The sequence below is a fragment of the Arachis stenosperma genome, chromosome 4 (genome assembly GCF_014773155.1).
Source record: "Arachis stenosperma cultivar V10309 chromosome 4, arast.V10309.gnm1.PFL2, whole genome shotgun sequence".
Taxonomy (NCBI): Eukaryota; Viridiplantae; Streptophyta; class Magnoliopsida; order Fabales; family Fabaceae; genus Arachis; species Arachis stenosperma.
In genome coordinates, this window is record NC_080380.1 from 131226997 (window position 1) to 131299085 (window position 72089).

A 72089-nucleotide genomic window follows, 5' to 3' on the forward strand; every position below is an offset into this window, starting at 1 on the left:
GTTGCGTGAGTTTTATATACTAACCTATATTCATTTCTTTTGTTAAATTATATTTACTATTATAATATATTTTTAGTTCTTATGTCAAATTTATTCTATAGTTTTATTAGAAACATTTTTATAAGGAAAAGAAAGACAAAAGAAGAGTTAGGAAAATAATAAGTGTCCAAATTCTAGTACTATTCTTCAAAAGTTATTGTGCTATAGGAAATAATTTATGTGCTTTGTAGATGACAAAAGAAAGATGATCAAGTTGTAAAGAAAGAAAAACAGACAACACCAAGATGATGATGCAACTAATATGTAAGTTCATTATTTAATAACTAAATTATATACTCTATTGAAATTTTTTCTGCTTTTATTCAATAAATTTTTCTGTTTTGCATATTGCAACAGCAAGATAATCCTTCCGATCACACTTGAATGTTTGACTCTCTCGATGGACAACGAGAGAAAAGCGCTGAGGGAACAGAAAAATAACTAATAAAATTTAAAAGTAAAAAATGAGATTTGAATCTAAATTTATAATATGAAAGTATTAGTGTATTACTAGTCAATCACTAGATCAATAGCTGCATTATTATTAAATCCTCTCACATGAAGTTTCGAAATTTTCGAAATTAATTAGGAGTCAATACTCCTGTTGATTACTAAATTAGATGGGTCTTAATTTTATTTACCTTGCTTATATTTTTGATACTCTTGCATGCATACTACTAGGTTTGAGTTTTATGAATAATTTTGTTGTGCATTATTGTTATAGTGTTGAGTTCATTTCTTTTGATTAATGAAATATAATTAAACTATTTTCTCCAAAGAAAGTATTAATTGAATCTAATTGGTTTTTTAAATTAAGTAACATCCATCTTGATCAATAATTCAAGATTTTTATTGAAAACCAGTTTAATTTAATTTACATTGGATTAGCCATGTCCAATAACACACGAGTCAATTTATTTTCTTAAAGATTTAATAATTATATTAGATTAGATGTCAAAAAAAAAATATCGGTCACTAATCAATTAATGTGGATAAATAATTAAATATAAGTACGAGGCATTTTATAAAAAAAATTATTATAGCATTGTAAACATATTTAATTATTCATCTATTACAAATTTAATTATTCCAGTAGCTGATTGTTAAAAAAAAATTGATGTGAATTAATATGAATAAATATATTCAAATATACGATTATTAATTAATTTGATAGATATTTTTTAGGACAAATCACTTCAATAAGTCAAGGGAAGAGAAAAATTACACAAATCAACTAAATCAAAATTTAGTTCACGAATCAACACATTTCTATATAGTTCGAACTAAGAGTGTTCAAATTCAAACCGATCCAAATTAAATCGTTCATCCAATTCAATCTAAACCGAAAATCGATTAAAACCGCACTAATTCGGATTTGATTGGATTCTATTTTTTTCAAACCGCTGGATTGGATCGGATTTCGGATCTACTTTTTATAACCGATCCAATCCAATCCAAATTGCATAATGTGCTATAATATTATTATTTTATTATTATATTTACAATTATACTTATAACATATTCAATTTGTTATACATTTTTATATTATTTATATATTATTATTATTTAATAAATATTTTATGTTCAAAATATTATTTATTTATTTATTTTAACTAACCTATAATTTTAATTCTATTGTTATGTTATCGCTGGCGTTTTAAGATATTGTTAAGACTTGTTATATGTATTTAATTTTTTTAATTTACAAAACTGCAAATCCAATCCAATCCAAACCGCTTGAAATTGGATCGGATTGGATCTGATTTTTTTTAAGTCGTCCAATCCAAATCGCACCGCAAGTAAAATTAGTTTTTGGATCAGATGAGTTTTTTACTCAAAACCGATTCAAACCACACCGCGAACACCCCTAGTTCGAATCACCCTAATTCGAACTTCATTTCCATGTAATTCGAATCATCCTGATTCGAACTGCACACACGCACACACCCACTAATTCGAATCAACTTGTTTTATATAGAAAATGGCTTAAAATGGCTTAAAATGCCCTTTATTCTATGCAAAATAATTTTAAAAAAATAGCTTAAAAAATGTTAGGAGTACTATAAAAGTTTGTAATATTCTAGTAATTTAGGTATAAATATATGATAAAAATATATTCTCTTTAATTTCTAAATTATTATTGACTATGTAGAGTATTTTTTTAATGTCCTAAGTCATTAGAACATTACAGATTTTTATAGTACTCCTAACATCTTTTAAGTCATTTTTTTAAATTATTTTGTATAGAATAAAATATTTTTTGTGGTATAATTTAAATAAATTTATTAAAAAATATTCATGAGCTATTAAAAATGGGCAAAAGAATATGGTATGAAATTCGAATTGATAGCTCATTAATATTTTAAAAAAGTCTCGTAATTAAATATTTTATTAGCTTTTTTTTAATGCATGAAATAAAATATATGTTTTTTATTTTTAAATTATTAATTTTTTTAATAAATTATTAATTTTTTAATAAAAGAATGGGCAGAATTAACTCATGAATAATTCGAATCTAGCCAATTCGAATTACATTGCGCACATGTGTATTTTGAATCACCCTGATTCGAATTACTGTGGGTGTAATTCGAATCAGGTTGATTCGAATTAGTGGATGTGTGCATATGTGTAGTTCGAATAAGGGTGATTCGAATTACATGAAAATGAAGTTCGAATTAACCTAATTCAAATTATATAGATATGTGTCTCATTTTTACATTTAACTGATTTGTGTAATTTTGAGCTTCCTTGACTTATTTAAGTGATTTACCCTATTTTTTATATAAACATAATATTTTTAAATATCTAATACTTCAATTTCTCCCATAAAAATTGCTGATAAGAATAAAATAAGTTATTCTATCTATAAATTCTTCTTTAATAAATGATTGTTAAGAGCTCCATTAATATATTAAGAATCAATAAAACTCTACATTTAATTAAAATATTTAAGTAAGTTTAATCAAATTGTTATAATAATTTTTTAAATTAGGCGTTTTTCTCCTTCTCTTTCTCAATTTTCTTCTCCTCCTTTTCCTCTTCCTTCCCCGTTTTCTTCTTCTTCTTCTAAATTCGCGTATCAGATTTTTCTTCTTTCCTTCCTCTTCTCCTCTTCTTTTTTTTTCTTTTTCTTCCGAATTCACATACGCAGATTCTTCTTCTTCTTCAATATTGTGTCTTCTTCTTTTTCTTTTTTGTTATTATCATCACTAATAATACCAACATTTTGTGAACATCTTTATTAGTTATGATTTTTTCTGCTGTCATCATTAAATAATTTTGATTCATTTTTTAATTTGTTTCGCTTCATTTTTGTGTTAATTGAGATTCACTTGATACTGCTGATAAGTATTGACCAAACTTTTTATTCCTTAAGTAATCTATCTACTTAATATACTAAAACTGGGTTTTCCTCCAACTACTAAAGATGACGTGTCGATCTCTCATGCTTCCGTTTTCCCTCCAAAACGAATAAAAATTTTTTTCTATTCTAAATTATTTTATTGTAATTATATTATAATTAATACTAAATAAATAATATATAATTATACTAATTTAGCAACATATCTTCATTATAATTATATCAAATCAATATTTAATGCAAAAACTACTTATCAATTATCAATTAAAAATACTTTTAATAATTTTAATGATAATAATAATATCAATAATAGTAATAATAATAAAAAATCTTTGTTACCCGCTTCACGTTTATCAAATAATTTTTCTAAATTATTTTATAAAAAATATTTTTAATATAATTATATTGTAATTAATATTTAATGAATAATATATAATTATACTAATTTAGAAACATATCTTCATTATAATTGTACCAAATCAAAATTTAATGCATTATTAAAAAATTACCTTAATAATAGGTAATTTACATATTTATTTTTGTTTTACTAAAGTCTATATATAGTGTTTTCCTGTGGTTCATGAATCTAAATTTGAGAGTCAATTCATAATTTTATATTCAGTGTTTTTTTTTACTACTTCATAGAATAAAAATGTATTCTTCGTTTTTTATTGAAGTTGATCCTTTTAAGGTACAATTTATAATTTTTTATAATATTTTTCATATGCTCATTCTATTATATTATTCTTTTGATAATTTTTTATTTGTTGTTACTCTAAGTTATTCTTATCGTCTAATGTTCCAATTCGATTGTCTTTTGCCACAATCATTTACAATCCATCACATCCATGCAGTGACGGACCCAGAAAAGTTTAAGAGTGGGGGCAAAAATATATCTTAAAATAAATTTCTTTGAACATTGTTAATTATATTAAAAATATAATAGAGATATAAAATTTAAAAAAAGTTAGTGAACACTTTTATTCTTAAAATACTATTTATTATATATAATTTATAAAAAAATATGTTTTTATTCCTAAAATTTAAAATTAAAACATTTTAATTAAATTATAAATAATTTTTCATCATACCTAATTTTATTTCTATGTATTTTTATATACATTTAATAATAAAAGACTGAATCAATTGGCATGTTAGCGCCTATTAATACACTAGCATTTATAATTTGAAACTATAATTGTATATAAATACCATAAAAAAATAAACCTATATATGAAAAATATGTTTATATCAAATAATAAAAACTTAATTTACAATTATTTTTCTTTCTTTCTTTTTGAAATAATTAATTTTTTATATATTTTTTAATTTAATTTTAATATACTGTTAGATTAAAACATTTATAAATCTATTTAATTATGTATTGTAATTTAAATATATTTTTTATATTTATCATGTAAATAATTATCTAAAAAATAAATATAATCAAATAACTATGTAAAAAAGATACATATTTTAATATATCAAAATTAACTTTCATGCTTTTAAACAATTGTTCTACTACTTATTATAATTTTCAAATATTAATGACCTCTCATTAAATTAGAAAATTTATTTTTTATAATATTTATGACATAAGATACTTTTTAATCTAAAATAGTTATTATAAGCAAGATTATTTAAAAGATAAAATTAAAAAATATTATATCATTTTAAAATAAAAGATATTAACTAATAGATAAATACTATTTTTTTATCTCAACTAATTTTTTAAGACAAAAAAATACTGATAATTTTACTTATATTAAAAAAACAAATATTTAATTTGATAATTAACGAGTTGATTGAATTTAAAAAATTATATTATTACTGTTTATTAATTTTTTTATTGAGTTAATTTATTTACTTATTTTTAATTTTGATATTAAATCAAATTTAATAAAATAAATATTATTAGGTTATTGTACGTTAAATTTAATAAAAAGATTATTTTTAACATGAATCTCAAAATAAAATTTTATAATTTTTTGTGGAACAAAAATAAATTACATTAAAACAAATATATTAATTTTTATATATATTTTTTTTTCTAAAACCTAGTGGGGGCAAGTGCCCCCCTCCTCTAATGCCTGGGTCTGTCCCTGCATCCATAAAATATTTCATCGAGTTGTCTTCACTGATTCGGGTTCCAACTACATGGATGTAAGCGTTCAAAGAAGAGGCAATAGTCTCTACTTTACCGAATGATGGTTGGATCTCCTCACTTATTATGACCAACCCAATGGAACGAGTTAGATTTCTTAGGAGGAGCTCGATTTTTGATTGAGGAATTGCATCCACGAAACTTTATAGGACAAGTTCAAGTTCCATCCCCTCCATGCCTTTTACGTCTGTCCGAAAATCTTCGAAGTGGAGCACATAATGAAATTGAATTCCCTCAGTTTCAGTTCAATTTTGCTAAATTCGTGACAAATTCAGATATGCAATTTCAACGATTGGTAATATATTTAAAATTTCTTAGTTTAAGCTGTTCATTATTCCCTCAGTTTCAGTTCAGTTTTGCTAAATTCGTGACAAATTCAGATATGCAATTTCAACGATTGGTAATATATTTAATTTTTCTTAGTTTAAGCTGTTCATTATTAGAATAATTTTTTAACATATTTTGATTTTTTTCAGAAATTATCAGCTTTCTTTTGCATGCATGCAATGCCATTGAGGGGAATAAGAGTTAGTTTGGTTTCTCGGTGTGGCAATTCTATACCTTGCCGCATTACATGGATAGCGGATGATGAAGCTTATCTAACAAGAGGATGGTCTGATTTTGCACGAATTATAAATATTGAAACTTACAATGTTATTTCAGTTGGTTGTCGTTACAAGAATGATTCTATACTATACGTGACTAAAGACTAGAATAGGTTCAATATTGTTTAGGTAATTTGGTTTTACTATTAGTATTTGATTAAATTATAATTATAGAATTTTAAATTATTGCCTCAATTTATATATTACGATTATTTTTTGTGAATGTGCTATTTTTAAATAATTTAATAAAATGAAGTAGTGACAAATATTATTAAGTTTATTTTTATCCTTTATTTCTTTATTTATATTTTCATTATATTTGACAAAAAATGAACCTACACATATATTAAATCGTTGACCTAAAGACAATTTATTTGCCAATAAAAACATATTTTATTTATAATTGGAATAAAATTTATTTGCCAATAATCGGTGGATAAAATTAAAATTACATCCGTGTCATATAATTATAATTGATTAATTGGTATAAAATGAAATTATACCCGTGCCATGAGTAATAATCTAAATAATTATGTCTTAACAAAATATAATTTGAAATAATTTATAAACAATTATCTTAACAAAAATAATTATTTAATAATTGATTTAAAAATCAATGCAAAAAATAATTATTAATAATAGTATTATTAACTGGGTAAATAATATAATTTCAAATTATTACTTGAAATATAAATAATATATGGAAATCTATTGAGTAAATCAATAATTTTGTACCTTAATAATTTGACAATTATTACTAAATTAACCAGTTAATTGAATTAGTAATAACAATTTCCAATTTTAAATTTTGTATATTAAGTAGTTATTAAAAATTGGGTAATAACGATTTACACAGAAAAATCATTGATAAATTCAATTAATCATATAGAAGATAATATACTAACAGTTTTAGTATATTATTTATGGCAAGCGAAATTATTTCTTCAGATTTTTTATTAAAATTGAAATTAGTAATAGTTTAAAAAAAGGTTTATTAATAAAATTACTAATAGTCACATTTTTATACATAGGATATATGTTTTCTATATATTATTTAAAAAATATAATAAAACATGAATAATGAATGAGTATGTGATTTCTTCGACTAGCTAATTAATATAAAATCGAGTACCCTTTTTTATTCGATTGAGGTCATATTCTGTTTGGTGAAAGTTTCAATCACCTTAATTAAATCCTGTCTTTGTGCCTTAACTTATACAGGTAGTAATATGTTACATATTATTTGGTATATTTAAGTAGTTATTTTCCATAGCGGAGATGTAAAAAATTATATTAAGGTTTATTGCCAAATAATTAGTAGATGAATAATAGTAGATTATATTATTTTGAAAAAGTATTTTCATTATAATTATATCAAATTAATATTTAATTATGATAAAATATGTTAATTATAATTATATCATAGAATTATAATAATTACGATATTTATGTTATATATTTTAATCATTTATGTACGTAAATAATTAAAAATCAATCAAATCAAATTATTACGGTAAATAATATATTGTATATTATTACGGGAAATAATCCGTAGATAAAATTGAAATTACACCCGTGTCATATAATTATAATTGATTAATTGGTATAAAATGAAATTATACCCGTGTCATGAGTAATAATCTAAATAATTATATCTTAACAAAATATAATTTGAAATAATTTATAAACAATTATCTTAACAAAAATAATTTTTTAATAATTGATTTAAAAATTAATGCAAAAAATAATTTTTAATAATAGTATCATTAACTGGTTAAATAATATAATTTCAAATTATTACTTGAAATATAAATAATATATGGAAATCAATTGAGTAAATCAATGATTTTGCACCTTAATAATTTGACAATTATTACTCAATTAACCAGTTAATTGAATTAGTAATAACAATTTCCAATTTCAAATTTTGTATATTAAGTAATATTTAAAAACTGGGTAAATTACACGGGAAAATCATTGACAAATTCAATTAACCATAAAGAAGATAATATACTAATAGTTTTAGTATATTATTTATGGCAAGAAAAATTATTATTTTCTCAAATTAAATTTTATATAATTATAGTAAGTCTCTATAATTAAAGCAATATAAAACTACTTCATATATAGCAATAATATTATACATATTTATGTATCTCTTTTTTTAAAATATTGACATATAATTAATGTAAAAAATATATAATATTAAACCATTTTGTTATGTATATATATGAATTTATATAATAATCCGTATAATTTATACGTATGGCATAATGCATATGTAAAAAAAAAAGATTCCATAATTTTTGAAAACCACTATTTTGTTATATAAAATTGAAATTGAAATTAAATAATTTCTATTTATATAATTTTTTTCTATTAGTATCAAGTATCTCCATTAAAAATTCATATCGTTTGTAATTAGTATATATATATATATATATATATATATATATATATATATATATATATATATATATATATATATAAATCGTAATAGTCAATTGTTTCAATTATTTTTCATCTACAAAATTCGTACCTTATTCGTATTTCTTTTTCTCTTTATTATTTTCCATACCTAATGGCTACAAGCTATGATTCTATCAACAGTATTACCTGTAGTAGATTATGTAATGAAAAGGTTTAAAAAATAGAGGCAAGGATTATAAGGTTATGGAAAGTTCCATCCAAATTTGACAAGAGTAAGACAACTTATCTAGAAATGGTTTTCATAGATGATAAAGTAGGTTGTTTATTTTACATGGTTTCTTCGAGTGATGTTAGGTCCAGTTTATATGTATTTATTGTTCACATTTTAACTTTATTTCATGAGTAAACTCTTGGAGGAATCAACCACACTGCGATTTAAAGTCCCAGGGACAAACTCTATCAAAAGTTGAAATTTACCTTCCAAGGTCAGTTTTCACCCATGGTCAATTGTATGTTGCGTTATCAAGGGTAACGAGTAAAGATGGTCTGCGAGTGCTGTTGCAAGATCATGGACACTTAGAAGATAACTGCACGATAAATGTGGTATATAGAGAAGTTTTTGAGAGCATATAATAAAAAGGTAATAACAAAATATCTTACTACATCTATTTATTTATTAAAATTTATTACTATCACTTAAAAAAATTTAGAATTTATAGGAACTAATAGATGAATTCTTATTGTACATTAATAGTTTGAGAATATTAAAATTATCATAAAAATTCGTATAATTTTATTTTCTTGACAAACAATTTTATAATTACATTAATCATATAATTTTATATACAAACATTGATACAGTGTTGTTTCATGTATATATTTTGCAGGTATCAAAAGATAGCATTGGATTGTTATTTAGTAGGTTTAAATTATTTATTGTTTATTACAAAACTTTCTGCATTAGGATTCTCTATTAATTTGTTCTTCATTTTGAGCTGATTTTGATATTTTCTTACTTCACAGTAAACCAACATATAAAGCTTTGTTGGTCGATTTAAGTATTACTAGATTATTTATGGTCATATTGAGTATATATGCCTGATTTATTGAAAAAAGTAGATTAAATAACTATTTTATAGTTAATATACAATTAACACTATATTAAGAAAAGAAAAATAACGCATACAAGTTATTTTTTTATTAATTAAATTATTATAATTAAAATGAAATTTAACATAACAACTTAAAATTATAATTTCAATCTTATTACGTGCATGGCACGGGTGATTAAACTTGTTTCAATTTATTTCTTAGTTTAATTAAGATTCATTTGGATTCAGAAATGAATTCGATATATTTTTGTTAATGATTGAGTCTTTTTTTAGCAAAAATAGAATAAAATTATTTATTATCACTTTATTCAATTGCATTAGATTTTATTACATTCTATTCAATTTGTCTTAAAAGTCATTTCAACAATTGGGACAAATTATTCATCGACAACACATCTGGATTGCAAATGAACCGAAAATATTATTAAAGCAAAACTATTCAATAATACCAAATGAACCGAATATTTGTCCATTATATAAATTCGAATTTAGAAACATCTGCGTCTAAAATGAACAAAAAATATTATCAAAGCGAAACCATTGTATAATACCAAATGAACCGAATATTTGTCCATTATATAAATTCGAATTCAGAAACATTTGCATCTAGAATGAACCAAAAATATTATCAAAGCGAAACCACTATATAATACTAATTAAATGAATCGAACATTGTCCATTGTATAAATTTAAATTCAATTCAAAATATTAATTTTTGTTAGTAAAATATTGGTGTTGTTGGTGATTACAATAACAAAAGAAGCTCTATGCGTAAATGAGTGTAAGAATAAAAAGATGTGTGTGTAATCACATTCTTTTAATGAGAGTAGTTTTTATTAGTGTTGAACTTATTTAGATGAACTTAAATGAAAAAAATACTTAGATATATAGCAAGTCTTATTGAAAATATGAGACATAATATCATATACATTATAAGTTATCAAAATGATTTAATAAGAATCAACCGAAAAACCTATTTAACTCGTATAAGTATTTTTTTTTAGATTTTTTTATTTTTTTATCCAAAATAAAAAGATTATGCCATTTGAAATATAACTCATTAATATGTTTTTTAAAAATTAAATTGATAAAATTTTCAAAACCAAATTAAATTAGTATAATCTTTCAGTACTGATTTAACTCAAATTGAGCATTGAACTTTTTATATATTTTTAGTTTAATTTTAGAGAAAATTTTAATATTTTTTGAGAAATATTAAAATAACACTTTCTTACCCTCTATTTATAAAATATACACTCTCATCCTTTATAATTTTTTTTAAAAAATATTTTTAATCTATTTTAAATTTTTTATATTAATTAACATTAATTTTATTCATTTTTCAAAAAATATTTTTACAAAAATATCCTTTAATAAAAATTTTATTTTTTTATTAAATTTTATTTACTAAAATACTCTTTAATAAATTATTATTTTTATTGATTAAATTATATTTATACCAAAATATTTTTCAAAACATTTTAAAAAAATCTAAAAAAAAAGTCATCTAGAGAAGGAGAAGCATTGATCCTCTAAGGACAACGTTTAGAAAGAAGGGTGAGTGTCAATCTGTTATTTGTGTTTTTTTGAAAAAATTAATTTGATCATTAAAAAAATAATTTGTTATCTTAAAAAATAATTTAATCATTAAATTTTTTTAAAAAGATTTTAGTAAAAACACAATTTAATCAGTAAAAAAATAATTTGTTATAAAATATTTTGATAAACAAAATTTAATAAAAAAATAATTTTTTTTGCAAAAAAGTATTTTAAAAAAATAATTTTTTTTGAAAATTAAGTAAAGTTAACGTTAGTCAACATAAAAAATTTAAAATGAATTAAAGAAAAGATCTTTTAAAAATTATGAGAGAAATGTATATTTTACAAATAGCAGAAAAAGAATATCATTTTAGTATCTTTTAAGAGAAAGGAGTGAAATTTTCTCTTAATTTTAATACACTCCACAATATAAAATGTTTATAAAATTATTTAATTATATTTTTTTAAAGTTTAATTATTTTGTCAGTTTTATAATTTTATCGAATTTTAAATTCATTTTTATACTTTTTTTTAAATTGGGTCTTATATTATATTAAATTTTATAATTAGGTCTCTACGTAATAAAAATATTAAAATTAACAGAATATTTTATTAAATAAAATAAATATATCTAACATTTAATTGAATATTTTATTTTAATTAATATATTTTTTTCTAATTTTAACATTTTTTATGATGAAAACTTAATTATAAAATTTAATATAATATAAAAATTTAATTAAAAAATACATAACTTAATTAAAAATTTAATAAATCTATAAAGACGAAGAAAATAATTAAAATTTTTTAATAACTATTCATCCCAATCGTTTAAAAATAGTTATTTTTGTGGATGAACTCATAGTTATTAGAATTAAATTATTTTTTGGTTGGTATTTTTTTGAAAAAAATAATACCGTATGTAAAGATGTTTAAATTTAAACTGATTTAAATTAAATTATTTATCTAATTTAATTTAAATTAAAAATAAATTAACATTACACTAATTTAGATTTAATTAAATTTTATTTTTTATAAATTATTAGATCAAATCATATTTTAAATCTATTTTTTATAATCAATCCAATTCAATTTAAATCCCAGAATATATTATAATATTATTATTTTATTATTAAAATTTTGTCTCAAAAATCGATCTAAATCGGACCGCGAATTCCCCTGACGGCACATATGGTGTGACGGGTTATCGGGTTAATCCCCAAACCCTGCTTCAGTTCTTCCTCTTCCCATCCCCAAGTTCTTCTTCTTCATCGCATCGCATCACAAATAAAGAATCTGAAGAAATGGATCCAATTATGCCGATTGTAGCACTGTCAGTGATCCTGGGAGCAATCATTGCATTCCTCTTCTTCAACACTTACTTCCGTAACCGCCAATCGGAGCTTCGATCCCTCGCCGATCCCAATATCGATCCCAAACCCCCCTCCTCTCATTCCAAACCCTCCCACCCACCTCCTTCCAAGAAAACCCACTCCAAATCCCACTCCCACTCCGATAAGGTCCCTTTTCCCCCTTTTTTTATTGATTAAAAATGATTTATTTTATGTAGTATGTATTCTTTCACTCTTTTCTAGTTCCTCTGGCATTGCATGCATTTCTTTAGTGATGTGAAAAAAATTATCCATTTCCCTCTCATGGATTTGTCTGCAATGATGTATTATTATGTCTTACACTTATTTTTTTGCAATGATGTTTGAATGTTTAATTATCGTTAAAGTTATTGAGCTAGTTTCAACTTGTACGGTTAAGTAGTTGTTAGTTGTAAGTTGTAACTAACTAAATTACTAATCAAATTAATGTTTAATATGTTTGAGAAAAATTGGGTTATGTTAGTGGTTGTATTTGCTGTTTTGATCATTTGGAGTAGTGATTGAGATAGTTGAGCAATTTACTTGTTTAGAAATTATGGGGTCTGGATTTAAGTTTTTCTGTTTGTGTCACATTAGGATCAAAACAAGCGACATCATCCACTGGATTTAAACACCCTGAAAGGCCATGGTGATGCTGTTAATGGGTTATGCTTCTCCCCTGATGGGCAAAATCTGGCAACAGGTATTCGGATATTCTGTTTATATCTGTTTAGTTGTGCCAGTAGTTTACTACCTAGTTAAAGGAGATTTTCTCAACCCTCATGGATGCTCATACATGATCCTTGTTCAAGTTTAATTTTAGATTTAAAATTTCTGTAGCAAAAAAAATATGTTTTCATAGCTCTGTTTATATATGTACGTTGTTCAAGTGAAGAGTCGTGAAGATAAATCTCATAGCTTTTGTGGATATGATTTATGATTATGAAATGATTGATTAAAAAATCCAGTTCAACACTTTCTCTACAGAAGTTGACAAATAAATGCACATCCAAATCTCATTGTTGACTTGTTTATTTATTTTGTCAAGTGTAATGAAATTATGAGCTGGGTAGCCATAAACCCACCTGCTTTTATCCCATAAGGCCTTTGAAGTTGCGGACAAACTGCCCATGACGCAAAGAATCTCCTAAAATTACATATTGCAACACATATTTTTGCCTAAATATTCACATACCTAGTTGTCACTTCACATTTGCTGACATGTAGTTATAAATAATGCGTCACTGTTGTAGGCTACTTTCTTTCTAGTTAATATAACCTAGGATTGAAGGGGAGCCCTAGAGCAATGATTGAGTTGTTTCCGTGTGACCTCAAGGTCACGGGTTCAATCCTAGGCTGCGTACATTACACCCTTTGGGTACGACCACTTCCCAGACCTTGTATTAACGCAGGATGCTTGTGCATTGGACCCTTATTTTTCTACTTGTTTGAGCTATTAAGCATAATATATGAATCTTTTTCTTATGTTCTTACAATATTTTATTGTTGCAAACAGCATGTGCGGATGGAATAATAAGGATATTTAAGTTGGAGGATGCTTCAAGTAAAAGTTTCAAGTATGTGAATTTCAAAAATCTCTTCGTATGTTTACATGTCACCTTGATATTATTGATGCTCTATTTGCCTAATCTTTTTCTTCCCCTTTAACTCTTGTGCAGGTTTATGAGAATCAATTTGCCTGCTGGAGGTCATCCAATGGCTGTTGCATTTTCTGGTGATACATCCTCCATTGTTGTGGCATCTCATACACTCTCTGGTAGTTCATTATACATGTATGGGGAAGAGAAACCTAAAGCTTCTGAAAACAACACACAAACAAAGCTTCCTCTCCCTGAAATTAAGTGGGAACATCACAAAGTTCATGACAGAAGAGCTATAATAACTTTGTTTGGAGCCAAGGCAAGTTATGGAAGTGCCGATGGAAGTACAATTATTGCCTCATGTTCAGAAGGTATTTTTAGCGTAATGCCATGTTGGAATTATAGACAAAATGCTATGTCATACTTTATATATTGCTCTCATTTAATAGTATTCAGCAACTATAAAGGGAATGTCAATGTTAATTAAATATATCTTGTTGAGAAAGAATTGGGTTTTATGGTAAAAGGATTTAGAATAGAATAGAATATGGTAAAAGTATTCAAACAGACCATGTTTTATGCTTTTATTTATTATTCAAAGGTATTTTGTTTTATTATGCCTTTATCTAGCTGAATGAAAATATCAACCCTATCTTTACACCAATATATACTGCTTGATGGTTGCTTTCTACAGTCTGTCCAAAATTTTAATTTCTGATGCAGGGACTGATATCATGCTTTGGCATGGAAGAACTGGGAAGAATGTGGGTCATGTCGATACTAATCAATTGAAAAATAACATGGCTGCTATATCACCCAATGGGCGTTTTATTGCGGCTGCAGCCTTTACTGCAGATGTTAAGGTAAATTCTGTGAGTTACAGAGTTTCTAATATTTTTTTGTGTCTCACATGCACTTAACCAGCGTTATGCTATAGGAGGTAGGAGGTGGTAGTCTTTAAGTTTCCTTCCTATTCCTGCACTAACTAGGGTTGAATTCCAGTTTTAGTCCTTATCCTAGCCCATGCAATGAGGCTGCACCCAGTAGTATTTAATATATTTGTGCTTTCCTTGAAAAGTATCCTGTTGTATTTATTTCAATTCAATCGAAAAAATTGATAATAAGCAACATGGAAAAGTTGCTACTTTCATTTTGATATATATATTTGTACAAAGTTTATGGTACGTGATAAACCTTGATCTTTGGAGCAGTTGGTAAACTGATTATTATGTATCTTCTAGCATTTTAAGTTGAAAGTAGCTTGTAATGCTCCTCCTTCTTTCCCTACTTTTGTATTTAACTACATCCAACCATGTTAACTTTATCTTTCCCTCCCTATTATTCTCTCTTCGTCTAATTATTTTTTAGTGTTTATGTTTGTTAATGTTTCAATTTTGGGACCTAACAATTCTCTGTTGTGGCCAGTGAGTGAGAATGGAATTTATAGAGAAACTTGACATAGATAAAGGAATGAAAAAGATGGGAGTATGGAGATATTTTCAAGCAAGAGAATGAACAAAAAGTAGGAAATTACTTGGTGACATATAGTGAGTCAGTTGGTGGATGAGTGGGAACAGGATGGAGGAAACAGAAACTGGATTTTGAAGCCAGTACTGATCCTTGTGACACAAGACATCATGCCTCAGGCTGTGCTTGGGCAAGTTTTGGGACAAAATAAAATATTGAAGTTTAATAGGAACTTTAATATTCCAGCGGTCTCTACCCAAGTAGCTGTTGGTCCACGCAACTAGTTAATCATGCTATCCTTACCTTCTAACTAACCTCTTCGATTTCGCTTATCCTAACAGTGATAGATTAGGCGTAACTATTGAAGCTGGTTATGCAAAGTTAGTTAGGTTGTTCACACAGGCAGTGTGATGTGATTCTGAGGGTGTTCACAAGGTAGTTAGTTTGCTCACTAAACAGGCATGATAGTCTTCACTCACAGAAAAGTAGTGCGGAGAACTAGTCAGAATCACTCACAGAAAAGTAGTGCGGAGAACTAGTCAGAATTGTGCCTGCCATCTAATTAGAGAAAGAGATCCCGCAGAAACAGCAGGACGCATTTTAGCTGCCAGAGAGTTCATAAGGGAAAGGCAGAGGAGGCTGCGAGTGATGGAGGATGCAAAGTATTGTAGTAGTGTAGTACTAGTTTGCCAAGTGAAGCTGTTAAGTGTATAATGATCAACATATTTTCTATGATCTACCATTTTTATCTGACATCTTTCTATAAATTTTTCTTTTGAAGAACAATACTGGCAAGCCAAAATCAGTTAAATATGCTATGCATTGCTGTTCCACTTCTTAATTCTGTTTGTTCTTTGGAATTGACATAGATGGAGGTTTAATATTCTGAAATTTATCCAAGTGAGGTTATCACTTACAATTTAGTTCATACTTGATGTAAAGTCATCTACCAATTTGTTAGATGTACCAAGGAGCCTTTTAATGAACCATTAGCATAATAATGCATACCCTTTTGCTATATTTTCTGATTGAAAAAGATCAGAATTGTACTGCTTCCTTATCATTGGAATCGTCGGTATCTTCTTTACTTGATTTTTTTTACGACGTGTGGTAGGTCTGGGAGATTGTGTATGCAAAGGATGGATCTGCCAAAGAAGTTGCAAATGTTATGCAGCTCAAGGGGCATAAGGTATAATATATATAGTTTCGGGTGATTTACTGATTTCACATTTATATCAAGCTCCCATTTATATCTGCTGGACAAAAATTTTTAGATTATATATATCATTAGGTGATTCATTTTTCCATTATCAAAGAGGTATATTATATGTTAATTTTCATATATTTTGATGGATTACTTTTATTTTGGATTTGGTATTCTCAATGATTTTTGTTTATTCCTTTTGTGTCAGAGTGCAGTAACTTGGTTATGCTTTTCCCCAAACTCCGAGCAAATAATCACAGCATCAAAGGATGGATCAATGAGAATATGGAATATCAATGGTAAGCAAAATTTGAGAGTTGATTATTTTCCACTTGTCAAATTTGCTTTAGTTTTCCTAAAAGGGAAAAAGAAAAAAAAAAAAAACTCAACTCAGTAACCTTTGCAAATAGTTTAAATGTTCAAGACAAAAATATGTCATGCTTTTATTAAACGAAAAATTCAAAGTAATACTTGGATAATAATATTCTATGGCTGATCGTAGGCATGTTTTCTTTTCTCTATGTTACTATTTGTTTTGGCTATTGTTTGAAAAGAGTGTATATTGTTTGATTGGCTACTGGTGTCCTTCCCTCTACTATGAGTAGCATTCTTTTGGAAACTGTGCATTCTTTGATGTTTAATTGAATTATTCTCACCTAATATTTTTCCCTGTAACTTGAAGTTCGCTATCATCTCTCTGAGGATCCAAAGACACTAAAGGTGTTTCCAATTCCTCTTCATGATTCTGCTGGTACTACTTTGCACTATGACCGCCTTAGTATTTCGCCAGATGGAAAAATTTTGGCTGCAACCCATGGTTCTACATTGCAGTGGTTATGTGTTGAGACTGGAAAGGTTTTGGATACAGCTGATAAAGCCCATGATGGTATGCCCGTGTATCAAATTTTGGGATCTTCTATACTTGCAATTGAAAAATATAGTAATTTTTTATTTTAATTTTTTTCACTTCCAGGTGATATTACGTGCATTTCCTGGGCACCAAAAAGTATTCCAATGGGTAAAGCTGCTGATCTAACTCCTCATGTCTGATTTTTTAACATAGTTGATGTGACAAATTTTTAGCTAGATCTGTGTCTTGGTAGTTTATTGTCCAAGCAGTTTAGTTGACTACACAAAATTTCATTGGTATCTTTACAATGAATATTTTTTTGAAGTGTACCACAATACATTTTGTGTTTACTTATTGTTATTGTCTTTCTGCATCTGAAAAGCTGTACTTTGATCACTTTATTTATTCTTATTTTTTTGATATTGTTAGGAGGATCTCTTATCCTCTCATCCCGTAGCATTCATTTCTTCATTCTAATGATATTCTTCTTTTGTCTTGAAAAAACAGAAGTGTGTCTGCATGCCTAGCTTGTATGGTGTGCTTAACAAGCATGAATTTTCTTTGTTATCTGAAAATTTTGTTGCTCCTTTTCCAGGAAAAGAACAAGTCTTGGTGTTGGCGACAGCCAGCACTGACAAGAAAGTCAAGTTGTGGGCATCTCCATCACTCTCCTGAACCTGACCGCTTTTCTAGTGTTGCTAATCGCAATATTTTGGATGCCCAAGCACCCACTGACGACTGATTTATATTAGTGAATGCTTCAAAAGTTCTCAGCTTTGATCTCTTCCTCTTTGGTTGTCACTCTACAAAATGATTAAAGCTGCATGGTTTGTACCACGGAAAATTGGAAGAAAAATGAAAGGATGAGCCAGAAATACATGAGCAGAGTTCTGATAGACTTTGAACGTCACAATTTCATAGTACATATAGACAATGTTGCTGGTTTTGTTTCTAATGAGAATATAACATAGACAATGTTGGTTGCTAATGAGGCTGATGTCAGCGATGATAATATAAATGCGGGAATATTGTAAGAGTAAACGCTAAAACACGTAAAGAAACCGGTTTCAAACTTCATTTGGCACCATAATGATTATGGCAAGTCGAAATATGTAGTCGAGTAATGTTAGATTGAAGATGACTTTTTAGCGCACTAAAGCCTTGTAATGATAAAGGGTTATGAAGTCGCTACAGAGAGCCTTAAAAAGAGAACAAAATTTACGCCCACCGTGGGGCTCGAACCCACGACCACAAGGTTAAGAGCCTTGCGCTCTACCAACTGAGCTAGACGGGCAATTGTGATATTCAAAATCTCTTTTTTCTTATTTGTATGATTGTGTCTGTAAACAACTACCCAACCTATAAAGATAGGAATATGTTAACCTTGCATTTCAAGCTGTGTTTAATATACAGTTATAGCAGAACTAAGATGTTGCTACGGATAAAGTATTTGTATTATATAAAAAGAGGGATTACTTTAAGTTGGGGGAGGCAAGCGAGCAAGTCCGTCTCGTCTTGCTAAAAGTCCGCCCCTTTGGCGGGCTGGTGGATCGGCGGATTGACAGGCCAAGTCTGTCAAATCTCTTTTTTTTTTAAGTTTTTTATTTTCTATTAAGTATTAAATAATATAAATTATAAAAAAAGTATTAAATAATATATATAATTTTACAACTATTTTAATAAATTTATAATTTCTAAAGATATAAAAAATTATAATATCTAAATTTACAAACATTAAAGTCTTTATAATTATAAATATGAAATAAATATAATCATAAACCAAATTTTTTGAAACAAAATAATAAAAACTAACATTATCCAAAATATATAAAATCATATCCAAGTTTAAAACATAATCAATCAAACATAAAACATATTCTAAAATACTAAATTAGAACATCTTAAAAAAAGCTCTAAGTCCGGCGGAAAAATCTGCCAAAACCCACAGTTTAAGTAGTGCAAATTAAAGCGGACTTTTGATGTATGACGATCTTAATTTTTCAGTTTGGTCCGTCTTTTTTGACAGATTACGCAGGTCAGCCCGGCAAGTTTAATTCCATTTGCCACCCCTACTTTAAGTATTTAGGACATTGTATCTTGAGAACATATAAAAGCATCATCTCTAATTTGCATATTTTTATATTCTCCTTTGATTAAAAAATAAAAATAAAAAGGGCAAATCAGGATTTCTATTTTGTTTAATTAATTAATTAATAATTTGTTTGATATAGTAGAAGCAATATTAAGAAGAGTAACCATATACATCCTTGTACGTATCCTCTCGAGTGACCCAGAAACAGCTTAGTCCACCTTTGGCATTTTGATCAAGTTCGTCCAATACTTCAGTGAAATTGACCAGTTATAAAAAAGTTCGTCCAAGTAAACGGTGAACTTGTGGAAATTTTATGAAATTTACCTGGCCAGCGGCGAACTTCATTCTAAACTCAAGGTTCATCTATGGTTTCGGTGAAGTTGGCCCATGTAGCGATAAAAAATTCATCCTATAAATATTAGTGAGTGCAAAGCTTCACTCATTACAAAAAATGAAAAAAATACATTCACCTCTCATTCTGCTTTTTCTTTCTTCTAATTCTTACCCTTTAAAAAGTTTAGAATATCATTATTATAAATTTGTTATGATAGAGAAATAGTATTGATCAAAATAGATATGTTGTATTAATTCTATTTGGTCGATTTTTGTATACATTTCAGTAAAAGTGAGATGTCTAATGATTTTAAAGAATTTTATAGTACACATCATTGGTTAACAACACATCAAGAAAACAAAAAAGATTTATTATAGATATTCGACAGAAGTAGACAATACTTTTGTTTACAAAAATATTATCTTATTATTCATAGCGTGTATTTAATTATTTTTATTATTTATTTTTTTAGATGACACTTTTTATTGTTATTTTATTATATTATTATCATTTCTAATAAATTTTTGTTTGACATAGGTATTACGTGATGATGAGGATATACGTCTAATCAATCGTTTTTCAAATGTCCATCTGTTGAAGTTATTTATATTTCTGGTTGACCTATGTGAGGCTTCTTGGGATGTTGGTGATGACACCCCCTCAAGTGGGGGTAACTAGAACAAATATTAAAAAGTTGATAATTGACTTAAACATTCTCCTTGAGGGTAGTCAAGGGAGGAGGATCAAATCCTAAAAATTTTAATAATGAAATATTGTAAGCAAATTTTGAAAGCCATGAAGGTTATGCCATTAGAGACTCAATGACAGATCCATATAAAGTTAACCCTGTATCTAATAGAGAAAAAGTAGAGATTGAACTCATGGATATATATGATGATGAGGAAGAAGAGATAACCTATTTCAGAGATTCACAATTTTTGCTGACACAACCTACTATTTTTCAATCATATGATCATCCTACTCACTTTTTCACGTCGAATTTCAAGACATTGAATAAAGATTGTTCTTTTGATAAAGGAGGTCCCGAGGATAATCTGACCAATGAGTTTGAGATTGGGCAACAGTTTGAAAATAAGTAAAAAATTATTATGGCAATTAAGATGTATAACGTTAGGAGGGCGCACTAGAGTATAAGATATTAGAGAGTGACTATTTTAAGTATGTTGCATAGTGTACTAAGTTTAGGTCGAATTTTCAATGGAGCATACACAGTACTTATTGCCGAAAGCAAAAAAGAAAAAAAGAAAAAAAAAGAGGTGAGGAGATACAATGATCCTCATTCTTGCATGCAAACATCGATAGGCCAAGACTATGAAAAGTTAGACTTAAAGGTGACAGCTCAACACATATTCACAATGGTCAAAGTAGATCCAACGATTAGATAAGAGTTTTGCAAGGATCTGTTGAGAATCACTTTTGTTACAAAACGTCGTACACAAAGATTTGACTTGCAAATCAAAGTCATTGCCAAGATATATAGAGATTGGGAGGAATCATACAATAAGTTTTCTAGGTGGTTATTCACAATGTAGATGTACTTACGTCGTAAGATTCATTACATTGCCTTTAGTTATTTGTGCTTAATTAAATATTGATATATTCTAACAATTATGGTGATTTAGGTTGGGTGTAACTTGTAACATAATCTTAGTGTGGTGATGATGACAGCGCCATGTTCCATCGGGTGTTCTAGATGTTTTCTCCTTGTTTAGGCGTTTTTATGCATTGCAAACAACTTATCTCCACCGATGGCATTCACTTATATACTAAATACGAGGGATTCTACTTATGACTATCATCCAAGATAACAATTCAAATATATTGCCTATTGTATTTGCTATGATTGAGAAAAATATAAAGGAGCTTTGGTCATTTTTTTTATCTTATCTTAAGCAGCAAGTCACACATCAATCAAACATGTCTGAGAATAATTATATATTTGTTCAAGTATATCACAACTATTATGAACAAAGAGTTCAGAGTCTTGAGTTTAATTAATGCAGAGAAAACACTCGTTAGAAAGGACGAAGGAGAGACAACATGAAAGTGAAAGATGACAATGGACAATATTAAAGAAAGGTAGATTAATAGAAACAAATTAAAGAAAAAAAAGAGAGAAAACAATGAAAAAATGAGTTTTTTATGAGATGTTGATATAATTTTGACAATAATAACCATGGTTGAAGGGATAGGATAGGATGATGGTAAGGTGGTACTCTAGTGTGATGGGGAGAGGAGTAGAGAAAGAAAGAAGAGTTTGTTCGGCTATTGAAAAAATAATATATAAAAAAGAATAAAATTGGTAAAAAAAAATGACTTGATGTTGATTGTTAAAAAATTGATACTAAAAATAAAATTAAAATTTATTTTAAATGTTAAGAATAAAATTAAATCAAATTAAATATTAAAAATATTTTTAAAATTCTTTAAAATATACTCTACCCAAACTAATATCTTTTTTTTTTTTTTATGAGTACCCTATTCACATACCCACTGACATACGTTATAAAGTTTTTAAATTACAACCCAGTCTTAGCTGGGAATTAAATCAAGTATAGCATTTTGAGAATAACCAATTTACCATTTGATCTAGGCTAAAATTGCAAATTAAACTCTCTTACTTAGATATGGATTTCAGTTTTAGTTATTAAGATTGTCAAATGGGTCACTTTAATCAATTTAGGCCCAACCTGAAGTATAAAATATTAAATTCAAGATGTAAACTAAAATAATTCCAAGTAAAAATAAAAAAAAACCATTAAAACATACTATTTAGTATTTACATGGAATTAATTTCTCGCAATCTACCAAGAAACATTTTACTAAATTATTATCCTTATCATTATATTTGTGGTTTGTGAATCCAAATCAAATTTATTGGTTCAACCAAACATCTAGTTCAATTCATTAGTTAGATCAAATGTGCAAATAATTCGGTCAAAATTTTGTTATACTTCTAATTAAAGGTTCAAATTTAGTTCCCTCACATTATAAGTCTTAGACGTGCCTTTTATTATCATTTTACATCGAATAAATACCCAATTTGATTCCTATCAATTTTTTCGAAGGATAAGACAATTCTTATCCAAAAAAAGTACGTTTCAACCCTGTCTCCGTATACAGTCAGACATAACGGTCCTTCTATAGGTTCCACCATTAAAAGCAAACTATCAGGTGTTCGTTAAGTGCCAAGCTGGCAAGTGAAGAATGGACAAAGTCAATCTATCCATTTGTCTCAAACAAAAAGGTCGTCATTTTAATTAGAATTGGAACGGTGCGTTAAGTGCATGATGTGAGTTTCCATTTAACCCCGCATTACCTTTTTTCTAATTACAGAATATCTAAGAATCTTTTTCTCTTCTCTCTAAAGAAGACAAACCCACAATGTTCTACATGGTTGTGGAGCTGAGTTCATACTGTTGCTGACAAAGCTCCAAGTGATGCTTTAGAGACGGCATCACTAACGAACTGCCTGATGACGTTGATAGAATTTTCTGGTGTAAGCTTTTAAGGTAAGTAATGGATTCTTTAACTATAAAATTAGTGAGATTGTGTATCGTTTAATTCGTTTTGGGGAGTTAGAGTGTTAGCATCTTTTTTTTTGTTGAATTGATGTTGCACTGCACTGAAAGAGTTTGGTTTATAATTCAACGTTGCTAATTTTGGGTTTAGTTTGAATGCTTTAGGGATTATCATGCATAATTATGAGTTTGGCTTTTTTTTTTTCATGTGTGCATTACTTTACTGTTGAACTATTATTAGTTGTGGTTTGACAATATAGTTAAAATCACAATTATTTATTTAGAGATTGTAATGTAAAATATTAATTACTTTATTTGTCTCAGATAGATAATTTTATGATTGTTCTTGTATTTCATCATGAAGAGAGTTTTAAGAGAAATTCAGAGCAAATATTATGTAGTAAGAGGTGTTTTAGTAGAGACTAGCTGCAGCAACTTTAAGAACTGTAACAAGGCTTTTTAAGTTCATTTCCACTCTAGGATCATGCCTTCCAATAAGAATTAATTAGTTGATCTAGTTTTACAAGTTTGGTATTAAAAAAAATAGATATTTTAGGCATTAGCTTATTTTTAAGGGTGTCTATTTTAGTTATCAAATTACAGGACTGATACAATATTTTATTACTCGCTTGGACAACTATGATGATTAGGGATCTTATGGTGACTGCTTTTGTTATTATATAATTAGGTGTTAAGACATGTAACATGTGATATAATGGTTTAAATACTCTTTTGGGTAACTCTATTGGTAAGGGCAGTTATGCTTCCCTTATTTTGTTATTGTAGTATTATGTGTTAAGTTTCAATAGATATTTTTTTATATTGTTATCTTGCATTTGCCTTATTTCATTACAAAATTATATATACTACTGCATTTTTTAAAATAGAATAAACTTTCGTATAAATACAAAAGCAGATTAATTATATTTATATCCATGCATCAAAAATGAATGACAGTAACAAATATCATTGCCTAAACAACTTAACAGCTATGATCACAATGTTTCACAATATTCCAAAAGCAACATATGATCTCTCTAAAGTCTAAACTACACCACTAAACAGGTTTCAACTAGAATTCTAACAGCAAATACCAAAACAACACATTCAATATTAGTGCACCTAATTTGATTATAATTTAGTCTAGATTTCTTTAAATAAATTTTTAAATTAACCAATCTTTCCTCTAGCTACTTAACTTTGTTGTCAATTTTAGGAGAATGGCCTTCCTTATGATTTGGATTCTACTTCAAACCCCCAAACAAGAGTCTTTGTAACATCCTTATTGAATAATGCAACATAATCATGAAACCAACAAAAGTACTTGCAATTAGGTGTTGGAGTCTACAAAAGGATATTCTTTTATAAAAATCTAATAGAAAACAAAGTGAACATAATTTTAATTGTTAATAAACCTACCTTAAAGTATGAGCATTCAAAGAATAATCTGTTTGAGTTCATATCAATTCTTGACATGAACAAAATTGCATGAATTCCACAATTACACTCTCGGGTAACCCACTTCTTCTTCCTCCTTGATTCCACACTTCCACTAAACATTCAAACTCCAACCTAATTCATTTTCACCTCTCCCACTTTGCCGATTTGGCGTCAATCTATATTCTTCACTCTCAACCATGTCATCCTAGGGTTTACAGTCCAAGAGAGTGACATTTTCAGAGCTAATAGTGAAGAGTCACAGCATTTGAACCTCCCCTATCACCCATATGATGACATTTTTGCTTGAGAAAAAGGAATAGATCGACTTCTGTCCATTCTTCACTTGCCAACTTGGCACTTAACGGACACTTAATAGCTAGTTCATTTTCGTTAAATGACACGTAGACTAATTTCGTTTGTTTTTAATGCTGGAACCTACAGAAAGGCCGCCATGTCTGACAGCATACAGGGATAAGGGCCGAGACATACTTTTTTTGGACAAGAATCGTCTTGTCCTTAAAGAAAATAGACAAAAACTAGGTTAAGTGTTTACTCTTTTACATCTCTTGGTATGTTATAATCCCCAAATTTTAAACTATAAAATATATACTACTTACTAAAATGGTTTAAGGTTTAATTTATTTATATAAACTATTTGATTAATAACTAAATATCTCAATTGAAGATGCAATTTCGATTTTAGTTATTAAGCCGACCAAATGAGCTATTCCGACCCATTTAATCCCAATTTGTTTGATTCTCATTTTAGCGAGCCTAAACTTTTTTAGCCAAAGTCCATTTGTGAAATTAACCAAGTTATCCTATTTATTTTATTTTTTATTAAAAAAAATATACAATTCTTCAAACTAGAGACATTTCAATACTAATTTTATTGAAAAAAAAAAGCATATAGTTTCAAAAGGTAGATTTTTTACTTTTTAATTATAATTTATTATTTTGCATCACTGGTTTACATTATCAAAATAGGCCATTTTTTTAAATATTAGAATAATTTTGATATTTTTTAAAAATATTGAACGATTTCGTATTTTATATACATGTGAAGAATCCGACATAAATAGAATTTGATAATGTCAAATTATAATTTATTAAATTTTTAATTTTAAAAAATACAAAACGATAATACTGTATTGTATACAAATTAATTTTTAATTTCACTAAGTATTATGAGAATTCCGTATTGTATAAAAATGATTTTTTTTACTAATAAAAGCAATTTCACAGTCACAAATTCTATGCTGTATATTTCACTTCACTATACTCATGTTGGTATATGTTTTCATCTTAATTATAAGAAAAATACTAAATGATTAATAAAATTTATTGTTTTTAATCAGTAATTAATTATTAATATTTAAAAATATAGATTAAAAATATAATTTTTTTTATCTAAATTAATTAAATATAATAATTACAAAAATATGTAAAATATAGAATATTTACTTTTATCCATAATTGCTCATTTTTTTAGTACAGTAGAATAAATTACATTACATAATTATTCCGGTCTGGGTACACTATGCTCTAGATGTGAAAGAACCACGCCAATTACATCCTAGGTGCTATTGGGATACGATGAAAGTTCGATAACTGGATATTGTATATCTGGGATACGTACATTACAGAAAAATTGGACACAGTACCCGAGATACATGAAAATGCTATAAAAAAGGGGTGTAGCCGATATCTATTTGCTTCATTTGACAATTTTTGAGTTTTTGAAAGTTTCAAAACATTCATGGTTAGATGAGGGAGTTACATCCGATCGAACAATATTAACAGGTTGAATGCAACTTGGCATGTGGTTTGAGCACTGGATTTTGAGGTTAATTTTTATGTCTATTATTTTTAATATTTAATTATTTAATATATTTAAATTTAGGGCAAAACACATAAGTAAATCATAGCTAGGTCAATATTACATGAATCAGCCAAATCAAAAATTGGTTCATCAATCAACCAAAGGAGATTTCTATATAATTCGAACCAATTTGGTTCGAACTCAATCTCCATGTAATTCGAACCAATTAGGTTCGAATTACACCTTGTAAAGGTTTGCCAAATAATTCGAACCAATCAGGTTCGAACTTCTATATATAATTCGAACCAATTAGGTTCGAATTACACATTTGCCAAGTAATTCGAACCAAATTGGTTCGATTTACAGCTACTATGGTGGTTCGAATTAGTGAGGACCAGAGCTGTATTTATATGGTTTGAACGTGAGTTGGTATCATTAGAGAGGAGCTAAGATGGCTAGTGAGGAGAGTTTCGTAGTGTTGGTTCACCACAGAGGATCCATTAAGAGGAAAATCCGTTTCGGTGTGAAGTTCACTGATAAGGATCCTCTCTGTGTTATCGTAAGGCCTACGACGAGGTATGAGGACCTTGTTAGCTCTGTACTGCTGAAACTTGGTCTAGAATGTGTGAAACGGGTTAAGAAATTTTTTTATCGAATTCTAATTACGGTGCTCCAGGAAACCGTAAAGTACGATTGTTTCACAATCGGGAGTGATGATGACTTGCAGGTCATGTTTCATTATCGTCGGCAGTTTTTAGAGGTGAGGACACCAGAACTGTTGGCAAAGTTGGTTTACGCCGTGTCCAGCTCGGGGGGTTCGAACCGGAATACCACCACTTTAGCCACGGTAGCCGGTTCTAACTCAAGACCAGCCGTGGCATCTTCCTCCGTCCCTGTGTACGAGCCGCCCCTCCAACCTGTCGCCTCTCCTTCGTTCGCTGTTGATCTCAACAGGAGTGTAGGCGACGAGGTCGGAGAAGAGGAATATCCGCGGACCTCTTTACAGTGTCTTGTACCGGCTGGGGTTGGAGATGGATTCTTGGATGATCCAGAGGACGATGATGTCGAGCCAGATATGATTGCTGATGACAGTGGCGATGATGCTGGAGCAAGTGAGCCTGCTGGGACGGGCGGTGGTTCTAGCTCTGGCACGCAGCAGTACCCTCCACATTTTCCCTCTTTGGACTTGGATGCCATGAGACAGGAGGGGGTACCTGGGCAGCCGGTTGGATTTGGCGCTAGAGATGCTGAAGGGTCTGCAGGTCTGACAGAGTTTCAGGTTGGTCAGCAATTTCCGGATAAAGAAGAGGCCCTCTTAAGTGTCAAGACTTACAGCATCCGTCGAGGGGTACAGTACAAGGTCGTGGAGTCTGACTATCGCCGGTATGTGGGCAAGTGTTCTGAGTTCGGCAATGGGTGTACATGGTTGATTCGGCTTAGTCTCCGACAGCGAAAGGGAGTTTGGGAGGTCAAACGTTACAACGGACTGCATACTTGTCTCGCCACCTCGATTTCCAGCGACCACAGGAAATTGGATTACCATGTGATATCGGCATTCATTATGCCAATGGTTAGGGCTGACGCATCCGTTAGCATCAAGGTGCTCCTAAATGCCACCGCAACACACTTCGGGTTTAGGCCGACTTACAGGAGGGTCTGGTTGGCGAAGCAGAAGGCTGTTGCCCTCATCTATGGTGACTGGGATGAGTCGTACAATGAGCTCCCAAGGTGGGTGTTAGGAGTCCAGTTGACGATGGCTGGTACTGTTGCAGTCCTAAAGACGAGCCCTGTTCGTGTCGGTGGACAGTTGGACGAGTCTCGAGCTTATTTTCACAGACTATTCTGGACGTTTTCACCGTGTATCGAGGCATTCCGTCTTTGCAAGCCCCTAATTAGTATTGATGGCACCCATCTGTATGGCAAGTATGGGGGAACGTTGCTTGTCGCGATTGCACAGGACGGGAACTCCAACATACTCCCTGTTGCATTCGCATTAGTCGAGGGTGAGAACGCTGAGTCGTGGTCCTTCTTTCTCTCCCACCTGCGTCAGCATGTGACACCGCAGCCGGGTCTGCTGGTTATCTCGGAAAGGCATAACGGCATCAAGGCCGCGCTTGAGGCTCCTGACGGAGGCTGGTTACCTCCGTCTGCATACCGGGCATTCTGCATTCGACATGTTGCGGCAAATTTCGCCCTCACCTTCAAGGGCAAAGACGTAAGGAGGCTACTTGTGAATGCGGTGTACGCTAAGACCGAGGTCGAGTTCCATTACTGGTTTGATATTCTTAGGTCCGAAGACCCGGCGATGTGTGACTGGGCGAACCGGATTGAGTATTCGTTGTGGACACAGCATTGTGATGAGGGGCGTAGATTCGGACACATGACGACGAATATATCTGAGTGTGTGAACTCGATTCTCAAGGGTGTACGAAACCTACCTGTGTGCTCGCTAGTGAAGGCAACATACGGAAGGTTGGCGGAATTATTTGTTCGCAAAAGGAGAGAGGCTGAGGCGCAGATGGGAACTGGACAACAATCTAGTCAGCACTTGGTGAAGTGTATAGAGGCCAACTTGAAGACGGCTAGGTGCTTCACCGTTACTGTGTACGACAGAGATAACTCCGAGTTCACCGTCGCAGAGACAACTCCGATTGGTTCTTTCTCACTAGGTAGCTACAGAGTCTCGCTTGCATCTCAGACATGTGACTGTGGATACTTCCAGGCTCTTCATTTTCCATGTCCCCACGCACTGGCATGCTATGCCTACTCACGGCTTACATGGGAGCCTTACATCCACCACGTGTATCGTCTTAGTTCGGTCTTCAGTGTGTATCGGATGGGTTTCACACCTCCCATTTCGGAGGGTTTCTGGCCACCATATGACGGGCCGACTGTCATCCCTGACCCCAATAAGAGGCGTGCGAGAGAGGGTCGGCCAAGGTCCACTAGGATACGGACCAATATGGACGAGGCAGATTCAAACCGGCCAAAGAGGTGTGGGCTTTGTCGGCAGCCGGGCCACACACGTCGGAGTTGCCCACAGCTCGGAGGAGCAGAGCACACACGGGGGCATGATTAGGTGTTTTGGTGGATTTGGTACTTTCGTTGTTTCAATTTCGCGTTTAGATTCCACTATTATCGGTTTTCTTACTTGTAGTTGCTGACTGATAGAATTTGTTAACGTCAGTGTGATGTACTTTGAATGGGAATTTAGTTAATGAATATGTTCTTTCTCCGCAGTTTTAAACGAAATGTATGTCTAATGCACACCGGAATAAATAACTCTGCGAGTTTTATTAAACCATGATGCAAAAACTATGTTCGTAACTTAAATTGCTGTGCAGAACGAATTCTTAGTAATTCGAACCATCTTAGTTCGAATTACTTGCTGGCTAATTCTTCACACTAATTCGAACCTAATTGGTTCGAATTATATGTAGAAGTTCGAACCTGATTGGTTCGAATTATTTGGCAAACCTTTACAAGGTGTAATTCGAACCTAATTGGTTCGAATTACATGGAGATTGAGTTCGAACCAAATTGGTTCGAATTATATAGAAATCTCCTTTGGTTGATTGATGAACCAATTTTTGATTTGGCTGATTCATGTAATATTGACCTAGCTATGGTTTACTTATGTGTTTTGCCCTTAAATTTATTTAGTTTTTAATTGATACCACCTTTATATGTTAATTAGATGTTTAGTATTTATTTGGGTGAGACTTGTTAAAAGAATAAAATATTAGAATTTGATTAGGTATTTATAAAATAATTTTTATCTGTCATGTTAGTTTATTCTAAAATAATTATATTTTTTATATTCTTAATTAAAGAATATATTATCTTATGAATCATGCTTAAATTTAATTAAGTATATATGACATACATTTTATCTATCGTGTTAGTTTATTATAAAATAATTATATTTTGTATTTGTTATTTTTAATTAAATAATATATTATCATATGAATTGAATCAGTTAATGAGTCATGTTTAAATTTAGTTAAATGATATTATATTATTTAGTAAATAATACATTCTCTTATGTGTATATACATTAAATTATTTAATGGGTCATGCTTAAAATTAATTATGTTATATTCATAATTATTTTATTATAAAGCAATAATGCAATAAACAATTAGTTTAAGAAGACTAATGAATAATAGTTGTATAGTCACACTAGAATCTCTTAACACGTCGTGTGACTTTAGGGATCATGTCGTCTGAAGTTCTACTACCTTATATTAGGGAGACTGGTTTTGGCATGCAGTAGAACTAAGGGATTTTATCTTCGACAATGTTCTACTCTCTCCATTTGTGGAGCGGTGGAGACCAAAGACACATACTTTTCACCTTTCATGGGGCAAGGTCACCATTACACTCCAGGATGTGGCATACCATACTAGGTTGCGCACAGATAGTGACTAGATAAGCAGCTGCACTAGAAATTTTCAGCAATTTCATGGGCACCCCACGTGGTAGTGGGTTATAGATTTGCTTGGTGATAGGCCTCCTCTCCAGCCTGAGGACAAGAAGCAGAATTTCGGATTGAAGATGACTTGACTCAGGAACAGAGTGTCCCACATTCCAGCAGGAGCTGATGTAGCTGCTCACCGCCATTATGCCAAATGTTATTTACATATGTTGATCAGGGAATACTTGTTTACAGACAAGTTACACAACCTTGTCCCCTTCCTATGGTTGTCGCTACTGGCGGACTTTGATAGTTGCAGACATTTGTCATGGGTCCTCGCCTTGTATGACCTACCTAACGACAAAGACTGCACCTCTTCTCAAACCTCTCAACCTTGTCCATCTCATTACGTAGTTGTGTCAATTTTGGTTGTCCTTTCGTCTTCCTGTGCATAGAGAGATTTGGCTTCAACCTTGCACCATACCACGAGGCCCACATCTTCTTGTCTGGTATAGGAGAAAACTCCATCTCATAAACTTTGAAATCTGAAGCTATTCGATACACTGGATCAACGAATGTACCCCACTCATCCCACTCGATGCTCGCTGTAGACCATGCAGCTAAAGCATGGCGACACAAATAGTACAGGGCTTGAAAAACTCCACGGTCGCACTGCTGCATGTTGAGCCTAACGCGATATAAATTTTGGCTCCATCCCTCTAGGGGATCCGTTTTCTCTACGCTAAAAACTGAAGCCCTTCGATCATAGTGAGTGACCCTCATCTTAGGTGGTGACTCTCTGTTCTTCTTTATTGCTGCTAGTAGTTATTGTGAGAATACCTTACTAGAATTCAATTGAGCTTGCGCCTCACGACCCTTGTGCACAAACAGTTGTTGCAGTCACTCATAAGTTACCCTCACAATAGCAGCCATAGGAAGATTTCTCGTTTCCTTTAGAACAGTGTTGATGCACTCAGAGAGATTCATGGTCATATGACCAAACCGACAATCCTTATCACAGTGCTGGAGCCAAAATGCCTTCCTAAACCTTAATGCCCAATCAAGCATATCCCTTGATAATCCCCTTAAGGCATCCAAATACCAATCACATCATTATATTCCTTACTGGGACTATAAGCTGCATTTATAAGATGCCGCTTTTTCTCTACAGATTTGAACTGGGTATTGAAGTTAGAAGCCATATGACATACGCAATAAGCATGCTGAGTTGTAGAAGGGTGCCATCCACTATTGGCCACATTGAGAGCAGCGTGAATGGCTTGAGATCTATTAGATATGGTAAGTATGCTATGTTGCAGAGTCATGTGCTACCTCAAGTTTGTTCGAAAAAAGACCATGACTCAGTAGACTCGGACTCCACTAGTACAAAGGCGATGGAAAGAATGTTGTTGTTTCCATCTTGGGCAACAACAATTAGCAGTACACCCTCGTATTTCCCATACAAATGCGTCCCGTCAACCAAAACAAATGGCTTGCAGTGCTTAAAAGCTTCGTTACATGGTGAGAAGGCCCAAAAATCTTATAAAGCTGGCTAAAATCTCTGTCAATGTGTTTCCATTGTAGTGTGGAACTACAACACAATTATGTATAGTACTAGGAAGGAAATTGGACAAAGCTTGTAAAAGTCTGAGAATCTTGTTGTACGACTTTTCTCGATCGCTATAAATCTGAGCAATCATCTTTTGCTTTGTCATCCATACCTTTCAATATGATGTCTTGAAATTATAATTCTATTGCATTGCACTTTGCAATACTGAGATGGATATAGATGGATCCGTATGTATAATTAGTAGGATAATAGTGCAAATCGGACTGCCATCCAACTGAGGGTAATATTGAGACATAGTTGGCACCAAATAGGTATGTGCCCCCCTCCCGAACCTCCACACCTCCTTACAAGTGAACTCATAAATCTAAACATCTAACGTATAAATTGTATATTAATTTAATTCTATAAACTGTTAAATGCAATACTTATCAATAGTAGAGGTTCTGTTGATATGCTACATGAAGACTCCATGGATACCCAGCGAAAGATTGCTTGCATCGATAGTGGTCTTTCAGCCTATCTAACTCCAATACCCTGCACTCGACGTTTCTTCGAGTTTTGTAATTCTTCACTGCCAACAGAACAGCATCTCTACTCCTAAACCTGTGGCCCACTCAAAATTCTACCCCTCCATTCGTGTTGTAATCCTCAATGTCGCCAAGATGGAAAGGGTCCTCTAGTTGCATCGCATTCAAATTAAGAGCCAGATAATGGCTTGAAACTTCTGATAACTGTGGCACAAGAAATAGGGGAGGAAGAAAAAATCGAACACATCCACCAGCTGGGATATTGATGAGCGGATAATTTATACGCTTTTTGGCATTGTTTTTAGTATGTTTTTAGTAGGATTTAGTTAGTTTTTAGTATATTTTTATTAGTTTTTAGTTAAAATTTACTTTTCTGGACTTTACTATGAGTTTGTGTGTTTTTCTATGATTTCAGGTATTTTCTGGCTGAAATTGAGGGACCTGAGCAAAAATCTGATTCAGAGACTGAAATGGACTGCAGATGCTGTTGGATTCTGACCTCCCTGCACTCGAAGTGGATTTTCTGGAGCTACAGAAGCCCAATTGGCGCGCTCTTAACGGCGTTGGAAAGTAGACATCCTGGGCTTTCAAGCAATGTATAATAATCCATACTTTGCCCGAGATTTGATGGCCCAAACCGGCGTTCCAAATCAGCTCAAGAATGCCCGGCGTTAAACGCCGGAACTGGCACAAGAATGGGAGTTAAACGCCCAAACTGGCATAGAAGCCGGCGTTTAACTTCAAGAAGAGTCTCTACACGAAAATGCTTCAATGCTCAGCCCAAGCACACACCAAGTGGGTCGGGAAGTGGATTTTTATGTTATTTACTCATCTTTGTAAACCTTAAGCTACTAGTACTCTATAAATAGGACCTTTTGCTATTGTATTTTCATCTTTGGACATCTAGTTCTTAGATCAGATCTTGAGATCTTTGAATCTTTTGATCACTGGAGGCTGGCCTCACGGCCATGCCTAGACCTTGTTCTTATGTATTTTCAACGGTGGAGTTTCTACACACCATAGATTAAGGTGTGGAGCTCTACTGTACCTCGAGTATTAATGCAATTACTATTGTTCTTCTATTCAATTCAGCTTGTTCTTATTCCAAGATATCACTTGTTCTTCAACTTGATGAATGTGATGATCCGTGACACTCATCATCATTCTCACCTATGAACGTGTGACCGTCAATCACCTCCGTTCTACCTTAGATTGGGTGGATATCTCTTGGGTTCTTTAACCGGAATCTTCTTGGTATAAGCTAGAATTGATGACTGCATTCAAGAGAATCCGGAAGGTCTAAACCTTGTCTGTGGTATTCTGAGTAGGATTCAATGATTGAATGACTGTGACGAGCTTCAAACTCGCGATTGTGGGGCGTTAGTGACAGACGCAAAAGAATCACTGGATTCTATTCCGACATGATCGAGAACCGACAGCTGGATAGCCGTGCCGTGACAGGGTGCGTTGAACATTTCCACTGAGAGGATGGGACTGTAGCCATTGACAACGGTGATGCCCAACATACAGCTTGCCATGGAAAGGAGTAAGAAGGATTGGATGAAGACAGTAGGAAAGCAGAAAGACGGAAGGGACAAAGCATCTTCATACGCTTATCTGAAATTCTCACCAATGAATTGCATAAGTATCTCTATCTTTATCTTTATGTTTTATTCATATATCATCCATAACCATTTGAGTCTGCCTGACTAAGATTTACAAGGTGACATAGCTTGCTTCATACCAACAATCTCCGTGGGATCGACCCTTACTCGCGTAAGGTTTATTACTTGGACGACCCAGTGCACTTGCTGGTTAGTTGTGCGAAGTTGTGTTTATGCCATGGTATTGAGCACCAAGTTTTTGGATTCATTACCGGGGATTATTTGAGTTGTGAAAAGTAGTGATCACAATTTCGTGCACCAAGTTTTTGGCGCCGTTGCCGGGGATTGTTTCGAGTATGGACAACTGACGGTTCATCTTGTTGCTTAGATTAGGTATTTTTCAGAGTTCTTAAGAATGAATTCTAGTGTTTCATGGTGATGTTCTTATAATTACCAAAGCTAATTGATCCTCATCAATTTAGCTCTTGAATGCAATGTCCTGCTGAAACTTGGCTATCCATGTCTAATTCCTTTAGACTAAAGCTTTAGACTAACATTGCATGATTCCTGGAATTCTCATTAAGAATTTTGACGCCCTTATTTTCTTTTTCCACATAATTTTCAAAAAATCCAAAAAAAAAATTACAAAATCATAAAAAAAACCAAAAATATTTTATGTTTCTTGTTGAGTCTAGTGTCTCATTTTAAGTTTGGTGTCTTGTATGCATTGTTTATTTGATCTTGGTTCTATTTTCAAGTCAATAATACAGGGAACTGAAGATTCAGTACATGCAACAGAGGAATTATACAGAAAAAGCTGGGCGTTCAAAACGCCCAGTGAAGAAGGAAAAACTGGCGTTTAAACGCCAGCCAGGATGCCTGGCTGGGTGTTTAACGCCCAAAAGGGTAGTGCTTTGGGCGTTAAACGCCAGAATGTGCACCATTCTGGGCGTTTAACGCCAGGATGGCACAAGAGGGAAGATTCTGTTTTTAATGCAAATTTTTTTCAAGTTTTCAAAATCTTTTCAAAATCAAATCTTTTTCAAATCAAATCTTTTTAATCAAACCTTTTTCAAAATCAATTTCTTTCCTTTTTCAAAAATACTTGCTATCAATTAATGATTTGATTCAACATTTCAAGTATGTTGCCTTTTCTGTTGAGAAAGGTTTAATGTTTGAATCATATCTTTTCTTGTTAGGCAAGTCATTAATTTTTTAAAATCAAATCTTTTTAAATTGTTTTTCAAATCATATCTTTTAAATCACATCTTTTTCAAAAAAAGTTTTCAATCATATCTTCTTCAAAATCTTTTTCAAAATGTTTTTAAAATCTTTTACTTAATTTTCGAAAAATCTCTTCCCCTCTTCTCACATCCTTCTATTTATGGAGTACCACTCCTCCTCAATGCACAATTCGAACTCTATCTCACTAAGTTCGAATTCTTCTACCTCTTCCTTCTATTTTTCTTTTTCTCTGACACCTCAAGGAATCTCTATACTATGACATAGAGGATTCCATATTTTCTTGTTCTCTTCTCTTTCATATGAGCAGGAGCAAAGAAAAAAGCATTCTTGTTGAGGCTGACCCTGAACCTGAAAGGACCTTGAAGCGAAAGCTAAGAGAAGCTAAGGCACAACTCTCTGTAGAGGACCTAACAGAAATCTTCAAAGAAGAAGAACCCATGGCAGCCGAAAACAACAACAATGATGCAAGGAAGGTGCTGGGTGACTTTACTGCACCTACTCCCGACTTCTATGGGAGAAGCATCTCTATCCCTGCCATTGGAGCAAACAACTTTGAGCTTAAGCCTCAATTAGTTTTTCTAATGCAACAGAATTGCAAGTTCCATGGACTTCCATTGGAAGATCCTCATCAGTTTTTAGCTGAATTCTTGCAAATCTATGACACTGTCAAGACTAATGGGGTTGACCCTGAGGTCTACAGACTTATGCTATTCCCTTTTGCTGTAAGAGACAGAGCTAGAATATGGTTGAACTTACAACCTAAAGACAGCCTGAACTCTTGGGAAAAGCTAGTCAATGCCTTCTTGGCAAAGTTCTTTCCACCTCAAAAATTGAGTAAGCTTAGAGTGGAAGTCCAAACCTTCAGACAGAAGGAAGGAGAATCCTTCTATGAAGCTTGGGAAAGATACAAACAATTAATCAGAAAGTGCCCTTCTGACATGCTTTCTGAGTGGAGCATCATAGGTATTTTCTATGATGGTCTGTCTGAACTGTCCAAGATGTCTTTGGATAGCTCTGCTGGAGGATCTCTTCATCTGAAGAAGATACCTGCAAAAGCTCAAGAACTAATTGAAATGGTTGCAAATAACCAATTCATGTACACTTCTGAAAGGAATCCTGTGAACAATGGGACAAATCAGAAGAAAGGAGTTCTTGAGATTGATACTCTGAATGCCATATTGGCTCAGAACAAGATATTGACTCAGCAAGTCAATTTGATTTCTCAAAGTCTGTCTGGAATGCAAAATACACCAGGCAGTACTAAGGATGCTTCATCTGAAGAAGAAGCTTATGATCCTGAGAACCCTTCAATGGAAGAGGTGAATTACATGGGAGAACCTTATAGAAACACCTATAATTCTTCATGGAGAAATCATCCAAATCTTTCTTGGAAGGATCAACAGAGACCTCAACAAGATTTCAACAACAATAATGGTGGAAGAAATAGGTTTAGCAATGGCAAGCCTTTTCCATCATCTTCTCAGCAACAGACAGATAATTCTAAGCAGAACCACTCTGACTTAGCAACCATGGTCTCTGATCTAATCAAAACCACTCAAAGTTTCATGACTGAAACAAGGTCCTCCATTAGAAACTTGGAGGCACAAGTGGGTCAGCTGAGCAAGAAAATTACTGAACTCCCTCCTAGTACTCTTCCAAGCAATACAGAAGAAAATCCAAAAGGAGAGTGCAAGGCCATCAACATGGCCGAATTTGGAGAGGAGGGAGAGGCAGTGAACGCCACTGAGGAAGACCTCAATGGACGTCCACTGGCCTCCACTGAGTTCCCTAATGAGGAACCAAGGGAATCTGAGGCTCAAAATGAGACCATAGAGATTCCTTTGGACTTACTTCTGCCATTCATGAGCTCTGATGAGTATTCTTCCTCTGAAGAGAATGAATATGTCACTGAAGAGCAAGTTGCTAAATACCTTGGAGCAATCATGAAGCTAAATGACAAGTTATTTGGTAATGAGACTTGGGAGAACGAACCTCCTTTGCTCACCAAAGAACTGGATGACTTGTCTAGGCAGAGATTACCTCAAAAGAGACAAGATCCTGGGAAGTTTTCAATACCTTGCACCATAGGCACCATGACCTTCAAGAAGGCTCTGTGTGACCTAGGGTCAAGTGTAAACCTGATGCCTCTCTCTGTAATGGAGAAGCTAGGGATCTTTGAGGTACAAGCTGCAAGAATCTCACTAGAGATGGTAGACAATTCAAAGAAACAAGCTTATGGACTTGTAGAGGATGTTCTGGTGAAGATTGAAGACCATTACATCCCTGCTGATTTCATAGTCCTAGAGACTGGGAAGTGCATGGATGAATCCATCATCCTTGGCAGACCCTTCCTAGTCACAGCAAAGGCTGTGATTGATGTTGACAGAGGAGAATTGATCATTCAAGTGAATGAAGAATCCTTTGTGTTTAAGGCTCAAGGATATCCCTCTGTCACCATGGAGAGGAAGCATGAAGAGCTTCTCTCAAAACAGAGTCAATTAGATCCCCCACAGTCAAACTCTAAGTTTGGTGTTGGGAGGCCACAACCAAATTCTAAGTTTGGTGTTGAACCCCCACATTCAAACTCTAAGTTTGGTGTTGGGAGGTTCCAACATTGCTCTGAGTATCTGTGAGGCTCCATGAGAGCCCTCTGTCAAGCTACTGACATTAAAGAAGCGCTTGTTGGGAGGCAACCCAATGTTATATTTTATCTATTTTCCTTTGTTATTTTATGTTTTCTGTAGGTTGATGATCATGGGAAGTCACAAAATCAATTGAAAAAGCAAAAACAGAATAAAAAACAGAAAGAAAAATAGCACACCCTGGAGGAAGAACCTGCTGGCGTTTAAACGCCAGTAAGGGCAGCAAATGGGCGTTTAACGCCCAGTCTGGCACCATTCTGGGCGTTTAACGCCAGAAAGGGGCACCAGACTGGCGTTAAACGCCAGGAAAGGGCAAGAGGCTGGCGTTAAACGCCAGAAATAGGCACCAGCCCGGCGTTTAACGCCAGAATTGGCACAAAGAGCAATTTTGCTCGCCAATTGGTGCATGGATGACTTTTCCTTGACACCTCAGGATCTGTGGACCCCACAGGATCCCCACCTACCCCACCACCCTCTCTCTTCTTCACCCATTCACCAATCACCTCAACACATCTTCCCCAAAAACCCTTCACCTATCAAATTCCATCTTTCTCTTCACCACTCACATCCATCCTTCATAAAACCCCACCTACCTCACCATTCAAATTCAAACCACTTTCCCACCCAAACCCACCCTCCCATAGCCGAACCCTACCCCTCTCTTCACCCCTATATAAACCCATCTTCACTCCTTCATTTTCACACAACCTAAACACTACTTCTCCCCCTTTGGCCGAACCATAAGCCACCTCCATCTCCTCCATTTCTTCCTCTTCTACTTTCTTCTTTCTTCTTTTGCTCGAGGACGAGCAAACCTTTTAAGTTTGATATGGTAAAAGCATTGCTTTTTATTTTTCCATAACCATTTATGGCATCCGAGGCTGGAGAAACCTCTAGAAAGAGGAAAGGGAAGGCAAAAGCTTTAACCTCCGAGTCATGGGAGATGGAGAGATTCATCTCAAGGGTGCATCAAGACCACTTCTATGAAGTTGTGGCCTTGAAGAAGGTGATCCCCGAGGTCCCTTTCAAACTCAAAAAGAGTGAATATCCGGCGATCCGACATGAGATTCGAAGAAGAGGTTGGGAAGTTCTTACCAACCCCATTCAACAAGTCGGAATCTTAATGGTTCAAGAGTTCTATGCCAATGCATGGATCACCAAGAACCATGATCAAAGTGTGAACCCGGACCCAAAGAATTGGCTTACAATGGTTCGGGGGAAATACTTAGATTTTAGTCCGAAAAATGTAAGGTTGGCATTCAACTTGCCCATGATGCAAGGAGATGAACATCCTTACACTAGAAGGGTCAACTTTGATCAAAGATTGGACCAAGTCCTCACTGACATTTGTGAAGAGGGCGCCCAATGGAAGAGAGATTCAAGAGGGAAGCCGGTTCAATTGAGAAGGCATGACCTCAAGCCCGTGGCTAGGGGATGGTTGGAGTTTATCCAACGCTCAATCATTCCCACTAGCAACCGGTCCGAAGTTACTCTAGACCGGGCCATCATGATCCATAGCATCATGATTGGAGAAGAAGTAGAAGTTCATGAGGTTATAGCCCAAGAACTTTATAAGGTGGCGGACAAGTCCTCTACCTTGGCAAGGTTGGCCTTTCCTCATCTCATTTGTCACCTCTGTTATTCAGTTAGAGTTGACATAGAGGGAGACACCCCCATTGATGAGGACAAGCCTATCACTAAGAAAAGGATGGAGCAAACAAGAGATCCCACTCATCATGAAATCCCTGAGATGCCTCAAGGGATGCACTTTCCTCCACAAAACTATTGGGATCAAATCAACACCTCCCTAGGAGAATTGAGTTCCAACATGGGACAACTAAGGGTGGAGCACCAAGAACATTCCATCCTCCTCCATGAAATTAGGGAAGATCAAAGAATCATGAGAGAGGAGCAACAAAGGCAAGGAAGAGACATTGAGGAGCTCAAGCACTCCATAAGATCTTCAAGAGGAAGAACAAGCCGCCATCACTAAGGTGGACCCGTTCTTTGATTTCCTTGTTCCTTATTTTCCTGTTTTTCGAAAATTATGCTTTATGTTTATCTATGTTTGTGTCTTGTGATCATTAGTGTCTTAGTGTCTATGCCTTAAAGTTATGAATGTCCTATGAATCCATCACCTCTCTTAAATGAAAAATGTTCTTAATTGAAAAAGAGAAGAATTGCATGAATTTCAAATTTTATAACAGATTAATTATTTTGATGTGGTGGCAATACTTTTGTTTTCTGAATGTATGCTTAAACAGTGCATATGTCTTTTGAATTTGTGGTTCATGATTGGTTGGCTCTTGAAAGAATGATGAAAAAGGAGACATGTTACTGAGGATCTGAAAAATCATAAAAATGATTCTTGAAGCAAGAAAAAGCAGTGAATACAAAAAAAAGAGACAAAGAAGCGAAAAAAAAAGAAGAAGAACGAAAAAAAAAGAAGACGAAAAAAGAAAGAGAAAAAGAAATAAAGTTGTGATCCAAGGCAAAAAGAGTGTGCTTAAGAACCCTGGACACCTCTAATTGGGGACTCTAGCAAAGCTGAGTCACAATCTGAAAAGGTTCACCCAATTATGTGTCTGTGGCATGTATGTATCCGGTGGTAATACTGGAAGACAGAGTGCTTTGTGCCACGACCAAGACTCATAAAGTAGCTGTGTTCAAGAATCATCATACTTAACTAGGAGAATCAATAACACTATCTGGATTCTGAGTTCCTATAGAAGCCAATCATTCTGAATTTCAAAGGATAGAGTGAGATGCCAAAACTGTTCAGAGGCAAAAAGCTAAAAGCCCCGCTCATCTAATTAATACTGATCTTCATAGATGTTTTTGGAATTCATTACATATTCTCTTCTCTTTATCTTATTTGATTTTCAGTTGCTTGGGGACAAGCAACAATTTAAGTTTGGTGTTGTGATGAGCGGATAATTTATACGCTTTTTGGCATTGTTTTTAGTATGTTATTAGTAGGATTTAGTTAGTTTTTAGTATATTTTTATTAGTTTTTAGTTAAAATTTACTTTTCTGGACTTTACTATGAGTTTGTGTGTTTTTCTGTGATTTCAGGTATTTTCTGGCTGAAATTGAGGGACCTGAGCAAAAATCTGATTCAGAGACTGAAATGGACTGCAGATGCTGTTGGATTCTGACCTCCCTGCACTCGAAGTGGATTTTCTGGAGCTACAGAAGCCCAATTGGCGCGCTCTCAATGGCGTTGGAAAGTAGACATCTTGGGCTTTCCAGCAATGTATAATAGTTCATACTTTGCCCGAGATTTGATGGCCCAAACCGGCGTTCCAAATCAGCTCAAGAATGCCCGGCGTTAAACGCCGGAACTGGCACAAGAATGGGAGTTAAACGCCCAAACTGGCATAGAAGCCGGCGTTTAACTCCAAGAAGAGTCTCTACACGAAAATGCTTCAATGCTCAGCCCAAGCACACACCAAGTGGGCCCGGAAGTGGATTTTTATGTCATTTACTCATCTTTGTAAACCTTAAGCTACTAGTACTCTATAAATAGGACCTTTTGCTATTGTATTTTCATCTTTGGACATCTAGTTCTTAGATTAGATCTTGAGATCTTTGAATCTTTTGATCACTGGAGGCTGGCCTCACGGCCATGCCTAGACCTTGTTCTTATGTATTTTCAACGGTGGAGTTTCTACACACCATAGATTAAGGTGTGGAGCTCTGCTGTACCTCGAGTATTAATGCAATTACTATTGTTCTTCTATTCAATTCAGCTTGTTCTTATTCCAAGATATCACTTGTTCTTCAACTTGATGAATGTGATGATCCGTGACACTCATCATCATTCTCACCTATGAACGTGTGACCGTCAATCACCTCCGTTCTACCTTAGATTGGGTGGATATCTCTTGGGTTCTTTAACCGGAATCTTCGTGGTATAAGCTAGAATTGATGACTGCATTCAATAGAATCCGGAAGGTCTAAACCTTGTCTGTGGTATTCTGAGTAGGATTCAATGATTGAATGACTGTGACGAGCTTCAAACTCGCGATTGTGGGGCGTTAGTGACAGATGCAAAAGAATCACTGGATTCTATTCCGACATGATCGAGAATCGACAGCTGGATAGCCGTGCCGTGACAGGGTGCATTGAACATTTCCACTGAGAGGACGGGACTGTAGCCATTGACAACGGTGATGCCCAACATACAGCTTGCCATGGAAAGGAGTAAGAAGGATTGGATGAAGACAGTAGGAAAGCAGAGAGACGGAAGGGACAAAGCATCTTCATACGCTTATCTGAAATTCTCACCAATGAATTGCATAAGTATCTCTATCTTTATCTTTATGTTTTATTCATATATCATCCATAACCATTTGAGTCTGCCTGACTGAGATTTACAAGGTGACCATAGCTTGCTTCATACCAACAATCTCCGTGGGATCGACCCTTACTCGCGTAAGGTTTATTACTTGGACGACCCAGTGCACTTGTTGGTTAGTTGTGCGAAGTTGTGTTTATGCCATGGTATTGAGCACCAAGTTTTTGGATTCATTACCGGAAATTATTTGAGTTGTGAAAAGTAGTGATCACAATTTCGTGCACCAGATATCCAGTACATATTCCCTGGATGACTCACTATCGGTAGACGAACCAGAGTCCACAGCATAATCTGAATCAAACTCGCTCAACTCTACATCACCAGTATCCCGCGGATCGGCGAAGTGAATCGGCCTCGTTGGGATCGGGACTTCATGGGGTATTGAAGAAGATGACCCAAACCCACCAAATACATCACGAACCTCTGCATACAACTCCATCACATGTTGTGTCATTAATCTACCATTCACATCAAACATTATACTGACGTGCTTATCAACTTCAATCCAAAATGTTCTATTAATAAAACATCCACTAGGCAGCGCTGATAGGAATCTGTATGCTACTTGGCCAACTTTTTTCGAACCAATTGCCCATATATTGCTCAAGATGACATTCTTAAGCGCATCTAGAGAACCACACCAAAAAAGCGTAGCATCATAGTTGAATTACACTCAAATATTGCTCTCTCATCATCGTTCGTAATGATCATAATGTACTCGATTTGTGTATATTTTCTTTTATGTTCATATTAGGGCTGTCAAACGGGCTAGTCCGGCCCATTTAGGCTCGACCCGTTAAGCTCGTGAATTAAATGGGTTAGACCGTTTAAACCCGCTTTATTTGCGGGTCATAATTTTTCAACTCGAACCGTTTGTGGCCAGCTCGATGGGTTAAACGGGCCAGCCCGTTTATCTTTTTATTTTATTTTTTGAAAAATATTTTGACAAAAAATATCACTTTTAAGTAAAAAAACCTTTCAAAAATAATATTTTTTTAGTTGATGGGTCGGATTTTCATGTCGGATCGGGAGAAGTATCGACTAGAAGTGTTAGATTGATAGTTAAAAATGATGATAAAAAATAATAAATTTTAATTGTTTTGAATTTTTTTAATTATAATATTTAAAAAATCTTTCAAGCCATAGCTTATTTGAACAAAAAGCCTTTCTATGTTTTTTTTTTTTATGAATTCTCTCGTATTTTTGGGACACCAAAAAACAAATAGAGAAGAGAGAAGAGAGAAGAGAGAAGAGAGATAAACAGAGAGAGAGAGAAGAGAGAGAGAGGCATGCAGTGGTGGCTGTTATGGGGGAAGTGTTTTATTGGATCTTCACGTTTCTTCTAATTTTGGCCCTTCTCGGTCTTCTCGGTTACCAGGTACCTTACGCTACTCACTCTCTTTCTCTATTTTCGATTCAATTTTCTCAACTTTCTCTTAGGTTTTTCAAAATATTCCATTCCATTCATTCGTCATGTTCATACCCTCTCTTGATATTACTGGATCACTTTTTACGTGCTGCCATGCTTAACCGTGTTCAGCATTACTATTTTTGGATTGTGGTTGAATCGAATGTGGCAATTTCAGTTTTCTTCATTTTAATTCTAGTTGTTAGAGTTGCGTTCTTCCTATTAGGAACAACAATAAATAAAAATTTTAAAAATTCAAATTTTTGGACGGATAAAATTATTTATTGAGCATACAAGGCCTCAATTCTAAAAGGATTAACTTAAGCCTTCTAGTTCATTAGAATTTAGATGTTGAATTTGGTGTTGATATATTTTTTTCTTTCTTTTTTTTAAAGAATATTTAAGTGTAAATGATGACTTAAAAAAAAAATCACACTGAAAGAACGTTTCTGAATTTGGTTGTAAGTACTAAGTACTAACTGTGTTATTATTATATATTGTATATGGTTTTTGAACAATTATTATATGGTTGAATGCATCATTGATCTGCATCACAGCTTTTATGCTTCATTTACCTTTTTTGCTTTTGGTTTTCTTCTTTTATTTCAGCTAATCTTTAGCATACCTCTGAGAGAAAATGATCACTTAGAAAAATTCTTGTCTCTATGTGAAGATTAATGGCTTAGTTTTTCATTTTAAATCGAGCTTCCTTGAATTCGACTGCTATATATGAACTCTCACCTCAAATATTATGTGTCATCTACAAGTGTGAGATAGCAAATTTTGCTGCTAGAGTTTGACAAATAATTTGACTCTGCTCTAATCATTCATTGTAGCTAATAATGTTGGTAGACCTGGAGTTTGACTATATCAACCCATATGATTCAACGTCTCGGATTAACCAGGTTATCTTGCCTGAATTCATCATCCAAGGGATCTTCTGCGTCACCAATCTATTAGCAGGACACTGGGTTATATTCTTGATAGGACTCCCTTGCATGTATTACAATGTGAGATTGTAAGTTTGTCTTTCTTACCTCCTCAGCAAGACTTGTTTAATTTTCCAAGGAAACTTAACCTACTTGAACTTGGTATATGTATACAAGCCTGAATAAAACCAAAGAAGCATATGTTATTCCCTGTATTCGATTATTTATAAGCTAGGTAAAAATAGCCTTTTTATTTTGACATGAAACTTCAAACGGAGCAGTGTAGGAAGACAACACTTATATTGTAGTTGAATGAATACAACACTCTTTTATTTAATTAAGAATATGATACGAGGATGAAATTGTGTGGTGTGAAAACATTGTTTTAAGGATCATCTAGACTCTAGGACTTCTACTTGAGGGGTGATTTGATGACTTGAAAATGTTGTGATTAAGCCACAGTTTAGCTTAGGTTTTTGGAGATGGAAATTCAACCGTTCATCCATGAACTTTTTTCCTTCTTTCTGCGTAACTAACACAGTCTATATTGCCATAAAAAGAATATTAAGCTTGTAATTGACTTCGACTAGCAATGTTGAATTCACGGTTTCGAACATCTTGGCCTAAAAAATGGGTATTTGCAGTGCTGCAGAGTTCTAATTCCTTTATGAGATTATGTAATCTTAAACACAGCATCTATTTCAGTGACATATATGCATAAGCTATTACCTGTCCACATTCTTTCCATTACATTATATTGTTAATTATGACCTGAAAGTTAATATCTCAGGTACATTAAAAAGGAGCATTTAGCTGATGTTACTGAAATCTACAATAAACTGAATTGGGAAAAAAAGATGCGGTTATTTAAAGTTGGACATTCCGTCTTGCTATTTGTCCTTTCTGTGCTAAGGTATCGTGACTGGAATCTCTCTCGCTCTCCATTTTGAGAATTATGTTGTGTACTATTTCGAAGATAAAGTTTTGTTGACAGCTCCCTGATCTTTATGTGTTTTCAGCTTGGTATGGAGCCTTTCTGAGGAATAGCATGAACTGAAGTAGTTTATCTCCATGCCTGCTGCTGTAAGTTTTCGATACTTCGTGTTTGAAAGTCATGTTATTCTCTCTACAAAGAGTCATGCACTTCCCTTCATCCATGGAGCCGACTTACTCCCGTCTACCATTAAATGGGGTGTGGAAGAAGGAAGTAAATCAGCTCGATACACGAGGAAGAACGAGTACAATAAATATTTAATCTTCTACATATCACCTAATTAAACACTTGGGATTGTAAACAATTTTCAGGATGAAAACATTCTATGCTTTTGTGAGCGAAATCCATCTTTTGAGCTGAATTCCATGGGCATGCATACAACAATGCTAGTAGCAACAACACCACCAGTTGCAAACTATAACAATAGTTTCTGTTTGGTTCAGAGGAATTTTTGTTCAAGGTTGCTAGCAAATGATTTGTCAAATATTTTATTGGTTGCGCTCTCTCATAATATGTGAATGCTTCCTATGCCACTATCCAAAAATGTAAATTGGGAGTAATGTGAAGGCCTTAAAGGAATAAAGGCTTATAAATTATTAATCTCGATTTGTTTTTGTTTCTATGAAGCTTTCTAAACTAACATTTTCAAGAAGTTTATTGTTTATGTAAACTTTTTTTTATTAATTGAAGTGCTTCTTGTGGTTTGAATTTTTATTTTTTGTTTTCATTTTTAGAATTTCTTGTTTTAAGGATTTTATAAAAAAAAAGTCTGTTTTTATTTAGTTTTTTAACAAAATTTTGAAAAAAAAAATTACAAACCAAACGGACCCTTGATTTGTTCAGTCAAAAAGATTTGAATGAAGAAAGAGTGTCCTAGCGTCCAAAAAAAAAGAAAGTGTGTCCTCTCTCAACACAAGGGTTCACATAATTACATGTAGAAGTAAAAAAAAAAATTACCAGTTAATTTTAAATAATGTGATTTATACCTCAAGATTAGCCAACATGAGTAATGATTAAATTTATATGATCCTGTTAAGTAAAGTGATAAATGAAGCGAAGAATAGAAAAAGGGCATTCGACCCTTCTCAGTCAACCTTTGTCCACCACTCCCAAATATTTGCAGGCAACAACCAGGACAAGATTAATTATTACTTAGATACTAGGTAGCATAAACAGTACTTGTAGCATTCAGAGCTCCTTGTTCTTTAGTTCAATTTTCTAGTCAAATTGAACTGTCTGATGTGGCTCTTAAATGCAAGGCTACAGTAGGCAACATCTCTTACAATAATATTGTCAAGTTTGAGCTTTATACACGTTCTCACATTCGAGAAGGGAAATGGATGAGTTGTAAAAGTAAGTAATAGACGTGAATTTCAACGTTATCTTGCAAAAGTTATTTCAAAGTCATAAAAGAGGACCTCATTGAATTTTAAGGGACAATGGTAAGAACAATCATGATTTTTCCTCTCCTAGTTATTAATTGTTGCTTAATTTGTAGTTGTCAAATTAGCATTTTCCTATAAGTTGGTAGGAGTCAAATCTAAGAAAGGAAATATGTGAGATGGTAGGTAGGTATAGATAACTTTTTTCTTTTGTCATCCTAACACTTTTTTTTTGGGCCAATAAACACACACACCCTGCTCACACACACATTACATACTCTCTAGAGGTTCGAACTCATATAGTACTTTTAGGATGCAAATATATTTGCCATTAGGACAAGTTTTAGCCTTGTTTAAACAAACTAATAAATTATTACTAGACCAACTTATGTTGGTTAGAGACTGATATAACTTATAACAAACTCTTTTTTATAGATGATCTTACTTATGTAGTTATGCGGCTCAAACAAAAAACATAGAAAAACAGAAAGAGGACCACTTATTTTCTCCCACATTGGTGCACTCTTAAATATCAAATCTAGAAACAATAAAAATGTATAGTATGACCAACTTATACTGGATATTGAGAAAATTATGTTGAGATCTCAAATACTGGAATAATTTTGCTTAAGAGAACATCTAAAGTTCTACCTCGGGTTAGTCAAAATGAATTGTGATTTGTGAGTCAATTCAGACTCATCAAGCAAGTAAAATATGATTCGTTTATAAGAGGAATCTAGTCCAAAGGACATGAATTGACTCGTTTGTTATATATATATATATATATATATATATATCGTTATTGTACTAATAATTTTTTAAAACTATACTTTTAGACTTTATTTTGGTATGAAAATATATAAATGTATAATAAAATTTTGACTTATCTAAATATTAGCTAAAAAAAGACATTATTTTTTTAATCAAACTAGTCAACCCATTTAACTCATCAACTAGAATGAGTCCAATCAAACTAGCATTTCATTGACTAGGCAAAGAAATAGTGAACCCAATATTTCAATTACTCAGTTGTCTCAAATCTGCCCACTCACTTAACAGCTCTAGTTCTACCAAATAAAGAAATATAAAGAATAACTAAGTTGGGTTAGTTTAGTAGTTAACTCACTAGTTCACTTAAGCAAATATCGAAAATTCGAACCCCGCCTTGTACATGCAGCAACCCATTGGCCAGAGACAAATCTTTAAATGGAGCTTAATACCGCAACAGATTAGTCATTAACATGTCGGATTGGGAAATACCATGGAAACAAAAAAAAAAGGATTATCCCAAAAGGACTAAGGTAATTAGGTAATTGTGGGAAAAAGAAAAGCGAGGTATGGTGTTAAATTGTACAGTGAAGTTCATCTTGATGGCATAAGATGGAAGGGGAATCCATATTTGAGAGGAATGTTGTTGGAAATAAAAAAAATCTGGTTCCATGAGAGGAATGATTGTGCATATTCAAGAGTGTACAAGTTTCTCCCATAAAATTGGACCTATTGCAGTGTATTTATTTTTTAAGCACACTCTAAAACCTGTAATCACAAAGCATATCAGGACCCAAATGCAAATATCAAGAAGCTAAGGTTAGGGCACAAAAGCTTCAACAAATTTAAGTCATTAATAAGCATTCAAACTATCATTACATCCGAATTAATTAGCCTAATCATAAAAAACACTGCACAATGCAGCATTCACCTAATCAGCCGAAAAAATAAATCAGAGATTAAACTCTACCAAAGGAAAATGTAAAACCCTAAACTGCAACTTACAACACTGCCAACTATATCATCATCATCACCCTATTGGTCATAAAAGACAACAAAAGTTTGAAACAATGCTAACATAATTAACAGAGAGCAACCTTAGAGAAACATCAAGTGAAATAGCTCAGCCATGAATGTTGTCAGCAAGAATAAACGACGACATGCCACGTGGCCGCGAATCAATCATCAGGCAAAGATATGTTAATATCCGTGGTGGATTTAATCGAGTCCGGCATGGAATGCATGTTAACCCAGCTGTCCCTTCGGAAGGCCGAGGGAGGAGTGAGGCTAGAGTTGAAGGCTCCGGGATTGTGTTGCATCACGTGCCCACCCATGACATCCTCTTTATCACCGTTAGTTGAGGGTGGCGGCGCAGAGGACACTGCAACAGCCGGGGGGTTAACTGCTGCTGGTGGTGCGTAATCATGCTTCTGCTTCTTTGGTTTCGGATCTTGCTGGTTGCTTGGCAGAAAACTTCCAACAACCACCTGATATAATCGGCAACATGAGTCAACTAAGTAAACATATAACTTGTCCAAACTCCAAAGTAAGAATCTATTTGATTTCAGAAGATAAATGATAGATCTTCCCAACCTAAAATCTCACTTGCATAGATCAAATAGCAATTGCATGCTATGTAAATTACATCACATGCCACACTCTATTAAACATTTTCCTTATTCCCTTTTCTTCTCTCTTTCCTTACCACCCTTTTTTTGAAAAAGATGCAAAACATGCAACCTTAGTTTCAAACCTCCTTCAGTTTTAGGGATCCTTTGGTATAATCTTTAATTTTGGGAACAATAAATAACAAATCAAAGATGTTTTCCTTGTACTTCTCAATCCTATAATCCGGGGGCACACTAAGGTAAATTATCGGCGGCGTCCAATATCATAGTAGACATGGAATATGGTTGGGGGTGCTTACCTGCACAGGACTGGCAGCTACAAGAAGACCAGCAACGCCACCGCCTAAGACACGGCCATCAGGGCTGGACAAGGTGACACTCATCCCACCTGACCGGCTTCTAGTTCCTTCATTGTCAGTAGGCATAAATGATCCAGTCAAGGAAAGTATCTCGAAACGACCCTGGACAAAACAATCCAAAATACGAAACATAAGATTTTTAGCACCACCAAAGAAAGCTACTTCAATAATAAAATGAAAATCCACAATGTTTGAAAACCTTAATCAGACATCAAAAACAAGCAAAATCTTCAAATCAAGGATTCAACGTGGACTCAAAACACAAAAAGAATGGAGAATAATATACATATATTCATAAACATAATAATAAGCTGATTCAGATTAGCACCTCATAGGTCAAAGTTCCTCCTGAAGAATCAGGCTGGCGAAGCGTAACATTTGAAATTACACCAGTAGCAGATAGTATGCATATAGCTCGTGGTCCTTGTTGAGAAAACGATATAACCTTCATTGTGATGTCCTGAAACAATGAGAATAATTATGCATTTTCTTGTCAAATGCAGCATAAGTCCAACTACATGAAACGAAACGTCGATAACCAAGCAAAATGAAAAATGGGTGTAGAACAAAGTGAAACATAGTCAATATTTTTCCCTTTCCGTCGAGTATACCTCGCCAGCATTGACAGTAATGATATGGGGCATAAAGCTTGTACCCATGGAATCTCCTACAGAAAATAAACATCAATAGATATCAGCAAAACACAATAGATAAATATATAATGAACATAAAATGCTTATTTTTCACTTGCTAACACAAATCAACTTTCTATGCATGGAAACATCGTAAAAGGCAAAGTTGAGCATTAACTAATTTTGCATACTTCAAAAGAAAATTCTAAAATGAAAAAGACTTCTTTTTTCAGGTATTTATAAATAAACCAAAACCCACCCAACATGTAAAATGTTAAAAAACAATAGCATTAAAGGCATCAAATTTCATTCCCACCTAGAATATCCCCTCCTCCGAATTTCTTTGAGTGCTTGTACTCCATACCCCGCGATTTCCCCCGCTTGCCACTTGAATGGAAGCTTGAAAATTCATTAGAAGACGGAGCCGAAGAAGAAATTGGCAATGGTGACAATGCCATATTAACCGATCCATCCGGTCCATACTTCCTTGGCCTACCACGTTTTTTCTTAACTGTTGTTCCATCCAATCCCACACTCACCGGCGAAACACCAAGAGCAGCATTAGCAGCTGCATCTGGCCCAGGAACTTGGCTCGGAGCTTCACTCCTTGGTGCCACATGGTATGCCGAGGGAGCTTCCGCCCCTATCACCGTAACCCCAGAGCTAATAGCTTCTCTTGCCTCCATCCCTATTAATCAATCTATTCCCTCCAAGTCTATACAATCAAACCAACATCTGCAAGCAAGCAATGAACAAAGAAACACTTAGAAATCAAAAGGCTCATCAGAACTCATGTCATTACAAAATAAAGTTGAGTGTTTTGTAGCAAACACATTAATGTATTGATTATTGAACCTCATTAAGCATGCAACAAGACCAAAGCGCAAATCCATCAAATGATTCTCAAAGATGAGGAGAAATAAGAACAAAAAAAAAAAAAAACTTTTGGCTAACAAGAAGATGAGCTGAATCAACAAGAGATCCAGTTCTAACTTATCAGTGCATTAAATTATTTTTGTTTTAAAACATATTAGAAAAAAAAGTGCAGCAAGTAGAGTAGAAAATCACCAACCAATTTTTTTTAAGTTATTTTATTTCTAGGTTTATTTTTTTTTTCTGCTTTTATTATCTCTGAAGTTTTCAAGCACTGAAATCAGAAACTGACCTGTTAACAAAGGACAGCAAAAAAAAAACGTATCAGCTATAAAATGGAGGAAAATTTTTTGAAAAAAATTATATTATAATTTTCAAAAATAACAAATTTTTCGACTAATCATTCATACAAATTTTTTTATAAAACCACACATTGATACACAACAAATATTTCTTTATCCCCCAGCACAAAAAAAAATGAATGTAAAAGACTAAAACAACCCAAGGCTTCTCCAAAAATAGAAAAAACAAACTACACCCTTTTGCATAAATCTGCTTCCTATCCAGCATTTGCCTGAACTTTTGAAACACAAAAAAGCTGGAACTAAGAAAAAAAATTAGTAAATAAAATCATTTAGAAAAAAAGAAATAGTTTTTTTTAAAAAAAAAATCTCTTTATACGTTTACTATTATGAAAAAACTTCAATCACTGAATATTATTCAGAATGCAAAGATCATAGACCTGTTACTTTGATTCCAGAGGCTTCAGTAGAGGTTCTTCTAAAGATGTAACCTTTGTATTAAGATTTCTTTTTCCAGCACCTTCAAGAACTTTCACTACTGAAACAAGCTAAAAAAAAATAGTGAATAACTCCAGATATTAAAAAATAACTTACAAAATTCTCAGGAGTTCGGAAAACCTGTTGGCTGTTTTCTTTTTTTTTTCCTTCCCTAAGTTTCCTGATTTCTTGAATTGAAAAATTTTTAATGAGAAAAATGGTAGAGCTGAAAATAAACAAATACTAGAACAGCAAACTTGAAAAAGAGATAAAAATAAATATTAAAGTGAAAAAAGAAATAAAAGCAAATAAGGGCGATAAAGTAGGTAGTGAATATTTAAGATTTTATTTTGAATTTTGAATAAATTGCTAAACCCCATAAATGCAATTTAGTTAAGAGCAATTTCAGGTCCGTGAAGGGCAATTAATTTTTTATTTTCTATTCTTTTGAAATAAAATCTGTTTTCAATGGTTAATATAGTAAATTTGTATGTGAAAAATCAAGTTAGATGGAAAATCAAAGTGATGCTTTTTCTTTTTTCTCGAAACTAATTTTGATATTTAAGGATACACAGTCAGTGTTGGGTGGCCAACCTTTCTGTGGCCGCTGACCTGCTTTTTGTCATTTTATTCTCCGATACGGATATTAAAAAAATTCAAAATAACTTTATATTTAAATTATAATTAAATTTTATAAATAATATAATTACAATAGATTATATAAATAAAAATACAAATACTACAATAATAATTAATTGATAGTTAATTTTCAATTTGTAAACATTTTGATTATTTTATTATACAAAAAAATTAATTATTCATTTATATAAAGGCTAATTATTTTAATAGTTAATTATTGTTCTCAAAACTATTTAAAAATCGTATAAAATATTTCATGTTGATATTATATTTGTTGTTTTTTTCTCTCTCTAAAATATATGTATTAAATTATTTATTAACTAATTTATTATTTTTAGTTTGAATTGGTTTTTTTTTTTATTTTTTTTTAAAATAAAGTGCTTTTATTCAATTTAAAATATTTGGATACATTTTTAAAAAAAATATTTTTATTAAAAACTAAATTATTTACTTTTTTTAAAACCTAATAATATCTTACTTTTAAAAAAAATAAAACAAAAGATATTTTGAATACTTAAAAACTCTTTTTAAAAAATTTATTTAAATATGAAATAATTTTTGTCGATTAAAATAAAATTTAAAAAAATAAAAAAAATAAATATTTTTTTTAAAAGTCAATCAAACTGACTAATAATTTAACAACATATTTTTAATCGATACAAACATAATAAATTTTATTATCCCTCTAGTATTTCTCTCTATATAATTATTTACCATAATATTTTAATTAGTTGTGTTACCTATTTAATTTTCAAAACATTTTATTTAGGCGAGGATAATTATGGTGCAATTATAAATTATAATAACGTTATCTTGAAGATTGATTATATTTAATACCATATTCATACGTTTTGAGAACATAAAAAAATTATTAAAGATATTATTAAACTCTAGAACTTCGGAATAAATTCATGTAGTATAAGTTTTTTTATAATTGCAAGCTTTAGAATTTTATTCTTGTTATTTTAAATAAAAGAATTTTTATTATAAGATAAAACAAAATGAAAAAAATATATATGCGAAAGTTCACACTTCAAATCCATTTTTTTTTATATGAAAGTGCAAATATGTTAGAGATATAATTAGTATTACTCATATATTTATATTCATTATTTAAATTTTTAAAACACGTGGTTTATCCGTTTATGACAAAAATAAACCTTTTTTTAAAAAAAAAATGTTAATAGAACAATATAGAGGATTCACTTCTTTCATAATAAATTAATAAGTTTTCATTACTATTTTAGTTATTTACACCGCAAATTATTTATTTAAATCTTGTTTTGTAAAAGTTTTTAATGAATTATTTACTTTTTTTAAATAATAATAATAATTATTAATTTATTATTATTATTATTATTATTATTATTATTATTATTATTATTACTATAAAAGAAATATAATGCATTATTAATTTATATTGTATACAAGATAAGATATACTTTTTATCATTAGATGAAATATTAGGATATGTTTGTTTCAAAAAAAAGTTTTCCATTTTTATTTGTTATTATTTTTTATTATTTTATAAATAAAAACGGAAAAATAATACAATTTCATTTTTTATTTTCATTTTTTCCACATTTTTTTTAAATATAAGAAACTGAAAATAAAAAAAATACAAATAAAACAAACCCTAAGATTGATAAGAAAAAAGTGACAGTTTAATATAAGAGTCAATAAATACAAATAAAAATAGCTTTTCCCTTAAAGAATTAAAAATAAAAATAAAAAGTAGCATTGCTTCTTGCTTGTAGTTGTAGGTGGGGTTAGAGAGTAGTAGTTAAGTGCTTATTTATGGTTTATACCATATCTGTGTGATCTAATAAAGAAAAATAGAACAGACAAAAATGATATCTTTTATTGGTGAAGATTAAGGTTAAGGTGAGGCTGAAGGTACATTGTTCATCATGAACTTCTGTTTCTCAACCACTGGATCGGCTCATATCTCTGTACTCTGTCAGGGAGAAACTGGAGAATGACCAAGTTTGTCTACCTATTTTTCTTATATTTCTTTATACTCCCCAACTTGGGGTATATAATGTCTTTTTAAAAAGATGTTAGGAAGTTTGGTAAATTAGTATTTGTTTATAAATAAAATATATAAACACTAATTTTTTTTGTCATTATCTTTTGTGTGTTATTTTTAATATTATATTTTATTTTATTCTCAAAATCAAATGCAATCCAAAAATATTCTGTATATCAAAATAAATAAATAAGTAAATATTAATTTATAGATAAAAGATTAGATTTAATAAGCTTTATATGGAAAAATATTATATAAAACTTAATGAATTGAATCATTAAACTTTATATGTGACCCCAAATGTCGAATAATAATGGATGGGGTTTGAATTATCATAATTTTTTTTTTGGTTTTGAATTTAAAAACAAAAACAAGACAAAACAACATTTTTAATACTTGATGTATCTATGTTATATTGTTACATTATGTCAAAATAATTATAGAGCACTATAACAGTTTAAAAAAATAAAAAAAAATCACAACACAAAAAATTAAAGTTATAATGAATATTTATCATAAAAATAATTCCTCTTTTATTAATAATGTGAAATTATTTGTACTCGGAGAAGTGTTTTGGTTATTTTATGATTTATAAAAATGATAGTAGACAAAAATATTATTTATATATTAAAAATTATCACTAATTTAATTATTATGTATTTGTGTTTAAAATATGTATTATTTAACTTATTCTAAATATATATTTTAGAATAAAATATTGTTTTAGTGCCTAATGTTTATGCTAAGTTTTAATTTTATTCCTAATGTTGAGATTTTTTATTTTTATATCTAAATATTTTATTTTGTCTTGTGTTAATTCTTTTATCAAAATTAAAAGATTTTCTTCCAAAAATATGTTTTCTTCTATTATAATTTTTTGCTAGATATCAACAAAAATTGTAATTTTAGTGGTCACAATGATTATTGTACTAATTTGAGAGTGAAAATCACATAATAATAATAATAAAAAAAATGATATTTTTTGAAAAAACAAATTTTGACCAAAAATTAAAATATAACAAAATAAAATATTTAGGATGAAAATAAAATATTTTAAATATTAAAAATAAAATGAGAATATAAACTAAATATTAGAAACTAAAACAGTATTTTATTCTATATTTTATACAAAAACAAATTTAATATATAGATACCATTGTTTACAAGAGAAATATGTAAAAGATAAGGGTCAACAATTAATTTTTGCTTAAACCGGCTAAAACTTGCTGCAGCAAGTAAAATGAGTTGAGGTTCACCACGGACCCCAAAATTTTGAGTGTCACGTTAAGCTTTGCCATCTTCGTTACTCTACTTAGTAGAAAATCTGAATGGATTTCGTGGCACGTGACAGCGGAACCAAGTACCCTGGGTCCCTCTGTTTTACTGTTGCAAAAACACTTTCCTTTTCCATACCCGTGAAACACAATATTATATATATTATTATTTTTATTCATAAATGTAAAAATGATGACAAAATGTCTACAAAATAATTAAATTCGACGAGTAAAATGGCACTCCGATCCGATCTCTATCCAGTTGCTTAAATAAAAGATAAAAATCCGCTCTTTAACAATAACAAAAATAACATTTCGACTCCTACCAATTTATTTTGTTGGATATTCAAACTATTTTGTAAATATTTTTGTAATCTTTTAACGAAATAACACCACGTGAATCGTTAATTACCTAAGTATCGGATAAAAATTTGTTAACGATAGATGGTAATTTATACGTCTCATTAAAAAATTAATAAATATATATATTTCTGAGTATTTATTAGACAAGTAATATGTGATTAAAATTGTAAGTTTACCAAGCCAACTAAAAATATTCCTACTCAAACCGTTACTATTAAGGTTGTGAAAACTGAATCGCTCACTCAATAAAATCGTAAAGTTATTGATTTATTTGTTGGATCGAAATTTAATCGGATTTAATCGATTTAATTAAATAATAAATAAAATTATTAAAAAATTAAAAAAAAAGATAAATAGGTTATTAATTTTTTGATTTAGGAACATTTAAATTCTTAAAAATTTGAAAATATATTTAAGTTTTTGATTTTTTTAAAATTTGGATATATCAATCGTTCATGTTCACTTGGGTCTGTTAGACCCAATTAAAAAATTAAACATGACTCTCATTATATTGACCTAGTTGATACGAATGCACACATAAAAAATTTTTTAAAATGAGAAAAATTAGACCCAAAAATCGATGTATCCAGATTTTAAAGAGGTTAAGAACTTAAATGTATTTTTAAATCATCAGAAATTTAAATGTTCGCAGACTAAAAAATTAGGGATCAATTGTCCTATTCTAAAAAATTTATATATAATTTTAAATATATAAATTTAATAATTTCTAACTTAATAAAATTTAAAATTTTATAATTTCACATAATAAATTATCCATAATTTAATATTAGAAATTTACAAACAACTTTAAAAATCAAAGTTCATAACTAAAAATAATCAAAACATATATAGTGACAAACACATAACATTCTACTATCAAAAGAAATATTATCAAACAAGTTTTCAACTAGTCAAAAGTGCAACTCATCACAAATCATAATCATTATAATCACCAAAAACAAAATAAAAAAATAGCAACTCGCAATTGTTACAATCAACAAAATAAAAAAAAGAATGCAACAACAACAAAAGTTTGATCCGACAATCAATCTCCAAATTCAACAAAAATAGCAATTTAGAATATGAGAATCATTATAATTAACTCTAATTTCATAAATATCAGCAACTCAGCAATAACAACTTCTTTTTAAAAAATTTAATAAAATAAGCAAAAATTAACAAAGTCAGTAACTCAGAATGACAAATCCTAAATCCAACAACTTAGAATTGACATTAATAATCATAGGAGTGTACATGGCCCGACCCGACCCGAAGACTCGACCCGGCTCCGAATACTTTAGGGGCTAATTTAGTGTGATTTCATCGGGTCTAGGGTCGGGTAAGGGTCTCAAAAATAGACCTAGTCATTATTTTGGTTCAAGTCCGGGCCATAACTCGGGCCACCCGAACTCGCTCCGGTGGCTCGGTCATCATACACAATTAATATTTTGTGTTATTAGTGATAGATGATAGTTATTCTTATGTGGAATTTAAATATTGTAAACCTTAATATTTTGTGTTATTAGTCATTATAAGATTATAAGTTAATGTTTTATGTTTAAAATGCATAAGACTTTAGACTAATGCATAATATTGTGTTATTTGTATTGATTTAAATATTTGGTGTTATTAGACAATATTAGTATTGATTATGGTTATGCTTTAATTTTAGAGAAGGGTTGGTTCTTGTTATATTTTTTAAGTGAATTTTATTATTTGAATTGTGAAATAATGGTTGGAGATTAGGTGATTTTTACATGCTAAAGACCCGATTTTCACCCGACCCAAAGTTGCGTAGGTTTCATCGGGTCTAGGATCGGGTTATGGTCCAAAAATTAGGCCCGGCCTATATTTCGGGCCGGATCTGGGTTAAGCCAAACCCGATGTGGCCCAACCCATGTACACCCCTAATTAATCACATAAGAAAAAATAAATTGCGGCAGCAATACTTATTGGTGGCGAGGGAGGAAGGGAAGTGATTGCAATAGAGAAAGGGAGTGACGACGATAGAGGAAGGGAAATTCTTCTTGTACAGAGAGGGTGAAAGAGAACTCGATGAAGGATGCTCTAATCGCAGAGAGAGAGAGAGAGAGAGAGAGAGAGAGAGAGAGAGAGAGAGAGAGAGAGAGAGAGAGAGAGAGAGAGAGAGAGAGAGAGAGAGAGAGAGAGAGAGAGAGAGAGCATTCGCGATGGCAAAGAGAAGAGGGTCAGGCAAACCTTTCACGAGCTCAACGCAGACCGGCGGCGAAAAAACTCTCTACCCGACGATGATGAGCAACTAAGATTGTGGCTGGGCTTAGGACTCTGGGTATTGTTGTGGACAGAAGCTTTAGAGTTTAGACGACCAGACGACGTCGACGCCGACAGAACCTTCGATACGCGACGGTGGTAATCGCTGGTGGTCATTGCCGACATCGATTGTGGTAGGGATGATGGAGTTCTTTCTGCCCGTTGGAGGAAGAAGAAATTAGGGTTGAGGGGGGCATGGTGACTAGTGTGGTGAGTGACTTCGAGGAGTGGGTTAGGTTAGTGGGTAATGGATTTTTTTTTCAACGTCAAAACGATATCATTTTAGTGCATATTAAAAAATAAAAACTTTAAAAAACTCAATTGATTAGACCGATTTTTTTTACAAGACAATTCTAAAATGAACCAATCAAATAACTAATTTTCGATTAACTCGATTAAATCAATCGGTCTAATTCAATTTTCAAAACCTTAATTACTACTAATAATCTTCTATCAATATTAGTAAGTGATTAATTATTATTGCAATAATAAATATAAAAAATATGTATGATTTTATAGTGTATAATGAATATGTATATTTTGTATAAAGCATTTATGTTAAAGATTAACTTAATTTTAAATAAATAACACTTTTTCTTAATGATAACTTAGTCCAAAAAACAAAATGCACCAACAATCTTATTATTATTATTTGCGTATGTAGGTAACCTTTATTTGTATTTGGTAAAATTTAACTCAACTTCTTTAATTTAATTTCTAAAATTATATATCTACCTGTAATTTTTTAATGGGACCTCTAATAATAAAAATAAATTTAGTGTTTCTTGTATTTCATAAAAATATCAAATATTTCTACAATAACCTCAAGAAGTTTAAGGAAAATTAAATTTATGTGGACAATTGCAACTTTTTGTACAAAAAATATAAAAATGATCTAACAAGTACTCTCAAATATTTTAATGTAAAAGACTTTTTTTCCCTTGTTAACCAAACCCAAAATTATGTTTGACGCCGTTGATATTTTAGTAAATGAGGATAGATTACAAAATCTATTAATTTTCAAAATTCAATCCAAACACAATCATATAGGATAAGATTTTATCAAGAGAAATGAACCTTTTTGTGTTAAAAAAAAATGTGCTCAAATTCAAAGAAGTAGGGCTACGTGTGCACATTGATTCAAGTTGAAGTAGAACTAGTTTCCAAGAAGGAGTGGTCTTTGTCCTTTTGTGTTGTGTCCATATCCTACTGTCCACGTGTAAGACAGCAATGAGATTGTGTGGGATTCATTCATAGTAAGCAGTTACACACATACACTTGTCCTACTATCCTAGGTTCCCTTGCCTTTTAGTTGTAAGTAGTGGAGCCCACCTCACATATATGATAATATACTTTTAGATATTCTTTGAAAAATAAACAGATAAAAAATAGGGCAATTTACCAAATTAAAATGATTGGATGAAAGCTTTACCAAATTATAACATTTGGAATTTGGTTACCATTTTGCGTTGAATCCATTTATATAGAAACCGTGGGAGCCAACCACGGATTCCAAATGCACATAAACCGTGGGAGATAGGGACGGTTTATGATGAAATCTTGTTGTATGTAAACCGTGGTAGGCAGCCACGGTTTACGTGAAGAGAATCTGAAGCATAAACCGTGGTAGGCAGCCACGGTTTATGAGTAAATGGTTTCAAACATAAACCCTTAGAGGCAGCCACGGTTTATGAGTGAGTAGTATAAATAGCAAAACCGTGGCTGGTGAGGGCGGATCATTTGTGAGTTTTGTGAGTGAGGGGAAGGTTGGTGGGTGAGAGAGGAAAAAAAATTTTTTTGTTAAGTTGCTGGTTTGAGAAGTTGAACCGGTTTATGGGAGAACCGATGGAGGAAGAAGACCGGCTGTACCGGTTAAACCGCGTTGCGCATGTGGCTGGATTTATCGACCAAGAGGTTGGTTAAACCGGCTTTTTATTATTATTTTTTGTTTAATGTTCTTATCATTAATGGTAAATGTTAAATTAATATTTTAACAGTTATAATAGAATTTTTTGCTGTTATCATGATAGTGAGTATTTTATATTTATTGAATTTGTAATTTATATTGTTGGCAGAAATAATTTTTTAGGTTTACGTGTTAGTAATATTGTTAGTGTTATTTTCTCTATTGTTGTTATGCTTAGGGTTTTTTATTCATATTACTGTAAATTGTTGCTGTTGTTGTCTGTTGAGAGTTCGCTATCTTTATTTTTACAGCCTGCTAGGGTTATTAGTGGTGTGAGAAGACAACAGAATATGCCTTTACACGAGCGTATCATACCGTATCTAGAGACGGCGGGCTTATATCACTTGGCTAGGCTGAACAGTCAGTGGTTCTGGGTTGATGAGCCTCTACTTAGCGCATTCATTGAGAGGTGGCGTCCTGAGACCCACACATTCCACATGTCCTTTGGGGAGTGTACGGTCACCTTGGAGGACGTGGCCTATCAGCTGGGTCTACCGATTGATGGTGAGCCTGTCGTGTGGCGCACCGATTTCTATCCCCAGATGTTGCATTTCAGGATCCCAGGCCTATTGTGTTGACTGAGGAGGCTCGCCATAGAGGGTCATCGCAGGCACCTCCTATGGTGCAGGTTATCGACAGACCGGACAACCGCCGCGTGGACAGGCGTAGGCGTATCGGCACACGGACGACGGATCGAGAGTGGCGATGGCTGGCCGACCAGTTAGATGAGGGTCAGGGTGTTGGTGGTCAGGGAGGTGATGTTGATCCTCGTGTTCCGAGACGTAGGGCCAGACGACATGGTCAGCGGGATGGTGGTGGACGTGCCCGTGGTAGAGGACCATCTGGAGAGTATCACATTGGTCAGGATGCTGTTGGTGAGGACATTGGTGGTGTGGGCACAGGGATGGATCAGGGTACGTACGAGGCGGGGGGTTCTTCTCAGATGTTTGAGGTGGGGGGTTCTTCTCAGATGTTCGCCGACTATACTACGGCGGCAGTCGGTATGGACATTGATGATCTTGTGAGTCAGTCAGAGTTCTTCAGAGATATAGCAGACATCTTGGGAGAGGATGATGGCACTCATTATAGGCCACAGATGGATGAGGTACATTCACAGTTTGCCGAGCACCAGCCACATGTTCAGGATGTACAGCCAGGTTTGCCGGTTGACCTGAACGAGCCTGCGCCTTCACCATTGGACCCATGGTTCGCGTTGGGAGGTACCCCAGCTTCGGCTTTCAGCGTAGTTCCGCCACAGGCACAGGTGCCACAGGTGGATGAGAGACCACGGAGGGCTCGTCGTGCTCCTTTATGTGGCACTGGAGGTCACCTTATTGGTCAGTTGCAGGATGACGACAGTGACACGATCGAGGACTCTGATTAGTTAGCTATGTATTTCCCTTTTGTCTATGTCCTTTCTTTCGTTATGTACTTGGATTAATGTTTAAACATTTGTTATGGTTTCTGGTGTTGTATCTTAAATTGATGTATCCTGGTATTAAGTATGATTAATGATCTAGTCGTTTCTATTTTATTTGTCCAAACAAATACAACCACATTAACACTAAATTAGGCTTTCTTAATATACCAAGTCAAGAAACAAATATTCTTACAGGACGATACATAAACATATGACTAACAACAATGCTACTTATAAGACTGAAATTAAACATACATTGATAACCCAGCATGAACCTAAAGGATACAACCTAATGATCCCCGCCAGCAGTATCTCTTCGCTGGCCACAGTTCCTCCGCGTGTGACCTGGCTGTCGACAGAGCCCACAGCGCTTGGGCTGGTTCTCAGCAGATCGATCCATGGGACCACGGATCCTAGTTGCCTTCGGCCGACCTTCCCTGGCTCGCCTCATGTTAGGATCAGGAATGATAGTAGGCCCGGCATATGGTGGCCATAGCCCTTCTGGTATGGGCGGAACAAACCCGTTACTGTAAACTTTGAACACCTCACTCATACGATACACCTCATGCACATATGCTGCCCAATTAAGCCGGGAGTGGGCACAACAAGCAATGGCGTGACAGCATGGATAATGGAGGGCCTGAAAGTACCCACAATCACATGTGTGATCCTTCAGCGAGACCCTGTAGCTACCCAAGGAGAAGTTTCCAGTCGGTGTAGTCTCAGCAACCGTGTACTCCGACTGGTGCCTGTCGTACAACGTGACGGTGAAGCACCTTGACTCCCTTATGTTCCTTTCAATACCCTTGACCAATGCCTGACAAAACTCTTGTCCAGCTCCAAGTTGCGCCTCTGCTGTTTGTCCCCGGATAACGAATAGCTCAGCAAGCCTTCCGTATGTGGACTTAACCAACGACGTGACCGGGAGGTTTCGAGTTCTCTTCAAGACGGAGTTCACACATTCACTGATGTTTGTTGTCATGTGCCCGAACCGTCTACCGCTATCCTGGTGTTGCGTCCACTTCTCATACTCCATCCGGTTCGCCCAATCACACATTGCCGGATTCTCTGTACGCATGATGTCGAACCAGTAATAGAACTCCGCCTCAGTTTTTGCGTACGCAGCATTAACCAGCATTCTTCTCGCATCTTTACCTTTGAAAGAAAGGCTGAAATTTGCTGCCACATGGCGGATACAGTACGCCCGATAAGCACGGGGGGGCAGCCAACCATTCACGGGATCCTCTAGTGCAGACTTGATACCGTTATGCCTATCCGAGATAACAAGGATACCCTCCTGTGGAGTCACGTGCCTTCTCAAGTTGGACAAGAAAAATGCCCATGACTCGGTGTTTTCTCCTTCCACAAGGGCGAATGCTATGGGGAGGATGTTTGAGTTCCCATCCTGTGCAATCGCCAGCAGTAAGGTGCCTCCATATTTGCCGTACAAGTGGGTACCATCAATACTCAACGCAAAATGGTAACCAAATTCCAAATGTTGTAATTTGGTAAAGCTTTCATCCAATCATTTTATTTTGGAAAATTGCCCTAAAAAATATCTATTTTCGTCTCTCTATTTGTATCATAAGTAAAACTTAAAACACAATTAGAATAATTTACACTAATAAATTAAATTGAAATTTAAAATTATACAAATGTCTTGAATCAATTTTTATTATATGGTTGTTCTAGAATATTTTTATATAAATTGAATCAATTAGATTTAATTTAGTTGTAATACTAGATTCGATTTAGGGTGAAGTACAATTTTAGTTTTTGAGATATAAGTCGAAATTTTTTTTCATCTTTTAATATTTTTTTGCATACAAAATCGTTCCTAAAATTTTAACCAAGTTTTAAAATCATTTTTTTTTACTTAAATATTAAAATTTTGGACCAAATTACTCATAACAAAAAAGTTATAAAATAAAAAGAAAAATAAGAAAAAGAGAGTGTTTCTGCTCATACAAAGGGAGAAGGAAAGAAGAAGAAAGGAAAAGGGAAGAAGAAGAAGAAGTTGTCCATGATCTACCTCTGCTTCCGTTTCTGCCGCCACCTTCGTATGATTTTGGTCCCTGAGGTAAGGACGATTTTAAAACTAAGTTAAGCCTTAGGGCCAATTTTGTATGCAAAACAAGGTTGGGGATGAAAAAAATTTTTGGCCTATACCTTAGGGACCAATATCGTACTTAACCCTTCGATTTACTACTTCTATAGCATATATATAGTTAATCGGATCAATTTAATTCGATTTACTACTTATACAACTTATTGACATTTCTTACTTTTAAGTTAATATTAACTTTAAAACATAAATGACAATAAGAAAATACCCACAATTTGAATTCAAAGAAAATGTTAAAAAAAATTAAAATGAATAAGAATAAAAATCTAACTTTTGTGTTTTAATTCAAATTTCAGAAAATCTACATTTTTATAAACTTGGGAATTTAAAACAGAACAATAAACGATTTCTAAAAATTCATTAAAAATTATTACCGGAACTTTTGATGTTAAAAAAATTAATATAAAGTACAACCTTCCAAGGTAATATATAAGTTAAAACTTGAATTTTTTTTAGAGTAAGAAGTACCGAATAGTTATACAATATAAAATAATTAACCAACTATATTTATACAATATGTAATTTAATTTTATAAATAATTAAAATACTATATCAAATAAATCATCATTTAATTTGTAAAATTAGGTATAGTACTTATTGCTTTGATGATGTTACTTCTAACTCAAACTTAAATTTTTCAGAGCATAACGTTATCAAAGCATAAATTTTATATTTAATTTCACAAATTAAATGCTAATTTAATTGATATAGTATTTTAATTATTTCTCAAATTAAATTTCATATTGTATAAATATAGTTAGTTAATTATTTTATATTGTATAACTATCCGTTACTTCTGACTTGAAAAAATTCAAGTTTTAACTCTTATGTTACCTTAGAGGGCTATACTTTATATTAACTTTTTCAACATCAAAAGTTCTAATTGTTGAGTTAATAAATTAATTAAATTAATTTGATGATGACAAACATTATCTTTTAATAGGTTAAATACCCAATTAGTTTTGATTGAATTTGGTTAAGTGTTGCAGGCTAAAGAAAGAATGTTGCAGTAGTCCAATAGAAAGAAAATCAAACTAGAAATAAAGTGGACTAACAAAGCACTAAAAGCCCAAAGTTGTTAAGCAAAAGAATCACGTGGATGAACTAGAAAAGAGCCAACCCAAGCCCGAATTGATCTCACTCAAAGCTGATCCCTCCAAAGTGCTTCCACCAAAGCCAACGTTCCGTTTTTTTTTTATTTTCGATCAGAACTCAGAGAAGAGAGAGAAAGCTTCGTTCCTAAGCCATTCATCCAAGAAGAAAGAAAGAGAAGGGTTAAGCAAAAAGGTTGAAGTCTAATCATCCAAATCAAACCATATCAAGCTAAGTCAGAAGTTAAAGGTGATTCATTTTCTTTTGCATGCATCTTACTTTCTTCCCTCCTTTTCCAAGTCTCTGCTACTTCATTTTGAGATATATGGAGAAAGTGATTTCTAAAACACACTGCTGTGAATCAAAGGCCAAAATTGTTTCTTGGGGACAAAGTAGTATCTCAAGATTTTAGATGTGGGATTGCCATTGAAAGCTTTTCTTCTTTGCTGTTCTGAGGCACTCGATCAAGAGAAAGAGATCTGTTTCAAAATTTCAAAATGGGGATTAATGGAAGAAAGTGAAAGGCTAAGTTGGTAACACACAGCTCGAGGAGTTGACTTGGTAGAGAGCAACTCGGCAACATGCAATGAGATAAAAAAAGAAAATTTTTTCATCATTCTAAAGCAAGGAGAGATAACCAGGGTTTGAAGTTCATGTTCTGAGAAGTCTTCTCTGAGAGAGTTCATCAACTTGGACAGTGCTTTCTATCAAAAGAGCATTCCACCAGAATGAGGAACGAAATCAGAATTAAGCAAACCTGGTTCATCGCATAGCAACAGAGGCTGTTGAAGCATCAATCTCCTTCGTGTTTTACAGATTGTAATTTATTTTTTAACGTATATCTTTCTGTAATTTTTTGAGTAATAAAAGGCTGAAAGAGAGAGCTTATGAGAAAAGCCAAAGAGTGAAAAAGGTTGAGTGATACACTTGAGTGAAAAGGCTAGAGTGATTTCAGATTTTTTTAGGTTGGTTTTGTGTCTTGTATCTTGTACCAGTGAGATACCCCTTTCTCTTTCAGCACTAAAAGTGAAGAGTTAGGTATTAGCATAACAAAGTCAAGTTAGGTTAGAACTTAAGAGTGAGAGGATTGTGTCAATTCTGAGGAATTGGTGTATGTAATACTTGAACTATAGTAGAAATTTCACCACTGTTGTGGTGGAGGCTGGATGTAGGTTGCATTGCACAAGGCAACTGAACTAGGATACATGATGGTGTCAGCTTCTCTCTTCTCTTCTCTGTTATGTTTTCAGATATTCATGAGACAAAATAAAATTGTCTCATAAATTCTCCGCTACTGAGTTCAAACAGAATCTTAGTGTAAGTTTGTAAGTTAAGCCTTATTTCATTAAACTAAAAGAAGGTTATAGATTCAACCCCCTTCTCTAAGCCTTCTACAACCTTCAATTGGTATCCCAAGGTCTCAAGAATCAAGCTTCACTGCTTGGAGCAAAGGTCCAATAGCGAACAACTTGGGCACAACCACAGTTGCCTATACTCTAACTGAAGGCCAGTCAAACAACAGGCCTCCCTTCTTCAACGGAAAGAACTATGCCTACTGGAAAGAGAGGATGCGGATCTTCATCTAATCCATTGACTACAACATATGGAAGATTGTCGTAAGTGGCCCCAAAATTCTAACAAAAACAAGTGCTGATGGAGTGGTGACTACAAAAGAAGAAATTGAATGGATGATGACGACAAGAAGAAAGTGGAACTGAATGCTAAAACCATCAACCTTCTTCACTGTGCTATCAACTTTGAAGAGTACCAAAAGGTGTCTAGATGCAAGACAGCCAAAAAAATCTGGGAGAAACTCCAAGTTACACACGAAGGCACTAAACAAGTCAAAGAAATGAGGATTGATATGCTGCGAAAAGAATATGAGATGTTTAACATGAAAGATGGAGAAAGTATTGATGAAGTGTTTGAGAGATTCTCAATCATAATCAACAGCCTCGATGCTATAGGTACAACCTACTCAGAACAAATCCTTGTGAGAAAACTCCTTAGAAGCCTCACAAAGGAATGGAAAACAACAGCAACTGTCCTAGCTGAGAGTAATAATCTATGTCCCATAACCTATGATGAGCTGAGAGGAAAACTCTTTGCCTATGAAGCCACACACAAAAACCCAGACTCAAAGAAAAAGGGAATTGCCCTTAAGTCAAAAATAGAATAAAAAGAGAGTGAGTCTAGTGATGGTTTTTCAGATGATAAACTTATATTTTTTGCTAGGAGACTCAGAAGGATAATGAGGAACAAAGGCAAGTACAAAGGGTCAAGCTCAAAAGAGTACAAGAAGGACATGAGCAAGGTGACTTGTCACCACTGTAAGGAAGCTGGACATCTCAAGTACAACTGTCCGAAACTCAAGAAGGAAGACAAAGGAAAGAAAGAAAAGAAGAGAGTGCTCATGGCATCTTGAGAGGATCTTGAGAATGATTCGGATGAGGAAGAAGACTCTGAAAGTAAAGATAACATCTATTTCATGGCTGGTGATGATAACTTGATGAGATTTGCCTAGCATCCAAGAACAAAAGGGATATGTGGTACTTGGACAGTAGATATTCAAGGCACATGACTAGAAGGTCAACCTTCTTCATCAAACTTAACAAGTATGATGGAGGTTTTGTGACCTTTGGAGATGATGGAAAAGGTAAAATTGTGGCTGTTGGAAAAGTAGGTAATAATCACTCTACTTTCATTGATGATGTCTTTTTGGTAAATGGCATGAGGCATAATCTTTTGAGTATAAGTCAATTGTGTGATTTGGGTTATTTGGTGACTTTCAAAAGATTAGAATGTTGTGTTGCGAATGAATAGGAAAATGAAGTACTATTTATTGCTAAGCATTGTAATAATGTGTATGGACTTAAATTTGATGAACTAAAGAATCAAAATGTAGCTTATTTTCACTCTAAAGAATCTGAAAAGTGGCTATGTCATAAGAGATCGAGTCATGCTGGCATGTTTCAAATAAATAAACTTGTCAAGAGAGGATTAGTAAGAGGTCTTCTTTTGATAAGGTTTGACAAAGACATCACTTGTGATGCTTGCCAAATGGAAAAACAAACAAAGAGTTCATTTAAATCAAAGGAAGACATCTCTACTAAAAGACCACTTGAATTGTTACATATTGATTTATTTGGTCCAACAAGAACTCAAAGCTTAGGTGATAAACATTATGGTTTAGTAATTGTGGATGACTATTCTAGATTTGGTTGGGTTTTATTTCTTGCACACAAAAATAAAACATTTTCGGCCTTTAAAATTTTTAGCAAGAAAGTTCAAAATGAAAAGGATTTAAAGATGTTTTCTATAAGAAGTGATCATGGAACTGAATTTGAAAACCAATTATTTGAATCCTTTTGTGAGGAATTTTGAATATCTCACAACTTCTCTTGTCCAAGGACACCACAACAAAATAGTGTCATGGAAAGAAGAAATAGAAGTATTCAAGAAATGACAAGAGCCATGTTTTCTGAAACTAATGTTCCAAAATTCCTTTAGGCTGAAGTGGTTAACACAGCTTGCCACATTTTGAATAGAACTATCATAAGGAAATTTTTTAAGAAAACACCTTATGAACTTTGAAAAGGTCACCCACCAAATTTAAATTACTTGCATATCTTTGGATGCAAATGTTTTGTTCTAAATAACAAAGATAATTTGAAAAAATTTGATCCAAAGGCATTTGAGTATTTATTTGTAGGATATTCTACAACTAGTAAAGCATATAGAGTTTATCATCAAGATGCTAGAATAATTGAGGAGTCCATACATGTTACATTTTGTGATACTAACTTGGTTCAAAGTATTTTGGAGCATTGTGATGCAGGAAATCAGGTTCAAAAGAATGATGAAAAAGCACAAAATCATGAAAGTGAAAATTCTGAGCAAACTGAATCAGAACCTGCAGCTGCTGAAAATTCTACAAGAGACAATTATGTTTTGTCTCATGAATCTGGAGGAAATCTTGAAACCACCAGTTCCTTGATCCCCCTAGTAACTGAATCCGCCTCTAAGTCCACTAGACCTCGTGAGTGGAGATTCCTAAAGAATTATCTTGATGAGTTTGTCATTGGGGACGTCTCACATGGTGTAAAGACTTGTTCTTCTACTAGAAAGGCAAATGAAGAAACTAACATTGTTTTTTTTTATCTCAAATGGAGCCTTAAAATGTCAAGGAAGCTCTTGATGACCTCTCTTGGATAAAGACAATGGAGGATGAGCTTCATGAGTTTGAGAAGAACCAAGTTTGGACATTGGTTCCAAAGCCAAGTGGAAAGAAAGTAACAGGCACTAAATGGATATTTCGGAACAAGCTTGGTGAAGATGGAAGCATTGCTAGAAATAAAGCAAGATTAGTAGCTTAAGGATATGACCAAGAAGAAGGAATAGATTTTGATGAATCCTTTGCCCCTGTTGCCCGAATGGAAGCCATAAGACTTCTTCTAGCTTATGCTGCTTATTGTGATTTCAAATTATATCAAATAGATGTGAAATGTGCGTTCTTGAATGGTGTGATAGACAGAGAAGTGTATGTAGTACAACCACCTGGTTTTGAAAATAAGAAATTTTCTAACCATGTTTTCAAACTATCTAAAGCTCTCTATGGTTTAAGACAAGCTCCTATAGCTTGGTATGAGAGACGTAGCTCTTTTCTTTTAAAATATTAGTTTTCAAAGAGGCACCACAAACACTACTCTATTCATCAAGAATTCTAATGATTCTTTTATTCTAGTCCAAATCTATGTTGATGACATTATTTTTAGATCAGCCAATGAATCCCTTTGTACTGAATTTGGAAAACTCATGACAAGTGAAATTGACATGAGCATGATGGGTGAACTTAATTTTTTTCTTGGACATCAAATAAAGCAAACTGAAAATGGTATTTTTATTCATCAAGAGAAGTATTCCAAGGAACTAGTTAAGAAATTTGGTATGGAAAATGCAAAACCCATGGGAACTTCTATGCACCCTAATTCAAAATTAGAAAAGGGAGAAACTGAGAAAAATGTAGATGAGACTAGGTATAGAGGAACGATTGGCTCTCTTATGTACTTAACTTCTTATAGACCTGATATTGTGCAAAGTATTGGAATGTGTTCAAGATTCCAATCAAAACCAAAAGAGTCACATCTTTTAACAGTAAAGAGGATCATTAGATATGTTCATGGCACATCCAACTTTGGTTTATGGTATCCTAAGATTGATGATTTTTCTACAGTTGGTTATTGTGATGCAGATTTTGCTGGTGATAGAGTTGATAGAAGGAGCACACTAGGCATATGTTGTTTCATTGGAAGTCTCTAAATGTATGGTCAAGTAATAAGCAGTCCACAGTGGCTTTATCCACTGCAAAGGATGAGTATATAGCTACTTCTTCTTGTTGTTCTCAGCTTATGTGGTTAAAAACACAGCTTGCTGATTATAAATTAAATGCTGAAAATATTCTCTTGTTGTATGACAATATGAGTGCCATTAATATTTTAAAGAATCCAGTTTTGTACTCTAGAACTGAACATATTGAAGTGAGATTTCACTCAATAAGAGAACATGTCAAAAAGGGGATATTAGCATTCAATTTGTTAAATCAAAAGAGCAATTAGCTGATATTTTTACTAAACCATTCGCTGAGGACATATTTTGCATGCTTAGGACTAGTCTAGGGATTTTAAGTCATGATTCATTGTTTGAAAATTGCTGACGTGTTTGTTGAAGTTTTTGTCTCATAGGTTGGGATGAGAGAATTCTAGGAAAATGAAGAATCGTCTCTCTGAACTTTGTTCTCTAGGCT

General features: G+C 32.8%; 5 protein-coding genes and 2 non-coding genes across 9 annotated transcripts; 2 read left to right on the forward strand and 5 right to left on the reverse strand.

Annotated features, from left to right (window-relative positions):
- The first annotated feature begins 12441 nt into the window (after positions 1 to 12441).
- On the forward strand, positions 12442 to 18844 carry LOC130977037 (uncharacterized). The gene is made up of 10 exons (XM_057902034.1): positions 12442 to 12770; positions 13218 to 13323; positions 14137 to 14197; positions 14300 to 14592; positions 14945 to 15084; positions 16803 to 16877; positions 17101 to 17191; positions 17575 to 17778; positions 17866 to 17910; positions 18338 to 18844. Exons 1-10 carry the CDS (start codon positions 12555 to 12557, stop codon positions 18415 to 18417), a joined length of 1311 nt encoding a protein of 436 aa, XP_057758017.1. The 5' UTR covers positions 12442 to 12554; the 3' UTR covers positions 18418 to 18844.
- A 119-nt stretch (positions 18845 to 18963) lies between these two features.
- On the reverse strand, positions 18964 to 19036 carry TRNAK-CUU (transfer RNA lysine (anticodon CUU)). The gene has a single exon. It is a non-coding gene; the product is annotated as a tRNA-Lys (tRNA).
- Positions 19037 to 31743: 12707 nt separating this feature from the next.
- On the reverse strand, positions 31744 to 32172 carry LOC130975533 (uncharacterized). The gene has a single exon (XM_057900318.1). The coding sequence runs from the start codon at positions 32170 to 32172 to the stop codon at positions 31744 to 31746; it is 429 nt and encodes a 142-aa protein (XP_057756301.1).
- A 4999-nt stretch (positions 32173 to 37171) lies between these two features.
- On the reverse strand, positions 37172 to 37279 carry LOC130977277 (small nucleolar RNA R71). The gene has a single exon (XR_009084977.1). It is a non-coding gene; the product is annotated as a small nucleolar RNA R71 (small nucleolar RNA).
- Positions 37280 to 44509: 7230 nt separating this feature from the next.
- On the forward strand, positions 44510 to 47313 carry LOC130976279 (protein cornichon homolog 4-like). The gene is made up of 5 exons (XM_057901100.1): positions 44510 to 44715; positions 45582 to 45763; positions 46465 to 46587; positions 46694 to 46757; positions 46980 to 47313. Exons 1-4 carry the CDS (start codon positions 44644 to 44646, stop codon positions 46719 to 46721), a joined length of 405 nt encoding a protein of 134 aa, XP_057757083.1. The 5' UTR covers positions 44510 to 44643; the 3' UTR covers positions 46722 to 46757; positions 46980 to 47313.
- A 2340-nt stretch (positions 47314 to 49653) lies between these two features.
- On the reverse strand, positions 49654 to 53598 carry LOC130976887 (AT-hook motif nuclear-localized protein 7-like). 3 transcript variants are annotated; one of them, XM_057901844.1, is made up of 7 exons: positions 53231 to 53597; positions 53053 to 53150; positions 51754 to 52172; positions 51417 to 51472; positions 51134 to 51265; positions 50746 to 50907; positions 49654 to 50305 (listed from the first exon to the last, which is right to left on the reverse strand). In XM_057901844.1, the coding sequence occupies exons 3-7, from the start codon at positions 52121 to 52123 to the stop codon at positions 49997 to 49999; spliced, it is 1029 nt and encodes a 342-aa protein (XP_057757827.1). In that variant the 5' UTR covers positions 52124 to 52172; positions 53053 to 53150; positions 53231 to 53597; the 3' UTR covers positions 49654 to 49996. The 3 variants fall into 3 exon arrangements, with proteins under 3 accessions (XP_057757827.1, XP_057757828.1, XP_057757829.1); XM_057901845.1 differs by having other exon boundaries at positions 53053 to 53160; XM_057901846.1 differs by lacking the exon at positions 53053 to 53150 and having other exon boundaries at positions 53207 to 53598.
- Positions 53599 to 63358: 9760 nt separating this feature from the next.
- On the reverse strand, positions 63359 to 67052 carry LOC130975534 (uncharacterized). The gene is made up of 2 exons (XM_057900319.1): positions 67044 to 67052; positions 63359 to 64474 (listed from the first exon to the last, which is right to left on the reverse strand). The coding sequence occupies exons 1-2, from the start codon at positions 67050 to 67052 to the stop codon at positions 63359 to 63361; spliced, it is 1125 nt and encodes a 374-aa protein (XP_057756302.1).
- Between the last annotated feature and the right edge of the window lie 5037 nt (positions 67053 to 72089).

Bases quoted from the DNA above. Each gene is read 5' to 3' on its own strand.
- LOC130977037 (XM_057902034.1), top strand. From the start codon at position 12,555: ATGGATCCAATTATGCCGATTGTAGCACTGTCAGTGATCCTGGGAGCA. The intron at 15,085-16,802 runs GTAAATTCTGTG...GACGTGTGGTAG, and splicing joins CCTTTACTGCAGATGTTAAG to GTCTGGGAGATTGTGTATGC. The intron at 17,192-17,574 runs GTAAGCAAAATT...TGTAACTTGAAG, and splicing joins GAGAATATGGAATATCAATG to TTCGCTATCATCTCTCTGAG.
- LOC130975533 (XM_057900318.1), bottom strand. From the start codon at position 32,172: ATGAGGGTCACTCACTATGATCGAAGGGCTTCAGTTTTTAGCGTAGAG.
- LOC130976279 (XM_057901100.1), top strand. From the start codon at position 44,644: ATGGGGGAAGTGTTTTATTGGATCTTCACGTTTCTTCTAATTTTGGCC. The intron at 45,764-46,464 runs GTAAGTTTGTCT...TTAATATCTCAG, and splicing joins ATGTATTACAATGTGAGATT to GTACATTAAAAAGGAGCATT. The intron at 46,588-46,693 runs GTATCGTGACTG...ATGTGTTTTCAG, and splicing joins TTTGTCCTTTCTGTGCTAAG to CTTGGTATGGAGCCTTTCTG.
- LOC130976887 (XM_057901846.1), bottom strand. From the start codon at position 52,123: ATGGAGGCAAGAGAAGCTATTAGCTCTGGGGTTACGGTGATAGGGGCG. The intron at 51,473-51,753 runs GTGGGAATGAAA...TATTTTCTGTAG, and splicing joins CGGAGGAGGGGATATTCTAG to GAGATTCCATGGGTACAAGC. The intron at 50,306-50,745 runs GTAAGCACCCCC...CGATTATATCAG, and splicing joins TAGCTGCCAGTCCTGTGCAG to GTGGTTGTTGGAAGTTTTCT.